Source organism: Artibeus jamaicensis, unplaced genomic scaffold (assembly GCF_021234435.1).
Source record: "Artibeus jamaicensis isolate MK-2021 breed Jamaican fruit bat unplaced genomic scaffold, CSHL_Jam_final scaffold_474, whole genome shotgun sequence".
Lineage (NCBI taxonomy): Eukaryota > Metazoa > Chordata > Mammalia > Chiroptera > Phyllostomidae > Artibeus > Artibeus jamaicensis.
This window is the reverse complement of record NW_026522046.1, coordinates 1,081,229-1,153,317: the sequence shown is the minus strand read 5'-3', so window position 1 is coordinate 1,153,317 and position 72,089 is coordinate 1,081,229. Positions and strand designations below refer to the sequence as shown.

Below are 72,089 nucleotides of genomic sequence, written 5' to 3'. Positions count from 1 at the left end.
GTACATTGATTTTGTATCCTGTAACTTTACTGTATTTGTTTATTTTTTCTAATAGTTATTGGTGCCGCCTTTAGGGTATTCTATATAAAGAATCATGTCAATCCCATATAGCTGCAGCAGTTCTGAGAAATAAGAATGAAGTTGAAGGAATGATACCTGATATCAAACTATAACAACAGGCAATAGTAATCAAAACAGCATGGTACTGGCATAATGACAGACATGTAGATCAGTGGAATAGAACAGAGAATCCACAGAAATAAACCCGCACCTTTATGGTCAGTTCACATCTGACAAAAGATGCAAGAACATACAATGAGTTAAAGCCAGTCTATTCAACAAATAGTGTTGAGAAAATTGGACACACCTCCATTGTGTCCAATTTTTACATAAGATTAAACTCAAAGTGAATTAAAGACTTAAATATAAGACTTGAAATCATAAAAATCCTATAAGAAAACATAGGCAGTAAAATCTCAGACATTTTTTATGGCAATATTTTTCTCATATATCTTCCTGGGTGAGAAAAAAAACAAACATGACTACACCAAACTAAGAAGTTTTTGCACAGCAAGGGAAACCATCAACAGAATATAAAGAAAATCTACAGAATGAAAGAACATATTTGCCTATACATCTGCTAAGGGGGTAATAACCAAAATTTATAAAGAACTTATAAAACTCAACACTAACCGCCCCATAAAGTTTAATTAAACATGGATGAAAGACCTGAATAGACGCTTCTTCAAATAAGACATACAGATGACCAATAGACATATGAAAAGATGTTCAACATCACTAGTTATCAGAGAAATGCACATTGAAACCACAATGAGATATCGCCTCACACCTATCAAAATGACTATCATCAATAATAAATCAATAAACAAGTGTTTGCATGGTTGTGGAGAAAAGGAAACATTTCTGTACAGTTGGTGTATGCAGGCTGGTGCAGCCACTGTATAGAAAAAAGTATGGAATCACCCAGTGATTTTACTCCAGGGAATATATCTGAAGAAACCTGAAACACTAATTCAAAAGAATATATGTACCCATATGTTTATTGCAGTGTGACTAATAATAGCCAAAATTTAAAAGTAGCCCAACTGCCTGTCAGTAGATGAGTATAGATTTTTTAAAAGCCATTTTGCATTTACACAGTGGAATACCACTCAGCTATAAAAAAGAAGGAACTCTTACCTTTTGTGACAGCATGGGTGGACCTGGAGAGTATTATGCTAATTGGAATAAGTCAGTCAGAGAATGACAAGTACAAAAGGGGAGCATGGTTAGGGGACTGGGTGAAAAAGGTAAAGGGCCTAAACAAAAATTAAAAAATAAAAATAAAAATATAAATATAAATATAAATAACTCATATGGCCCTAGTTAAGGTAGCTAAGTTGATTAGAGCAGTGTCCTTTATACTCCAAGGTTGTAGGTTTGATCTCTGGTCAAGGCACATAAAGAAGCAACCAACAAATGCAAATAAGTGGAATAACAAATCAATGTTTCTCTCTCTCTCCCCTTTCCTCTCTCTCTATAAAATCAATTAAGGAAAAATACCTCATAGACACAGACTATAGTAAAGTGATTACTAGAGGGAAAGTAGAGTGGGAGCCAGTAGAAGGGGGTAAAGGGGGCATAAATGGTAATGGACAGAGACTTGACTTTGGATGATGAACACACACACAATACAGTTTACCGATGATATATTATAGAGTTGTACACTTAAAACATACACAATTTTATTAAGCAATGTCACCCAATAAATACAATAAAAATTTTAGAAAATCATGTCATCTGCAGAAAGTGAATATTTTACTTATTTGTTCCCAATTTGTATGTCTTTTATTTCTTTCTCTTGCCTGATTTTTCTAGGTAGGGCTTCAAAATAAGAAGAGTGAGAGTCAAATAAGAAGAGTGAGAGTGGACATCCTTGTCTTGTTTCTGATCTTAGAGGAAAAGCTTTCAGTTTTTCAACATTGTTTAGGATATTACTTAAGGGTTTGTCATATATAGCCTTTGTTATGTTGAGGTTCTTCAATGCCCATTTCATTGAGTATTTTAATCATATGTGAATGTTGTATCTTGCCCAATGTTTTTTTTTCTGTATCTATTGATATAATCATGTAATTTTTACCTTTTATTTTGTTAATGTGGTGTATTACATTGATAGGTTTAGGTATGCTGAACCATCCTTGTGCCCCTGAAATGGACCCTACTTGATTGTGATGTATTTATTATATTTATTATGTATTGTTTCATTCAATTTTGGAAGTTCTCAACTGTTTGAATGGGCTTTCTGTCCCCTTCTCCCTTTCTTCTTCTTCTGGTGTACCTATTATTCTTGTATTTCACTTTTTGATGGAGTCAGATTGTTCTCATAGAGCTCTTTCATTTTTTAAATCCTCAAGTCTATCTCTTCTTTCTGTGTTATTTCTAGATTTCTATATTTGATATCACTAATTCTTTCCTCCATCTGGTCAGCTCTATTTTCTAAGCTCACTAGTTCATTCTTTATCTCTTTTGTTGAGTTCTTTATCTTCAGAATTTCTATTTGGGTCTTCAAGTTTCAGTCTCTTTGATAAAGTACTCATTTGTTCATTGATTTTATTTTTGAATTCATTAAACTGCCTATCTGTGTTTTCTTACAATTCAGAACTATAACTTCAATTTTCTGTCATTTAAATCACACATTTCCATGTCTCTATTATCTGGAGATTTTTTATTTTCTTTCTCAGATGTCTTATTATCTTGATTATTCGGTGGATTTCTTCTCTATGTATAAATAGCACTTCTCTAGTAGATTGATAAGAAATCTTTGCATTGTTTTCTAGCAGATAGTACTGAAGCACACCTTTTTTTAGTTCTCTTGCACTGCTCTGGCTTTTCAGATCTCTGAGGACTGGTGGGAGATGTCTTGTGTTCTCTGGGATGTTGGGCATCTCCTATGTGTTCAGGTCACCTTTACATCAGGGAACCAAGTCTGTGGGGGAATGTGGTGGGTGATAGAGTTCCAAATCCGTGAAATCTCTGTGCTGCTCCCTGCAGTCAGATGCTGCCTGCAATGGGTGGGGGTGGGCTGAGCTGGGGGAGGCTGACTGCTGCCTTTGTTCTTCCAGTAGTGGTGGCTCCAGACTCAGCAGCCTTCCCTCTCTATCTCCACCTGACCTTGGGTCTAGTTGAAGAGTTTGCCTGTTGCTCAGAGAAAAAAATGTTTCTGTAGTGCCAGTTCTCAGGTTTGCAGGGAGATGCTCTGTAACCCAACGCTCAATGCTGCAACCTCTTCTGGGGCTGGCTGCTAGCTCTGGGAGGATGGAGAGAGATGGTCGGCTCTGTGGCTTTGTTTTACTGTCTAGAATGGCCAGACAACCATAGCCCACCTCTGGGCTTTGTACTTGCCCAGGTCACTAGGTTCAGCTGCAGCAGCTACTGACTACTGCTGTGGAGATGCTCATTGTATCTCTCTGCTCCTGCCAGCCTGAAGGGAGCCCCAGGAGCAACCTGATTTATCCACTCTGCAGATGGAAAATCACAGTGAGCTCTAGGTTGAGAGCTCTTGGCTGCATCCCTGGAACCATATCGTCCCACCTCCCTGGTTCACTCCCACTTACCCACTTCCAGATGCTTCAGTGGGCAGATCTCTCAGACATGTGTCCATGTGTGCATGTGAGTGTGTTGAGTAAGCAATCCTTTGTTGAATTGTAGCTGTTCAAATTGTTGAAACTTGGAGGGTAGAGACCAAGGGGACCTCTCATGCTGCCATTCCTCCGGTTTCCCTAGCCCCTTTTCTAACAAAAGCTGTCTATGTACCCTACAAAATGAGCTCTTACTATTCATTAATTAGATTTTTATCTTTTAAAATGCATCATGAACATTTTCATTATGCAGAGAAACACAAATATTTCTTAATTTGTTTATTGAGCTCTGTGTCAGAATAATCATTCATCATTTATTTCTTCCTGTCTGCCTTTAGGGAAAACAGTGATTCAGCCTCTTTATAATCAACAAATTTTACAAAAGAATGGCTTTAGAAATGACTAAACTAGCTTTGGCTTTGTTGGGACTTGTTTATTAGAGAAAACAACTAAATGTCATTTTCCCTTGCTCAAGTAAAATAGCTGTGTGTAGATGAAACCCATGAAGATTATGTGAACTAAGTCAGAATGAACACAAAGTTTTAAGGCAAATGTTATGTCTTGAGGCGTACAGAGAGCATATTTTCTTTCACGCTACAGGGCATGACAGTGTGGCGGTGTTAGGCAGTCGTAGGGTCCATGTCCAGAACTGTCTCTGCCCTTAAATAGCCTTGGGAGGGTCTCTTTTCCTCAGAAATTTCTTAGAGGTTTTCTAACTCTGCTATTTTAAAAGTTTTCAAGATTAGATAGAAAGATGTAGTTTTTTAAAACACGTGGGGAGTTAGTCGTATGTCTTCCTTCTCAGATACTTTTATTTAATTTGATTTGCTTTTTGCTTTGGCTAGAAAAAAAGCCTGGAGAAATATAAAATTTTCTCAATTTATGCCTGTATCTATAGCTATCTACTTTTGCATATATTAGCTAATTTAAATGGGTTTATTTAACTTAGTATTTTGCAAACTAATTTTAGTGAACGGTTTTGGTGTCCAGCCACTGCCAAGTTAATATCAATCATTCCAGCTCTTGGTAAAAAGTTTAGGGCTATTGTAACCACGAATGTTCTCATAATGGTTTAAACTTCTCATACAAGCAATCAGGAATATATGAATAAGGATCATACACGTGAGGGTTATATTTATCCACGATAACTCACTTTTAATATATTCCCCAATATCAGCAGTGGCATTCCTGCTTTCCTACCCTCCAGCCTGACATGCTGCAGCTTCAATGCCACTCTAGGCTTTGAGACCCCTATTAAGAAGGAACTTAACAAGTTATAGCCAGATGGTTCAGGCAGAGATAATTGAGTCAGATGCTCTGATATCTTGCCACTATTATCTGCTTCTGAAATTAGGTTCTTGCCTTGCTCCTTGGTGCCTGAATTACTTGATGGCTCCCTTCTTCTATTGGAAGTACATTCTATGGTGGTAGTCATTTTTGGCTGACTTGTTTGCTGATATAATCCCAAGCTAGAACGAATGCTTGAATTCAGTAGGTTCAAAATAAATCCTTATTGATTTGTTAATTAATGAACAGGGCACCACTCTAGTGTTTCCCATTGAGCTGGGATTTTGTCTGCTCCTGAATGCTACTTCCAAGTCAGGCACCAAGACACCTGCCTAAAACCCTGTCATTCTCCTTGGTTCAGTATGCTGCCCATTCCTGGACTTTCTGATACTGGAGCCCAACTGCCTGCTGCTCATGGTGGTTGAACATCTGCCTGCCTAGGTTGCTGCCTGGCCACCATCGTCATTTTTTTTCCTTGTTCTATCACCTGAGCTGTTTACTCTCCCATCTCAGAGGCCTTAGTCTGGCTCTGAGAACCCATTTCTGTGTGAAATGTGACTTATCTTTAGGTTCAAGGCCCCACCTCTCATCCTCCCTCAGTCCCCACTTAGCTCACATCCTGATGGGACTTAACTATATTTGAAACCTGATTAATGATAGATGTTGCATTTGAACAGCATCCAATGATTTTTTTCAATCCCCCAAATTGAAAAGCTTTGCAAAAAGAGGTAGAGCTCCCTGTCAGCCAAAGGGCTCATCACTAAAGGCTTTTAATTCTTTTATGCCCCCTGGACCTTGGGCAAGTTACACACATTTTCTGAACCTCAGCTTCTTCAAAAACAAAGTGGAATTAAAGAGCTAGCATTTGTGGGTATATACAGTATGGCCCTTGGCACCTAACAGTTAAATGTAAATTAGGTTTCCTTCATTCTTTTTCTTAAAGGGAAACATAAAACCTGGTGTTTGGCCAACGCCTGCCTTAGATATCAAGGTCTTCCTAACGCAGGTGGCTTCTGTCTGATCTGCTTGCCTGGGCCTGCCTGTTCCGTGCTGCCCTGCTTCCTGATCTTTGGCATTAACCTTCAACCACTCACTTCTGGCATTTCTGCCTGCACCCCAGTCTTTACTGCACCTGCTGATATCCACCTTAGCTTCAAAATGCAGCTCCTTCGTTTGTTCTGCCCCTTTCTGTCCCTGATATAAGCAGCCCAACTCTTGCTGTCTTTCAATGTCCTCTCTTTGATGCATGTGGGGTTTAGGATATCCAATTTAAAATAAGACTTTAAAGACGCAGAGAACTCCCTTTCCTTACTTCCTGTGCTTTGAAAACGAGACTCAAAGCAGTGAAAAATTTCCCTAAAATATTGAGTGTACATCTAAGTGGGGGCTGAAACCTGGTCTTCCAGAGCTTTAGTGCGTTGATTCATTCTCCTCGCCCTTTGTTCCTCATCCAGGACCTCCCTCCATCTCCATGAGGTGACTGAAACTATTAGTTAGCAAATTCTTACTTCACGCCCACAACAACAGCACCATTTTATGAATCATTTCATAAAAGATACAGGCTAAAAACAGGTTATATTTTTAGGAGTGACTCATGAAAAAGAAATATGTTCCCTGATTCCTAATCTGCTTGACAATCTTAAGTGGAGAAATTTTGACTTAACTCTTTTTTTTTTACATGAAAGTTCTAAGAGAGACACTCCTTTTCTGAACTTCTTTAGTGTGGGAGTAGATAGGTCTGAATTATAACTGTAATACATAGTATTTAACTAATTTGCACTGTCCTAAATAGTTCTATTGTGCTCAGGATAGATTGTGAACTCCTACAGAACAGGCTCTTAGTCATTTTTGATTATCTGACATCTAGTGCAGGGATCAAACAACACTTTACGAATACATTTTTAGGACCAGTCTATGACAGAGAAACTATATGACTGGTTTTTCAGAACCACTCAATGACAAAGAAACTATAGGACGGTTCAAGATGAACCCATGTTTTAAAAAAGTATGAGACAGACAGTGTTATTTTGGTAGTCTGATAAGAGATCTGAGACATCTCTATACATTTCTCCTAAAGTTAAAAAAAAAACAAAATCAAACAGCAACTCACTTTACTCATTAGGAAACTCCTGACCCCAACCTTTTCTTCCCTTTTATGTAAGAAGAAACTTCTCAAAGCCTATCTCAACTGCTCATCTTTCATCAGGGGTAAGGAGACCAGAGCAGGGATTTGGGGCAGCAGAAGTTGAGCTTGTTAGGTTGTATCTCATATGATCATAGGACTCAGACATAGAAATGTTCTAGAGAGATCAAAAAGCAAGAAAAATCTTCAGATGCCAAGGCGGGCTCTTCTATCTTGTGGTGGGGCTATCAGTCACTGGAAATAACAGAGGGAGCTCTCCTCTTTCTCTCCAAAATAGAAAATAGTTGTTCTTTCTTTCCACTGATTTCCCCTGAAGTAGAGTCAGTGGTTCTTATTGTGTACAGGGCCAAAAACTTAAGTTAGCAACAAGTTCTGTGAATTGCTGTAAGCCCAGAAAAAGTTCATGGCTTATAAAGAATGTCATCTTAAGGAGTGGCAAGGTGACTGTTCACTTCCTTCTCCCCGTGACCTTTCTACCACCCCGAATCACTTCTTTCTTTATCACTTTGCAGGACTAGACTCGCTAGTGGCTGTCTGCTCGGAAAGCAAAACTCTCATGGTTGAAGCCAGTGCCTGTAGCATGTGCGGCTGGACAGGTAAGATTCAGGAGTTCTCACCCACAACTGAACACCAACACATCCAGGTAGATCCAGGCGCATCATTTCTTCAACTTCATTTTTTAGTAGATGTTCATATATTTAAAAAAGACATAATACTAGTTGTTAAAATGAATAGAAAAGTGTCTTTCTGTTGTTAAAAACTGAAGATTTAAATTCCTAAAATTTTTTAAGTTTTATGTATACTGTAAGGTGAGTTTTAAGCAAAGAGTAATTAGGCCCATTGTTATCCTTGACATCTTCAAATTAAAGGTAGCAGGGTACAGTAAAATGAGTTTAAACAGCATTAGATTTACAGATCTTTGGATTTATACTACATTATGTTTATAAAAGGGGCATATTTTAACACAACTTTTAAAGATACCTTGCATTATTTTGAAGTACTATCTTTCTATTTCTCTCCTTCCTAACTCTTGTCATTGTTATTTATTCAGGAGGGATGTTTAAACTTAGGTTAGTGAGAGGCATTTTAGGATAAATAATAAGCAGCCCTATCTTTTTCTTTCACATGAAATTTCTGAAAGTCAATAAATAGTGTTTGCTTAGTAAGTTACTGACAGTATTTTTGCAAATGTTAACTTCCCAAGGGGATGTAGGCTGTTTTATTTTGTAGACTTGGCATTTAATTTTGCTTCATCTCCTGGGCCTGGTTGAATGTGTGGGTTATCCCTGTAGCCTCATTATAGACCTGAGTTGTGTTACACCAGAGAAAACCATTGGCCGTTGTAGGAAATCCGGTGAAAGGAAACCCACAAGGTAGAAGTTAGAGGAAATGCTCCAGATATAAACAGGGCTCCTGAGGAAGCAACCAGTTTATTTTGGGGTGCAGCCCAGTAACAGTGGAAAGATTGAGACGTTTCTGCCCAAAGAGAGCGGTAGAGGGTTTAAAGAACAAAGTATGATAGTACTATATGAATTATAGACGTACATTGAACTAAATATTCTTTAATGCATTTATCCGTTCATCATTTATCTATTTATTCAGAATTTAAAGTTATTCCAGTTTATTCCCTTCAAGAGTCTTCCCTCTATCCAACAAGGAATTTATGAGTGAATTCAGAATGAGTGCCCTATAGATTTTTCATTTCTAGTAGACTCAGCTTCTCCAAGTCAATTGTAACCTTCCTCTGATCACTTTCCTCCTCTAATCCTTGTCTGTCTCTTCACCCTTGTTTGGCATTAAAAAAAATTTTTTTAAATTCCTGATTACTTTCCTAGCTCCAAATTTCCGTCTCTGGTGTCCCAGCATGTTGATTTCAGATCCTCAGATCTGCAACAATAATTCCAGTAACCACCACGTTTATTTTGTCAAGTGCCACCACCGTGCTGTACGCTGACGGGTCTGATGTGGATAGTTCAGACTGAAGGAACAGTATGGTTGGATGGCCAGGACGTGGTTTTGCAAACTGCCCTTAGAATATGTTTTGCTGAAACTATTATGTACAGATTGATTAATTAGTGAGAATCTTGCTTCCTTGTACTGGTTACACCCTACTCCAAAATTCTGAAATCTCATCTCTGTTCCTGTTGGAGAAATATTTGCTTGGAAATCAAAAGTCTTTACAGGTGAGATCAACTAGAGATTATTGGATGTTATGTTGGATGCATTCTTTGTTGTGAGGTCATAAGGATTTTGTTCCACAAACCTCAGTGATATGAAAGATTAGAAAAAATTAATGCAATAGCCCTGGCTGGTGTAGTCAGCACATTGAGCAAGAGCTGTGAACCAAAGGGTCACCAGTTCGATTCCCAGTCAGGGCACGTGCCTAGTTTGCAGGCTAGATACCCAGTATGGGGTGTGTGAGAAGCAACCACACATTGATACTTCTCTCCTTCTTTTCCCCCTCTCTAAAAATGAATAAGTAAAATGTTAAAAAAGAAAAAAAATAATGCAATAAAAATTTTGCCTTTAATTCAATAAATATGAAGGGGGTATATTGCTGATTGCTTGGAGAATCACAAAATTAAAAAAAAGACTCAATTTCTAAATGCAGGAGCTTAGGACTATGGGAGAGATGCACAAATACATAAATATAAGTCAGTTATAAGTTACAAGAGTAAATAAACAAAAATGCATATCCTAGTAATGTACAGCAAAGAGAAATTAACCAAGGGTATCTATAAAGGTTAGAAAATAAAGGAGTAGATATATGTGCTCACATTATTTCCTCACAGAGGAAACAATCTGAGCAAAGAAGCTGATAATTTGCCAATTTCATATATTCATTTATTCAACCAGCCTTCATCACTGATCTAATGCTGCCTGGCATTAGAGAAATGTGCATGTCTCTGCCAATAAGGACCATCCAAACTGCTAGGGAGGAGAGACAGAGCAATTACAACTTGATAACCGAGGTAACAGGCAAGGGCAGTCTTAAAGACTTTATCTAAGGCAGTGATTTCCCAGAATCTCTCAGAGATATTTTAAGAAATTGTGATGCCTGGAAGCCACAATCTTGGTGGGAACCTACTTTTGCATAACAACTCCTTAAGTGATGCTGAAACTGTTTGATTTTAGAATCAATCAGCTACGAGGTAATGAAACTTGAGTTCAGAAGAAGGCAAAGAGGAAAAAGTTCAGGCAGGAATCTTACAGGCAGAGGCAAGAGTTTTTTTTCAGATGTTAGAGAGAGTGTTTATTGGTGCAAAGGAGATGCGTGCATGTTAGGAGTCATGACAGGTGAACCTAGAGATGCAGAGAAGGCTCAAATTGAGAAAGATCTGCATGCCTTGCTACTTTGTATCTTATCCTGATAGTGATGGGAATAATTTAAAGGGAAATGGAGAGCGATGTGGCAAAGGAGGCACCAAGGAGTTGCTGCTAGTGCATTTGATTCTCAAGGAACTTTTTCTCCCTGATGATTAAGTTTTGTGGTTGTAACTTTTCACTGAAGTAGAGAAGGGTCACATGACCCTTATTCTTCTTTCATAAGAGGTCTTCTTTCATAAAAGTTTTCACTCTTAGACTCCATTTTGGACTGTATCTCTTTTGGTTAGTTTGATCTCTGTAAATCAGTTTAGCTTAGTGGAACTTAGTTGATCACTGGTTAAAAAAAAACAAAAACAGTGTTTTGACCCTCTGTTTAAAGTCTCCTTTGATGTGCAATTAAATTATTGCTAGTACTTTTTAGTCTATGTGTTTCATTAGTAATCACGATGTGCATTGATATCTGCGTGTTCTAATTAGTGATTTCTGATCAAAAAATAAATTCCAACAACATTTCATTCTTCAGCACTGGCGATAAATGAGACGTGGTGCGTGGGCCGCGCTGGTCCATGAGGGTGCGGAGGTGCTCCCCACGCCCTGACGGATCTCACAGGCAGCGTGGACAATGGAACATGAAGGAACTTTGGATCCTGTCTGTCTCAGAAACAGCTTTATCTTAGTTAAGCCATTTTCCCAGAGCCTCAGTTTCCTCATCTGTAAAAGGAGGCAGCTGAACAAGATGATCTTCAAGCCAGCCTTCCAGTATGAGTCATGTTTCTGGGGAAAGGCATGGTATGAATGCCAGGAAGAAGTCTGTCTTGTCTAGTGCAGCAGTTTTCAATCTTTTTCATTTCATGGCACTCATGAACTAATTAAAATTTTGTGGCAAGCCAAAATATATATTTTTGCCAATCTGACAATAAATAGGTCTAATTTTGATTTATTTACCCTGGACGGCTATTGTATTGGCTGTTGTCATTTTTGGCAGCCTGGGGGAAAAGAAGTCCGTGGCCCTGACTAAATAGTCAGGTATGGCATGTTTTAGAAATCATGGCACACTGGTTGAAAGTCGCTGGTCTAGTGGTACAAGGACCGTGTTTTCTGGAGTCAATCAGACCTGGAATCCTGGCTGCATTTTTACAAGTTTAGAAAACTGGAATATGTTAAAATATCACCCTAATTATCTCATCCATAAAGTGTATGTTTATAGTAGCAATTACTTTTTATGATTATTGGGCAAATGAAAAGATATAATATTTTGGAAAATATTAGCTCTGTCCATGGCATATAACAAGCTCTTGAAAATGTTATTAATAGTAGCAATGAGTTAATATTAATTCAAAGAAGAGTTCACACACAAAGAGGGGCCTCACACTGCAGTGGTGGGAAGACAACATGCAAAGATTTCCTTAAAGATGGAAGAGAATCTCAGCAGGCGTGCTTGATGATGAGAAAGAAGAGGCAAGAGTGGCAGGAGAGTTCTTTCTAAAGGAGGTTAGGACTGCACATCATTTTCTCATAAGTATAAAATAAGATACAAAGTACCATAGAGCCTTCCACTTTTCATAAGGGATGTCCCACAATTTCACTGCCTCCCTGAGGGCAAATTGGTTGAAACTATCTCACTGATAAACTCAGTCAAGTAAAGTGACAGGCTTCCTACTTTCAGCAGAGAGTTTTCCTAATGTCGGGATGATAATCCAAGTATCTCGAGTGCCAGGCTCTGATTCCATTCTGTTTAATGGCAGGAAGGATCTTATGTCTGAATCCTGCGCTGGGATCTTCAGAAGTCGGATAACAGGTAGAGCAGAGGCCTGTCCCTGCATGTTTGCCTGATGTTTGCTGGGTTAAGTGGGTGCGCCCTCCTCGGGAGGACCTCCATTTCCCTGACGCAGCTACATTGGCTTTCCATACCTTTCTCTGGATGATATCCACAATGATCAAATTCACTAGACAATTCTTAGAGCTGTATTACTAACATATAATAAATGATAAGAGAATCTGAAGTGTACCTTGGAGTGAAATCAAGTATATAGTATTCCAGTTCAGTATTTTCTACTATTAAAATATCTTTCTCTTAAATATAAAATATATTCCAAATAAACTATATTATTACTGGGGCACCTTAAAGGGACCTCTTTAGAATGCTTATAGTAAACATATCTTTATCTCACAGAGAGACAGGAAATATTTATTAATAGCCTAAATATTACTGAATGTTTTCCCCCACTAGAATATTTGGTTCTTTGATGAATTTCTAGTGTCTAGCATGATGGCTGGCACATTGAGTTCATTCATTCATTTATTCATTCTCTCAACATATATTTACCGAGACATAGCAATCAAAAAAGCTAACCAGCAGTCTATTTCCGTGGGGCTTAAATTCTTAATCAAACCTGACAACACCCCAGCATGTGAGCTCTATGATGATGCAATCAGTGTGCTTCATGTTGTTGAGCATTTAAAGCAAAAGCAGAAAAAGAATAAAGGATTCCTGCTGCCAAGTTGTTTATAGGATGCTTGTCACAGACTTACTCCTCAGAAAAGTGACGTGTACTCACACGCGTTTGTCTTTGCTCAGGGTGTTTCGCTTGTCGAGAACACTTTGTTCTCGCCTTTTGTGATTACCAAATCCTTATCATTTAAGAACCAAAGAACCACCATCTTTTCCAAGGAATGTTTTGTAATAATTGCCTAGAGAGATTATTTTTTCATCATTTGTCCTCCTAAAACATTTCTCAGAAACGTATATTTCAACACAAGATCATTCTTTTTATCTACGTATAGTCTGTATGTCTATCTAAGTATCCATTCATCCTGTCTTTTGATTGCAAACCAGTTGAATTGTATTTTATTGATATGTGGATATTAAGTGCCTAACTTTGTGCTTGATGCATTGTTCTTGGTGAACTCTTTTTGTTTTGTTTTGTTAAACGCCATCTGGAGACAGTAAACTAACATATAGAAAACCCGAAATGATGACATGCTGAACTGTGATTACAAGTCTAACAGACAGAGAGAATAGTGAGCTACAGATATCAAGTCTGGCTTTATAAAGTTAGTCTTCTTCCCTTTGTTGATGATTATGATTATAATAAAAGGAATAAAAATAAAAAGCATTTCAGGCAGAATAAATAGAATAAACATTTTCAGAGACAGAAGTAAATAGAAGTTCAGAAAGGAATTGCATAATGACTAGAGTGGAAGCTCCATCAGGACTGAGGGCGCAAAGAAGGAGACTTACATAATTGTCTGATGAGCTTGGTAGTCAGAATTTTACAGAGAAACTGAACTAATAGAATGATATATATATATCTCATATATTGTGGGCAAGTCAAGTCCCAAGATCTGCAGGGTGAATGGGCAAACTGGAGACTCAGGGAAACTAGTTCCAACATCCAAAGATCTGAGAACCATGAAAGCCAATGGCATAATTCCCATTTGAAGACTAGCAGTCTCTAGACTGAGGAGGAAGAGCCAATATTTCATTTCAAGTATGAAAGTGGGGGAAAAGCTAATGTTGAGGGCAATGCTGGTGGGATGAATTCTCTCTTACTTGGGGAGGTTCAGCCTTGTTCTATTCAGGCCCTCAGTGGATTGAATGAGACCCACCCAGGTTAAGGAGGGCAATCTGCATTACCTAGTCTATTGATCTCAGGGTTAATCTCATGCAAATCTACCCACACAGGAACAGCCAGAGTAATGTTTGACCAAATATCTGGGCACCCTGTGGCTCACTCCAGTTGATACATAAAGTTAACCATTACCAGATATACAAAGAAAATATTAGGAAAGAAAAATTTCACCTAACATTATTAATAGGAGGCTTTCTGAATAAAAGGCATCCAGAAGGATATGTAGATTTGTAATAAGTGAATCTGGGGTTCTAGTGGAGGGCCATTCCTAAGGACAAAGCATCACGAACAAAGTATAAATCAGGAAAAAACAAGGTATTTGTGGTTTCAGTAATTGTCACTGACATGGAGCACAGCTCGGTATACAGAGAGGGAGTGGCAAACGCCCCCACCACAGCTCCTCTCCCCTCGACAATCAAGTCCTTTGAATTTCTGTTCTCTGCTCACTTCCTTCTGCTTTCCCAGCTCAAGTCCAGCCATGAAAATACTGCTGGAAGTATGATCTATAAATTATGAAGATTTAAAAAAATTAAGCTGATAGATTTGTTTCTAAAGTAGTAGAATTTTAGGTCACATGCCAAAGAATTAGGACAACGAAAGTGTGAAGCTGCTTTATCTTGGGGGGCAGAAGGAAGCAGGTCTTGCAAATTAACTGAAACAAGGTAGAGCCCCAGGAACCAACGCTGATCCTAGGATGGGAGATTACTCAGACTGTTCAGGAGTAAGGAAGCTGGCCCCAGGCAGCACCAAAGATCAAATCTAGGGAATCCAGTCAGTTTCCAATTCTAAGAGGTTGGTACCAGGGTTTAAATGATAAATAAATTCCAAAATCTCCGAATCCAGGAAGTCATTGAAAGACAGTGGTATGGAGTGATGTAGGTCAAAGAGCAAGGTCATTTCCTAAAATATAATTAATTGACTAGGAGGTGTTTATATATATCTTCTTGCACCTGGTTTAAAGGTTAGGGATCAGGGCAGATAGGTTTCAGATTTATAGGTAGCAGTGAAAAGAGGTGCTCCCTGGTCTGACTGCTACTTGATTACTTGATCTATTGCCCAACACCTTCAGTGTGCCTCAACAAATAACAAGTTAATCCATGTTACTCAGGCCAAAATGGAAGCTCTTTCACAGTATGACTGTAACCTTCCAGTCCAGCTTCATTTTTCTCTCCTGTTCCAAACAAATTCAACTATGGATATAGCAGAACACTCACTGTTTCTTTACCTTTAACTTTGTTCTCCTGTCCTTATGCCCTTGGTAGAAATTACTTTATCATTGATGTCCTTTAGCACTGGTGTATTGAATGAAACTGCAAGTTAGTTATCTGCTGAGGGACTTCCTTTGGGTGTTTGTCCTTCCAAATGCACTGAGTTAAGGATTCATCAATTAAGCCAACTGAATTGTAAAGGTGGACATAAGAGCATTGCTAAGGACCCAATGTGACAGTTTATAAGAACATCTCTTACAATTTCCTGACAATTGCAGTGTTTTCTTGCCCAACATAGGTTAAGTATACATGGAACATTCATCATTTACATAACCTTTGTGATTTAAAAAGAAGGGCTGAAACTGACTCCAGATTAACAGTTAAATGGGGAAACATAAAACAAGAAGGAGAAAATGCAAAATGGTGAGAAAAAATTAGTAATGGTCAATTGAATGTGGTTGAGTTGATTGAAAAAAATTAACTTGAGAGAAAAAGCCTGCTTCTGATGGCTACTGATTTAATTCCATTCTATTTTAATTCTATTAAGTTCCATTAATGAAATGGAATTTAATTCAATTTTAATAATAAGTAAAAGGACAGATGTGGAAGGTCACAGGCTATTCAAGAGAAACAGTTCCACATTAGGATGGCCTCATGGGTTACCTGTTAACTCAAAGGGAGTCAAATGCTTACCTTTGACACCAGGTTTATTCCATTATGGTTCACACAAAGCACCCTTGACAGCTTAGCCATACTGTAGCATGATGAACATCCAGTGTTCCAGGTCAAGTAAATTACAGAAAGAGTAACAATATATGCATTGCCCCTGAATTTGAAGTATGATTTTTGATGAATGATCCACCAAGCCATCTGTGAAGTCTGACTTAAGTATTATTCAAATTCTATGCAAAGTAAGAAATAAAGTAGGAGTATAAATTTTTCAAAGCCCCATGCTCCCCTAAACATTTTTCAAATTCTTCTTCTATTTGAACATCTCCAATGTCAAGAAACCCACCAGATCAGACCACTTCCTTTTCAACTGGTTATAATTGTTGGTAAGTTCTTTAATTGAGCGCCATTCTGCTTTTCTGTGCTTTTACAATAGTTTCTGAAGCCTGCTAATAAGATCATCATTCCTGTACTATATGTCAGCCTTTCTATTATTTAAAAGCCCCCATCACATTCATTGTGTCCTTTATTTAGATTTAAAATATTCTCTTCACCCCAACTTCCTTCAGTCATACCTAATATGAGATGGTTGCCTACCTATCCCCTGATTCCCCTAACTGCAATGTTCTCCTGTAGACAGGCTCCAGTTTATCTTACCTAGCAGTATTTGACAGTAAACAGAACAATCCCAGGTGTGTTGTGGCCAGAATGAGCACTAGAGTTCTAGTCTAACACTACATAACCTGGAGAAATAGGTTTTTCAATTGAAATCATTTTAGTATTGGTTTCAACTTATGTTACTAGACAATGGATACCACACTCCAAAATGAGATGGCTCCAGGCACAGGTTGCACAACAGGTGTCTTAAACCAGTTTTCTTACTCTTAGTGGAACAGCGATGTCAGCTCTGCCCACCTTACCCTGGTCTGAGAGAGAGAGAGAGAGAGAGAGAGAGAGAGAGAGAGAGAGAAGGAAGAAAGGAGAGGAAAAGGGAAAGGAAAGGACACGTTCACTCCGAGAAAGGAGATGAGTGTCAGAAGATATTTTTGGAGAGAACTATCAGTATGCATTGGGTCCCGCTTCCTGGTCAGCATGGAGGAGGGTGAGAGTTCTTGTACCTCACTTTAAGCCTGGAGAAAGGAGTTTCAGCTCTTCTGTTACGAAAGCCTGGGATTTGTTCCTTGGATCTGGAGAGACACAATGGACTGCTGCCGTATGTCTCAGGCAGAAAGAAATGTAAAGGGTGGAGACTGTGACAGGTGCATTGCTCTGGGGCCTGCATAATGTTGTATAGTCAGCTTGGCCTATGTACAGGAGTACAGATATTTACACCCCTGAAATGAGGCTGATTCTTTGTGCCTTGAAATTACAGAAAGAATTTACATTACCTAAGAACGACAGAAATGTCATGAGACTTATCCTAAATTTTATCTAAGAGGCAGGGAAGAATTGTCTCAAACCAAGTAGATTTGAAAAGATCATAAGAGATAAAAATAAAATTTCTTCATGATTAAACCTTTTGTTTCTTCTGTGTTTAGTTTACTAAGTAATACATATCATACATACACAAGTGTGCATTACATACCATACATACATACATACGTGTACAGGGGTCTGGCAGAAGTAACGCCTGCTCGAGTGTGGTTGGTAGGGTAATACTATGGGTGTAATAATTTATAGTTTGAATTTGAACACTTCACCTAAAGTGTCATATGGTATGCATGAGTGTGATATTGTTGTTACAAAATTACATGCTTATGATTTTGTAATAAAGATGTTTTAATAGAAAAGGGGCATTATTTGTGCTGGCCATGTACTGCGAGTGTGCATGTATGTGTGTATATACATACACACAGATACATACAAGGGGAAACCAAAACCCCAGGATTTATTTATAAAAATCATGTATTTATTCTCACATGTTTAAACACCACCCACCTTCAAAGTACTTTCCATTTGATGCAAATACCTGCTGAGACATTTCTTCCACTGTTCAAAAGAGTTTTTTAACTCATCAATTTTGATGCCTTTTAGTGCTTCTGACACTTTTCTTTCATGCTTCCCACATGGGCAAAAGGTTTTCCTTTGTGGACGTTTTTTCATCAGGGAAACCAAACAAAAGTGGCTCAGGTGAGATCCGGTGAATAGGGTGGGTGGGGCATGGGGGATCTTGCCATTTGTGGTCAAACGTTGCTGAGCACTCAGCCTGCTGTGGGCAAGTGCACTGGTAAATCACCCATCATGAAATGGGCAAAAGCTTTGAAAGAGTCTTCAAAAAAACTCAGTGAAGCCGAACACAGCTTCTCACAACAATGGCAGCTGGTACACCGATACAGATGGGTTCCTGGAACACTCACCTAGCAGGGGAAGCCTGTACTACAAGGGACCCACTCTCCAGAAGATAATTCCATTTTGGGGGAAGCCCCCCCCATATATATGTTTATATGAGGTACATATGTAGAAGAGAAATGTTGTAACATAAATATCGTAATAGCTATAATTTATGGATTGTGTGTTATTTTCCAGGTACTGTATCAAGAACTTCACAGATTATTTATTTTTCACAGCTATCTTAGACAGAATTCATTATCCTTGGTTAATTGAGTAAGCTATTAAGTAGCTTGCCCAAGAGCTCACATGTATTAATGCCTTAGCCTGAACTTGGGTCTCTCTGGCTCTGAGGTCCAAGCTTTTAACCACTGATTAATTTTGCCATTAATTATAGTCAGCATGGCCTTTGACAACAGCAGCTGATTATATTGTTTAGATTGTCCCAATGGGCACTGGCCAATTAAAAAGAAGTGATAAAACTGCTCATAAGATGAAGTATAAATCAGCATATTTCTTGTAAGGAATATAATGATTAGAGCAGCAATAGCTTGAGGCATTAACAGAAAGAATGGAGTTAACAGAAAACAACTTATTTTTTTCAATGGAAAATGCAGAGTTGCTTCCACCTACAGGACAAAGGGGCAATTGCAGTGTTTTTAGTCATACAATTAACCTCATTCCAGCAACATCCAGACCGAGGGCGACACTCACCTCATCACCAGGTGGCTCTAAAGTTCCAACCAGGAGTAGTGCAAATCCTGGCTGAGTGGGAACACAGTTCACAGGAATAGATAAAATGTCGCAGATATTGTGCCTGACAAAGATCTCTGGCACTAGAAAGATGATCAATTCACTCTGCCAACCTAGTTTTTATCCTGGGGGACCCAGGATGGTTCAGAAAGAGCAAGTCCAATGTTACTTCCTCTTCTGTAAAATGCGAGCCTGTGAGGACTAAATTAAATTCAATATATTTGTTAAGAGGCTACTATGTATCTGGCAGAATTTTAAGCACCTGAGATGTGTTGTTAAAAAAAAAAAACAAAGCTGTCCATCTTCAAGGAGCTTAGATGAGATAAAGTGTTTGACAATACTTTGTAAATACTACTGAGCCAATGGGACAGTGATCACTGTCCTTTGTGTTTATCTTATATTGGGAAACCCGGCATATCCCTACCTAATGCATCTGTGCATTATTACTAGGAGTGGTACTCTCATACTTGGCTGTAATCAGAATCACCTGAATGGGGCTCTTCACTTCAGACCATGAGCCTGGCTCTGGTCCCCTCACTGCAGCTTTTTAAGAACAGGGGCCAGATCTTCCACCTTTTATTTACTCGGTGTCACTTGGACCTAGTGGAGTGTTGGAGTCAGTGTAGGCTTCAATGCAGTGAAAGTAAAGTAAGCTTGAGTTGATAAAGCTAAATATTGGAAGCTAAGAGCATAGACAGAAAGTGTAATGATATGCCTGTGTAGACTTGTGAACGATCTATTCTGCATCTGCATGCTCCATCCTCACAGCTCCCTGCACATTTATCTCTTCTTAGAAGTGCCCTCACGTCCCATCCATGAAGTCCTTCCTGTGTTGTTAGTCTGCATGGCTCTCCTTTCTTGGATATCCTTTCATATTATGGCCTCACACACAGAAATTAACATTTAAACATGATTTTCTTATGCTATTCTCTAAAAGTAGTAAATATACAACACCTAGTACAATGTTGGGAATGAAAGAAATCATTTATAGTCTGTATCTTTCTTGTGAAAGAATCTTTGATTTTCAGAGATCAATGTGTATTTGTGTATGCTTGCATGTAGAATGTGTATGTGCACTCAATGTCTTTCCTTAATCTTTTCCCTTCGGTTCCGATATTTGGACTTGAGATGGGCTTTTGGTACTAGATAGGGAAGAGTTTTTACCACAAATGTAATTCTTACATCCCCCTTCACACAGCTTTGTCTGTATTCTGTATGACTCTCTACAGCAGTATGGTAGCTTTGTATTCATTCTGTATGACTCTGTACAGCAGTATGGTAGCTTTAATGTAGATTTTTCTTTCCTTCCTTTTCATTGCTCAAAGCACGATCATCTATTTCAGAACCAGAATTTTATATAAGACATATGTAAATGTGAATACCTGTCCTCCACTCCTAATTTCCTGAGTCCAAATCTCTGAGGGTTGAAGTCCCAGGTACATTAGAGCAAATGGCTTTGGAGATTCCAGTGTTCACTCAAGTTTAAGATCCAATGCCTTGGGGCACACTGCTAGCAGGAAAAGCACATTGTGAAAGGTCTCTGGGTGGAAAGCTAGCAGCTAAGTCGAGGGCTTTTCCTGTAAGGAGCATGTGCTTTCGGAATTAGTTTCCTCTCCCAGATCAATAGAGCATGAGCATTTTAGATTTCAGGGCACAGGACAAGATTCGCCTGCGAGTCACCAAAACAATATGTGTGCTTTGCAGCTGTCTTACACCAGCGGTGGTTGCATGATCTGAATGAGCACTTTGAAAGATAAGTATTATTTTCACAATCATGGAGTCAAATAAAGAAAATAAGCAAAATTGAAAGCATCTGTAATCTACCTGACAAACTAATAATGATAACCGCTGTTAATGTGAACATCTTTATTTATGGCAATAATTAGGTTGATATTCTAAACATGGTTTTACATCCAGCTTTTAGATTTAATTTTACATTTAAATTTTCCTTTTACGTATTTTAATACAAATGAATTAAAACGAGAAAATAGTATGTTTCAGTCACAAAATGTGTTATTTTAATATAATCTTGAAGGATGGTGTATCAAACCTGATTTTAGCCTTTTACTCTAAATACTATGACTAAAGCATTATTAAATAGAAAAAAGTTATTTCTTCATGCAGTAACTAAAGTAACTTACTGGCCAATTCTTTTCAGAGTAATGGCCTATTATATTTCTAGTCATTTTCCCTGTTAATTTCTTTCTCATTCTTTTCCCCACCTTTCTCATTCTCTCTTGCATTGAGAACCATGTAAAATATTTTTATTATTATCACTGAAGTTCGCATTTTACTATAGAGAAGTATATATGATGATAAAATAAGGGTATGTACATCCTTTTAGTTATTATTGAAAGACTACTGGCTATGGAATATTTATACCCAAGAAGGCGGCCCGTTCAGGTGCAAGTAAAACTATAGTTACCTCCAATATATAGAGAAACTTACAATTTTCTAACGTAAACAGATGGGGTTTTTTAAAGCAAATTTTCAGACACTGGGAAAAAAAGTAATCATATCAGAAATTGGGAATTCTTGGTCATGTTAATATTTATCATTTAGCTATTTTTTGTTTACAGTAACAATGTCATTTAATTTTCATAAACCTCTTATGGAGAAAGTATGCAGCCCAAGTGCCCTCAGCCTATCAGCTGCACACCAGGGGTTTCCACCCAGAGCTGTCTGGGTGAAAGTGTGCTCTCCTTCCAGCTCTCTGATGCTGAAAGGTTAGGAGCCATGGCTCTGCCAGGGGCCCAGGTGCTGGAAACCCTTCACGGGGCTATTCTGCCCAACACTTTGGAATGCAAACTCCCTTGAGCAAGCACTTGTTTGGCACAGTTTCACCAGTGGCCTGTCTGTCTAAGGTAGTTGGCGAATATTAAAATAGTCCTAATAATAAAATAGCACTCAGTCAACCATGTAGCCTCCTTAGGGAGGGGGAGGAGAATAGCTCACTTTCCCTGGAGGGCCTGAGAAAGATCAGTTTACAGGCGTCAGCACGGGATATGACCCTTCTTCCTCTCCATCTTGGGGCTGGCATGTGCCTTGGTGACCATAATCCCACATTAACCAGTGGTCTGGGCAGAAAATATACCGAGGGCCCCTTTTCACTCCCATACAAAACATACACAGTCCTTTCACTGACCTGGCTTCTGATTGGAGGCTGGCTGTTTTGGATAATGACCTCCAGGACCCTTCTGGGGGTTACAGTCTGTTTGTGTAATGCTTACCGCAACTTAAGACACCAGCACTGGGGTGTGAGGAAAAGGAAAAGACCAGTAGTTTTACACCCCCCGGGTACCAGAGACACAGGAGACTGACAGCGTTCCAGCTACCTGAGTAGGCCAAGGACCGGCAGCTCCCCATGCAGCCCCTCCTGACGGCTGCTCACCAAGATGAGAGATCTTCTGCAGTATGTCGCCTGCTTCCTCGCCTTTTTCTCCACTGGGTTCTTGGTTGTAGCCACCTGGACAGACTGTTGGATGGTGAATGCCGATGATTCCCTGGAGGTAAGAAGTCAGCAACTTCTTTTTCTCACCCAAGCCCTTCCAAATTTTCTCAAAGCTCCACCGCCTCCCTGTGTCCACTGGGATTAATGATAATAATAGCCAACATGGACTGACCAATTCTTTCTTCACTACTCACTGAATTTTCGCTATTAGCTCATTTAATCCTCACAGCTAATTTATGAGGTAAATATTATCATTCCATTTTAAAGATGAAGTAACTGAATAATCCCTTTTTTTTCATAAGGATGAATCTGCACAAGGTTAATGATATAACCCTTGTCACTGAGCCCTCCAGAAACTCACCTCTTTTGTTCTACATGCACCAATTTAAAGAACATTCTGGTACATTTTTTAAGTGTACATTTGCTAATATTGATGATAGCATTAAGAGTAGTACGGTAGACTTTCTTAAAGAATGGCAATCTAAGAAACTGAATTGAGTAATCAAACTCAAGGCATATCAGACCCACTCAATTAATACCCTATAGAAAGATGTTATTTTAAGCAGTTCCCAAGTAGGAGAAAACTTTCTGAGGGAAAATACATCATCCAGTGTGTTCCAAGTACAGGGGACAGATATGGATTTAGGAAACCCTCCCTTAAAAGTGAGTTGCCCTTGGGAGCCAGATGTTACGTGAGAAGGAATGAGTAGTTGACATTTGAAGATTTTATTTTTCTCACTGAAGAAGCTCAAAAAGAATAATTTTGGAATTAAAAGCATGTCTTGTGGCTATTAGAATCTGAGAGATATAGAACTGAGTAAATACCAAAATCAGCTACTCTTCATTAGGGAGATTTCAGAAAGTGTAGGTAAGAAGAAGAAACAATGTATGAGGAAGTCCAATAAAGAATATATAGCACCGAATATGCTCCCATATGTACATTCTGAAAGGAATAAATTGTTCTAACACTATAATGTAACCTCTATGAAGCTTAGGAAAGATATCTAAGAGCAAGTGTATATATTTTTTCTTTTAATTTTATTTATTCAACTCTCAAATTGGAATTAAAAATGGAAAGCAATAATCTTTCTATTTTGCTGTGTATTTTTCTTACCATTTTTTCTTGGTTTTAATTTTCCTCTGACTTCTACATGACATTTCAAGACCAATGGAGTTATAAATATTTCTTTAGTGCTAAAAAATTATATTTTTGAAAATTATGATAGAATTAACTACTGTAAATGATGTCTTCTATATGTAAGTCCAGTGATGCATTTTATCTGTTCATGCATATAAGCAGTGAATGCAAACAATGCCCTTTGAACAATGCTCAGATACAGATAATAAAAAATACAGATAATAAAAGTGCTGCCATCAGCTTGCCAGAATCTGGACTGTCGGTACTAGGTGAATAACGCAGAAATACACTTGACTTGAGCAGACTTACAAGTATGTTTGAAAAGCAGACTTACAAAATTTCACCTAAAAGCATTGTTAAAATATTTTCTAAAAAGATTTTGAAGATATTTCTGCTTAAGCTAATGAAACTCTTCACTTCGCTTGATAAGAAATGGAAGTTTAGAAAGGGTCAGTCCTCACTGAAAGAAACTGGGAGTCCTGGACGTTAAAATGCCTTCTTTGCATTTTACTACATCTGACCACTTTGCCATCTGCTCTGGGCAAGAACACTTCTGGGTAAAATGAATGGAATGAGCAGTCTAGGTTATTCACCTCGAATAAATCCTTGCTAACCTTGAGCAAGCATTAGTGAGTATTTCTTAGCTTCTTCCTTATTTCCCATGCTTGAAATATATTACTATAAATATTCTCTAAGAAGTCTCCACATTAAAAGATGAAACCTGTAACAAATGAGGCCCCTTCTCTTCCAATAATCTCTTTATTTAGCAATATTTTTAAAAGGACATGAATCTTATTAATTGCTCCTTCAATGGGCCAGAGTATGAAATCATAGTATGATCAATTAATTTGAAGGTTATGACACTCCCTGACTCAATTATACTGCTCTTCTTGCTTCCTTCCTTATATATATACTACGTTTGGCCCATATTAACAGCTCATTTTAAATGACTGTTGAACAAAAGATGGGACAAATATCTTTTCTTTTTTTTTTTTGTAAAGCCTACCCACGGAACACTTTTAAAATAAGGGGTAATTCAAAACATTTCTAGCTTTGAATTTCTAGCCCTGTTAATCTTTTAGGATGCTACAGGTTTCAGAGTTGGAAAATGGATTCTATAGCTTAATTCAACATAAAAAACATGAAATGTATGTCATATAAAAGCTACTATGCTAGTTTCTACTAGGTGAGTTAAAGACAAAGAAAGAATGAGTCCAGCCTGAAAGGAGTATATATTTAGTGAGAAAAATATATATAACCATGAATATATAATAAAAATCATAGGCCAATTCATATTTGAAAAAGAAATGAACAGCCCTGGCTGGGTGGCTCAGTGGGTTGGGCATCGTGCCATGGACTGAAGGTCCGATTTGTGGTCAGGGCACACGAGAAAAAGAAATGTACAATGTATGATTAGAGAAAAGAAGATGGATTATTTCATGTCAGAGACACTAAAGCAGGCTTCGGGGAGGAAAAGGCATTTAAACAAAGCTTCCAAAAGATACAAAGGATTTAAAAAGTTGAAAATGGCAGCAGAGGCCTTCCAGACAAGAAGATACATGACAAAGTGAAGGGTGAGTAAAAACTCTGGGCTTCTTAGAGGATTAAGGTAAGTAACAGAGAGCACAGAGCAGAAAGATCCTCAAAATACCACAAAGGGTTATCTTGCCTTACTTACACTTGCCTTGAAAAGTGAAGTTCTTTGCTTTAAGTAAAACATTTGGAAAAAGAAAAAGCAGTGTGCACAGCCCCAAGTCAGGAACCAAATACCCTAAACTACCATACTGCTGCTGTCATTGTTGATTCATCTGTGTCCCTGGGAAGACAGATGTGGTGAAGAGAACTTGGATTTTGAGATGATTCCAACCTGCGTTTGTATCTTATTTGTTTTCTGCTGATTAAACAAGTCACATCTCCTGTCTTTGGTGCAGTTTTAAGATGAAGTCAAACTCAGTTGTTTTTAGGTCATATTTAATCTTGACATTCTTTAGTATTAGGACCCCTTCACTACATCTGCAATCCTGGAGAGCCTCCCCAGAAATTTCCACCAGGAGTCTAGAATGAATATTCTCCATTTTTCTGTGACTTTATAGGCTCTTCCTCCCTTCCTCCAACCCACTGTCCCTCATTTTTTTCTTTCTCTCGTCCTTCCTCCTTCTTTTCTTCTTTCCTTTCTTCTTTCTTTCTTTTGCTTCTTCCCCCCTTTCATTCCTCTCTCCCCTTTCCTCCTGTTTTATCCCTTATGCTCTTTCTTTTTTCTCCCCCCTTTCCCCTTCATTGCTTCATTCCTCCTTTCTCTCTCCATTTCCCCCCATGTTTGTTCATTTCACAAATATTCTTTGACATGTTCTGTCTACCTTGTAGTGTGGGAGGTACAAGATTATAGAGGATGAGACCTGGATCTTCCGTAGGTTGCTCCCAGCATATTGTGGAAGACAGACAGTGATGTGATGGTTACAGTGTGATATCACAAATAACTCTGAGTGGCCAGCTCACTCAATTGTGCATAACTGGTGAAGTCTTTCTAAAAGAAGAAATATCTGAACTAAGGACTGGAAGGATAGGTAAGCAAAGAAGGAAAAAAAAAGTAGAGAGTGCCCAAGCTCAATGCTATGGGCAGAGATACAGGTATGGGAGCACTGTATTTCTGTGGGTTTGTATATAATTCAGCATGATAAGCGTTTTCATGTAGGGAAGAGACTATAAGGCCTGGGTCTCAAAGGATTTGTATGTCACATTAACATTAACTATACATAGTATGCCGTAGACAAGCACCTTCCACTGTAAACAAACATATCTATGTAATTTAGAAAGATCAATCATCCTGGCTGTTTGTGGAGAATGTTGGGATGGAGTGAAATGAAGTATCAAGAGACCACTTAGGAGAATTTTGCTGTGGAAGAGTTGGGACACTATGGTGGTCTGAGCTAGGACGACAACATTAGGAGACATGTGAAGATATGGGAAACTCTAAAGAATTCTAATTGATATAATTGGTAATTGATTGCATGTAGAGGAAAAAAAGGCCAGAGAAGAGGGAGAAGTCAGGTTGAAATTCTTTACTGTTTTGGGGCAATTGGAGGCCTGGGAGAGCCACTCACTTAGAGCTTAAATAGAGGAAAATCAGGCTCTATATAGAAGTCATCAAGCAGCAGTCTCACTGAACCACCTATTTTATCTTGCTTAGATGCTTACACAGCACCTCAAGGCAGGGCAGTAACGTAAAGCTTTATAGAGGGGAGGCTTACCGGTTGGACTTGGAGTTACAGGGACCTGAGATAAAATTCCACCTGGCCAGGTAGTAGCTGTGCGATTTTTGATAGGTGTCTAAGCTGCTATAAACCACATTTTCTCTTCTGTACAGGAAGACTAAAATATGAACATTGAAGTGTCATGAGGATTAAATGAGCTGTGTACCTGAAGCATGTACCACAATACCAGGCAAATACAAATCAGTCAATAAATGTTAGACATATTACTGTGCATTTGCAGTTTATTGTTTTGTTTTTGTTCTGGAGGAGGGGATGACATTTTATATAATGTTCACTTAAGGGAGAGGTTTGAGATTTAAGTTCTATTTCCGTGTTCACTATTGATTCTCTTGGAGAAATTTTGTTTACTTCTCTGGGCTGTGGTTTGCTCAATTTTGTATTTATTGTTGTTTTCTTTCCATCCAACGAGGGGAATATGCAGACAACAGAGACAAAATAGCATAAATTACCTATTAAATTCGTTTTTAAAAGAACAGAAGTCATAAGTAAATGACATCATTAGTATGTTACTTATATTATAAGACATATAATTATTCATATCTACGCTGAAATAGAAAAGTCATTTCTTCACAAGATTATTGGTCTCTCAATGATCAGAAGAAAAAATGTTTTCACATGATTATTCCATTTTCGGTTATCTCATGTTAATTATTGACTGAGAACCTGCTATACACCAAGCACTGTTATGATTAAAATTTTATTATCTCAAATTAACATTTCCCATATTTGAATTCATTTTTTCTCCATTACCCAGTTCTTCCTGGAATTGCTATTTGCATTAATGATGCTACAATTCTTTGAGGCATAAAGTAAATATTAAAATAATTCTGTCTGGCACATACTCTTGTTATTTATATAGAAGTTTTACTTTCCAACTGATTTCATAATCCTTCAGGGGACATCTGGGGCTACAGATATTGTCTCTTTCATATCATAGCCCCTGACATTGACTTCCAAATAATGGAAATTCATGATGCATTTCTTAACATGAATTGACTGGGTACCTATTAGGATACTTGGCATACTTATTAAAAGGATGAATAAACATATATGAATGAAATACAATGTAAAGTGATCTCTGGAAACTCACATTGAGCCCTCAATGTAAAGTATCTCTGCAGGGAGACCACCACTATTTTTTATCTTGCTGCAGTTTTAATTTTCTCAAGATAAGGATTTGGTTTCTCTTTATAATAAGATAGAAATGCAAATCTAACCCCCAGGATATATAATAAAGTTGGTGAAGACTGTAATAGGGTGCAGAGAATGTAACTTTTCTGCCTCCTGGTTCAAAGAGAGAAAGAAATACAGAAGAGGGAAAAAAGAAAATTAATGTTTTATTATCATTCATTCAACATAAATTATGCTTTGTCACTGGGCAGTAGTTGTTGCAAAGTTGGGATACTATACTTTCATAAGCATTCTTAAATCTATGATTTAAATTAAACAATAAATGTTAAAATTAAAATATTTAAATCTTTGAGATATGTAAATTAGGTAATATAACTGTGAAGACCACAAAAAGTATATTGTACCTACTAAATTTGTGTTATCCTGTTTTTACTATTTATACTTTTAGCTAGTGATCCACAAACAAGCAGGCAGAGCTAAGCCTAATGTATTTTAGCAAAAAACAAAAGTGCATGGTGCACAAATAGAGAAGAAATGGAAAGGTGGCGTCTATGATGTTTATTTTAATCTTGGTTCTTTACCCTGTCTGGAGTTCTTTCAGACCCCGGGAGAGTATGAAAAATGAAATAAAATATTAAAATAAAATTTTAGAATATTAGTATAAAATACAAATGTATTTCATGTTAAAATTTAAAATGTTTCAAGTTTTAGTAGTAAAACATGGTATTTAGTATTATTAAAACTTTGGTGGTTAAAACACAGTGCTACATACAGCTGATGCAATATACAACTTGTATATTATAGAATTGTGTGCTTGAAACTGATATAATTTCTTAAGAAATGTTATCTCAATTAATCTAACTAAAAAATTAAAATTAAAAACTTTTACATATTACTAAATATACTTAAATAAACACAGAAACAAGTAAGTTGAATCTTCAATATAAAATGTTGGCACAAAGTTAGTAAATTGCTGTTAAAATTATTATTTCCAATAACGTGTATGCCAGATAGTTTAAAAAAATATCTACATGACAGTTGACTTTTGGGGTTGTATGCACTCTTATTTCTATGTATATTATGTTTATACACAAATCAAAGTACATGTGCATTTATAACCTAATGTATATTGACAAAGAAAAGTAGTGTTTGATAATTATCAACCAAAAATGAATATTTACTAAGCTTACTGTGTATAAATCGCCTATGTAACTGGGTGAGAAATAAATGCCACTTAATTATTTTTAAGTTTCTTTAATTCTATATGTAAAATATGTGGAGGGAAGACAAACACATTAAAACCACAATAAACAAGACCAGGCAGGCAAAATTGTGTCTTGCTGCTTGTATTTTGAAACTGATAAGAGAGAGAACTTGGCAAAGACTAGGAAAGAGAAACCTTAATGGAAAACTGATAAAGAGATCTGAATGAGAAACCCCAGGATTAAGGAACTAATTTATGCTACTGTAAACTCAACTAGGAAGAGTCTCTTCACTCTGGTTTCCTGAAGCTTCCTCTGAGGGGTACCCTGCTCATGCTGAGTACTGGTGGTAAAGACTTTCCAGAGCCAGTTGAGTAGATAGGATCCAGACTGACCCTATATAAGAATAAACTCTCTGGTCTAAATAATAGTTCTTTGACTCCCAGATTCAACTGTTCTAATCTATTCACTTAAGTCAGAAGTACATATTAAGCATCAGTGCTTACAGTGTTATCAGTACATTTATCTATGCCAAAGTTCAAATGAGAGTCATGTGTGTGTATTAGGTAGATTGACAGCCTTTCTCCCTCAATAAACATCTATTGAGCATTTATTATGTACTGAGAAGGAGTGTCTCTCAGCTCTATAAACAAGACCAGGCAGAGTGTCTCAATAAACAAGACCAGTCCAGAGCAGCTGAGTGTCTCTCAGCTCCTTCAGGCAAGGTGTCATAACTGTCTCATTCTTTGCTGAGAAACATGACAGACATTCAATGGATATCATTTGAAAGATGATGGCAGACAGACTTAGGAGACAGATGTACAAAAACGCACATACAAAAAGGTAACTTAATATTGTAAATTCTTGAGAAATATAAAGTTATTGTGGGATCTGGGAAGAAATTAACTCCAGTTGAGAACCTGGGAAAAGCTCATAGAAGAAGAGATATCTTGGAAGTGGGATGTAAATAATGTGTGGAGCCCTGGCTGGTGTGATTTGAGCACCAGCCTGTGAACCAAAGGGTTGCCAGTTCAATTCCCAGTCAGGGCACATACCTGAGTTGTGGGACAGGTCCCCAGTAGGGGGCGCGTGAGAGGCAACCACACATTGATGTTTCTCTCCCTCTCTTTCTCCCTCCCTTTCCCTCTCTCTAAAAATAAATAATTAAAATATTTTGAGTAAGTAAGTAAATAAATAAAATGTAGAAATTTGACAACTTGAGAGCAAGAGAATTTCATTGTTATATACTGTGAGGGGAAATTTAAGATGCCTGTAGAAACAAGGAACCTAACATCAGTGAGAGAGGCAGACTGGGTAGGAACAGTGAGGAACCTGTGAACACAAATCCCACCTAAATGGGAGCAGCTACTCAGCTCATGGTAATTATTGCTACATTGCATCGGGGAAGTCCAGGTGGCCAGACTGACCAAGTTTCCAAGGGAAGCCAGAAATCTGAACTGTCCTGTAAAAGCTGTATGTTTCACTATTGGCAACTGATTAATATTAAGAAGTTTCTACTGGCCTTGTGTTTGTGATTTGTGCTTTTATTGTGGTACCTTGGTTAAAATTCTCCCTGTTTAGGAGATAATACCTTCTTTTCCTTCAGGATCAATCACTATTTATTAAAATAACACAAATTTCTCTAATATGGTTCTGTATATTACTCATTAATATATAAATCACACTTTAAAAGGAAAGAGCATCCGTTTGGAATCCTTTATTTCGGACAATCCTATGAGATAAAAATTATCTGTTAACGTTTTGCATTGTTGCCCTCTAAGAAAGATTAACCACATATTCTAAGCATGGATTGGCTTTTTTAATAACCTTGTTTTAAAACTTCTAAGAACTTATATTGGCTTGCCTTTTAGAAGGTTTTTAACAATACATTGTACATGAGAGAGGTAGTATGAAGACTGTATTATAAACAAGAAAGACTTTCTTAAGTATGACAAATAACATTAAAATCTTTTAACCTTGTCTTTGTGCACAAAGGCACCTCTAAGGGTGTCTCCAGGAAGTGCTATATTAACACAGAAGTTTAGTTAATTACAGCCACTATTCTCACATACCTTAACTGAGTGTGAATACCAAGCAATCTAATAGTGTGCCCCTGAGCATTAATACCTAATGAAATTGGATTCCTTGTTCCTTCTAATGAGCTCATTGCTTTTCTAAATATGGTCATTGCAGGTAAATGATCAATAGCCTTGAAAATGATACCACTACTGGGTTATTTTGACAAGAAAGAAATAATCTTTACATAAAATAAGTATTTTCACATATATATCTCAGGTGACTTTCTAAATAACCTTATGTATAACAAGAATAGCCATTGTGGATTTGTTGGTTTGTTTTAGTGGCTGAGTTAGAAGGAAACTGTAGACAGTCTCTCTTTGAATATAGAGAAGAAACTTCAAATGCACATAACCTAGGTCAAATTGGAAGAAACTGAATCCAGTGTGTTTCTGTTAACTGAGAGACTGATGGGCAGTAGGCTCTGAGAAGGCCTGTTATGGTGTGTATAGCAGTTACAGCATATTACTGCTATACTATAACAGTTTAGTACAAATAATCTCCACTGTATTTGTTTCCTAGGTCCATCATAACAAATTACCACAGATTTGGTTGCTTAATGTCAATTTAGAATTCTCACACCTTTCTACTGTTTTTATAAAAGTTTATTTGAATCAAACTGATGACAAATTCTGGGAAGCAATATCTTAAATGTTCCAAAAAATGACAGTTTGTAGTTTCTTTTGTACATCTGGAATTAAGAAGAGAACATAAAGAAGATTACTGGAGGTGGGAGCAAGCAAGTCAGATTACAAGATTATGTGCTCTCTTGACCATGGTTATACCTCTACAAAAACAATGGACAGAATTTGCTTAAAGCAAAGATAAACCTTTTATTAAAGTGACATGCCCTGGGGTGTATGACTACCAACCACAACCTGTCCAGTTAAGAATTTAGGATCAGCTCATCCTACTTTCAGTCACTGGTCTTGTTAGATTTACTATAAACTGCCCCCCACCCCTCTTTATGTCCACAATTCTTTCACACAGGAGAAATTTATTATCTCACAGTTCTGGAGGCCGGAAGTTTGAAATCTAGCAGTTAACAGCACTGCACTGTCCAGAGGCCCTAGGGGAAAATCTGTTCCTTACCTCTTCCAGCTTCTGATGGCCATAGGCATTCCTTGACCTATGACCGCAATACTTAAATCCCTGCCTCCGTGGTCACTTTGCCTCCTTCTCTTCTGTCAGCGTCTCTGCTTGGCCTCTGGTAAGAACATGCCCTAGTTTTAGGGCCCACCCTGGTATTCTAAGAGGATCTTTTTATTTTAAGATCTCTAACTTAATTATGTATGCAAATCTTTTCTTCCAAATAAGGTCACCTTCACAGGTTCTGGGGATTAGGGTTCCTGCACAAATCAGTTTGGGGACCAACAGTCATCCCATTACATCTGCTTTTCTTGCCTCGGTTAGTAAAGCCAAACACAGTCACTACTCATGTTATTATGATGTTTAATAACTTATCAATATTATCATTTACTGAGTAATAACTTAGATTTGTGTGTTTGCATTTTCATCCTTATAACCATTCTAGCATTATCTCTTTGATGCAGATCAGGAAATAGAGGCTCAAAAAAGGTAACACCTTGCCGAAGGATCCACACAGCTAATAAGAGTGTCAGTTTATATTTAATGTGTATGTTTTCAACGATAGCTTACATTTATTCATATATAACTTTACATGTTCACATTCTGTCTCAGAAATCGATGTGTTAAATTTTATTCATTAAATTTTTAGTCTCTGTGACTCCTCAGCTTCCTGAGGTAATACTCGATAAATTTCAGGACATTGCTTTCAGATTTAACCTTAGGAAGAGCAAGCCACAGTGAGTTTTTAATAGAATAAGGACCATAGGATGAGAATGAATTTAAGGCTTACTGTTGTACCCAAAGCTATCCTTTAATTTTCATTTCTAAAGTAGTTTAACCCATAATAGATTTGGAATTAAAAAAAAGTGGATGTTAAGTTATATTGCAGTGCTTAAAGCCATACGTACAGAGAGTGTGGTGTTTGAGTCCTGTCTTCTCCATTTATTAATAATGCTTTCATGGAGCTAATCACTTAACTCTCCTGTGCCTTATTTTTCTTGTTTCTAAAGTAGAAAATCATAATAATACCTCACAGGGTCTCTTAAGGAGTAAATTAAATAATAATAATGCTTAAACAGTAACAACTTCATAGTATAAAATCAATATATAAATATTAATTATTATGAATTATTCTACATAGAGAGTGATAATATAAGCACTACATTCAGAATCGTGATGGAGTAGCCAGTGGTAGAATTCAGTAGAGTTCTATTTGGCACCCAGCACAGCTTCTAAGCAGAACATGGGCAGAGGGGGTCACAGCATAGTATACATATCACCCAGTGGGGTTTTCTTTAGCAAATCAAAGTGTTTTATGATCCTTCCTTTCTTCTTCATACCACTTAATCCCCAGGCCTTTGCATTTCTTTCCGGACCCTGACTCTGCTCTGTTATTTATTCTTTCTTTAAGGAAGAATGTTAAATCTTCCTATTAAATCTTTCTAATCTTCTTGTTAAATCTTACCTATTTTCAGATTTCCAAGGTAATGTGAACCCATAACTGAGTCAGAAGAAACAATCATATTATCTCTGTCTCATATGCATGAGTTCTGTCAAGAATACTGGAAACTATATTCTGTTGGCGTGTTTGCAATTCTAAGAAATCTATTGTGATACACAATTTAGAGATAAAGGGTGGGAAGGCTCAGGGAACTGGTCGCATTTCTAAGTAAAGTGGTTCACAGCTGTCAGAGTGTATGAAATTAATGCTCAGTTTGTTTACATCCATATCATAGCTTAAGCATTTGTAGTCCGTTGGTGGAGCAGGGAGAAAGTCATGAAGTCTTTATATTTCACTTATTTGTGTTTTCACATATAGCTTTCTGTGGCAATTATTTTAAATTTATGAACCTCATATATAATCACACTTTTCTTTATGGAACCCAGTGTTTGTGATGAACATGAATTAAATATATTACTAATAGACTCAAGATGTCAACAGTTATTATCTACTGTTCTATTGATTTGGGGAGGGTAATTTGAGTAGATGTCAGCACAGGAAAGTGAAATTAATTGCCTCCATGTTCAACTATGACTGAATGATTGAGTCAGCTGTATGCATTTTCATATATTTAATTTTGATTTTTATCCATCTTAACCACAACTTATCCCTCCTACTCCCGTTCAAGAAGTGAATTCATTTCTCAGTAGGGGAAGTTTTTAACTGTCAATGCTTTAGGGAGAATACTCTAAAATACATTGTGTTTGCTGTAAATAAAATTCTGATCTTGCTCGTGACCACTGTATTTTGCTATCAAACTCACAACAGCCAAGTTCTCCCTTTGATCAGGGGAATCGAAGTGTGTCTGCATGAATTGTTTCACACGGTGTCTTCTTCAACATCCAGGTGAGCACAAAATGTCGAGGCCTCTGGTGGGAGTGTGTCACAAATGCTTTTGATGGAATTCGCACCTGTGATGAGTACGATTCTATATATGCAGAACATCCATGTACGTATACCTTAGACATTCCACTCATAGGGATGGACTATCAAAGATAATTGAACTCAGATTTCCATTGTGTAGTTTTGTTTTCTACAGTACTGCATTAAGATTCTGCCCAGTTTTAAATGTTTTAAATAAAAATTTGGTGTATTTCTGAAATAGAAGTTGAAACTTTTTAGCTTACTTTTTCTTTGCCTGTGTATTTGTAAATTCTTTAGAGTAAAAAATATTATCTTTTTTTTTAAGATTTTATTTATTTATCTTTAGAGGGGAAGGGAAGGAGAGAGGGAGAGAAACATCAATGTGTGGTTGCCTTTCGTGTGTCCCCTGCTGGGAACTGGCCTGCAGGAAACCTGCCTGCAACCCTGGCATGTGCCCTGACTGGGAATCGAACCGCGATTGTCTGGTTCGCAGGCCCGTGCTCAATCCACTGAGCTACACCAGCCAGGGCTTTATCTTATTTATCACTGCTTTTCCCCGAAGGACCTCTCGTAGTGCCTCATACACAATAGGCTTATAGTAAACACTTTTAAAAATTGAAACAAATTCTTCAGGATGCTGTGATATTATGATTAGATGTGACAAGTTAAATAAAAAGCATTTCAGAGATGACTTTTAGCTCTAACTTTGTTCAAATAGGGAGTTTACAGTATTTCAGTGGAAGGATTGCCCAGAGAGAGAGAGAGATGAAAGCAAATTAGTTTGGATTTCTTTCAAAGTAATTGACAGGTGATGGTAACACATGACAACTTTTCTCAAGGTAAATGAAAAGTGAACCCTGGATTGTGACTTTTCCCTGGAAAGCTATTTCATCCAGGGAAAAGAATCTACAAAGAGCAGTGCTCTAATATATCCTCCCTTGCCATTTAGGATTTGAATGTCTGAAACATCTTTAACATAATTTGTAAGGTTCATAGACCTTTATTTCATTTTTAAAAGTCCTCTTAATTCTTTCTCTTTTTCCTTCCTGTGCTAACTTAGTTCTACCTACAGAGTGGGTAGGTAGAACTCATGATTTTGTCAATAGAAAGAGAAATTCATGCAGACATGGGCTATTCCAGAAATACAGTGGTATGGTTACATCTGAGGGGGAAAAAAAGATGAAATCTTTCAACCTTTTAAACACTTATGCAAGAAGAAAATAAAATCACTCATAAGCATAATGCACAAGAGAAAAATCATTGTTTATACTTTAATATTCCTTTTTTATCTTTTCTTTGACTATTTCACATTTTTCTTATGATAGTCTTACTTATTAGTTGCAAATAATATATAAAAGTTACATTAATTTTCTTTAAAAGTTCTATCATATACTTAAAGACAACCTAGATAAAAATGTGTTCTAAGGAAATATTATAACTATACCCTCTAAGTTAGGGTGTTACTTACAAGAGGGTAGGATTTTATTTTTAGTCTTTGATATATTTACACAACCACAGTTAACCTTAGATAACCTTTTCCATTGCTATGTATACCTAAAATATGCAGACTTAGATAAATACTTTTTTATGGCTCCTGTTGAAATAGTTAATTTGAATTCACTCTCTATCCCCTGCAAATTAGAATATAATTTAACATCATTTTGGCAGCCAAATTTCACACAATCATCAAAAAAATTCCTGGTTAAACAGCATTAGCAACCTGTTCACAGTGCTGCTTTCTTGGAAGTGTCCTAGCCATAGGGCCAGCACATGACATCATAAGCCTGAATCCTGAAGTTCCACAGAGCATTTGAATAATGTTCTGTGTAGGTTGAAGGTCAAAGAAAGGAAGACAAGGACCCACAATGATTTCAGGACGCTGTGTCCACGTGTTGCTTCTGTTACTGAGTAGTCACAGGTTCCAAAAAGAGACAGAAAATTTCAAGGGAGGTGGTCCACACGGTGGGACATCTTGGTTTGGGGTGCTGAGTAGGAGTCCCATTTGCATTTATCACTGATGGTCAAAGGATCTGTTCAAATTTAAAACCTGCTATTACCTAATGAGTTACATGTTATTTCCCTTCTTCTGTTTTGAGAAAAGTCAGCCTGAGATTTGATCTAAATTTGAAATTTTAACTCAATTTTTATATAATGCCAAATTTTGATATATTAAAATTTTATTCTAGAAATGAATAAAAATACCTATCCATTAATAATCCCATAGTATAATCACCTATTATTAAGGTAGAAGCAGGTCTGATGCATTGATTTTTTTCTTACATGGATCATATAAATATTTTTTTATTTCAAATTAAAAAAAAATGGTCACACTTTTGCAAGCAACCTATTACTAAATAGGCCCTACAGTTACCTCATCACTGGGGAAAAAGTATTTACAATGCAAGGAAAATATCAATCACTATGAATATAAAACATAATTATTGTACCATTAAAGGAATACATTTTATTACTCCTTAGTTCTGATTTGGGTAATTAACCCTCCACTTGTAACAAAATTTTCCTATTGTTAATTTAGCATAACTGTGACTCAGTTCAGGAGCCTTTTCCAGTTGAAGATGCTTCCATTGCAGAAGGTGATCACTACTATTCTACCTCTATTTATCTTATCTTCTCTTCCCTGGGTCTTCCACCATCTATTCTCACAGCCTGTAGCTTTAAAATACTCTCAGTTGACAATGCAGTGTAAAAGGGTTAATATAAAGTCTTGGCCAGGAAGGGTCATGACTTGAAGGAATGAAAGAGAATATGATCTGTTTCCCAAAAGTAGTCTTCTACTTAAGGACAGAAGCTCCTTCTCCTTGACAGTTTTCCCACCAGCCTAAATTGGCAAGAGACATCTTAAAGTATATCTTACTCCCCCACATGAAATTAAAAAAATATTTTTACAATAAAACTTTAAACAAATATAGTGATTTTTCTTTATTGAATATTTATTGACTAACTTCTATAGATCAAATATTCTACTTTCAACTGTGATCAGTTATATTTGTGAATAGGACTGATTCCAAAACAAGAAGCAAATAAGAAACATTTATTTAGTCCTCACTATATGCCAGGCATTTTGCTCAGAGGCCAACAAGACTAAGTAGTAATCAGCACTTAAATGAAAAATAACACCAATAGCCTCCTGATATTTTTGCATTTTAATAAAAATTTAAGGGTACTCATTTCCAAATTCATGTAAATTTAAATGCACAGTTCTTTCAGTGGTCTGTGTAAATGTATGAGCTTGTCTACATTTTTATGTATTTCTGTGAGTTAACATGTCTCCTTCATCTAACCATGTGTCCTGGTCTTCCAGTGAAGTTAGTGGTAACTCGGGCGTTGATGATTACTGCAGATATTCTCGCTGGGTTTGGATTCATCACCCTGCTCCTTGGTCTTGACTGCATAAAATTCCTCCCTGATGAGCCATACATCAAAGTCCGCATTTGCTGTGTTGCTGGAACCACGCTGCTAATAGCAGGTATGGGTCTAGACTAGTGATAGAGGTAGAGATACACATCTAAGGTCTTGAGGTGAAGGAGAAGGGCGATGTTCTGAAGCAGTTCATTTTAGAATCCTATGTGACTTGCTTTCCTAAATCAAAGGAAGAAAAAGTACATAATTCTATCTTTTCTTTGTTGTTATTAATATGACAGATCAAGATTTATCAAAGTCCTCAAAATATTTTAACTATCTAAAAACTGTACAATGCTTTAATTTAAAAAAAGTTTTTATTGTGATTATTCCTGAAGTTAAATTCTCAATTAAGAGCCAAGTTTAATTGAGCCCCCTTCCCTATAACACCACCACCAACTCTTTTTAGCAATGAACTAAGTTGTGCCACGTTCTCAGACTTTTCTCATATGCCAACACCTTCAATCATAAAGGACACAATAAACAGATCATATTATTATCTTCACTTAAGAAGGAGATAAATAAATTGAAGACTTCTAATAAATAAATATTAGAAGACTAACAAATTGAACATAACTAATAAACTATAAGTCAAGAAACACTTTACATGGTGTTTTATTAGTGAAACAGCAAAATTGATATTTTACTCAGGTCTTTTAACCAACTTCCTCTGTCCTCAAAGCTTCCACTTCCTCTGTCAGAACATGACACCTTTGAAATTCTTTGAATCTTAATGAACTGGGGTATTTCACTGAAGAAGCCAACAGCAAACACCCTCCAGAGAGAAAACCACCTTCTTTTATGGTAAAAGCAAAAAGTTAGCAAAGCAAATGTAAGGTAGAGCCTGACCAGGCACTCAAGGTGGTGAATGGACAGAGACTGGGGAACTGAAAATACTTGGAGATATACATGTGTGATGTGTGGCTTTAGACCTGTTACTTAGCCTGTCCTCACATTCTAATCTGCAAAACAGCCTGAAGCCCCAGCAATAATATCTACTTCAAATTGCTATTGTGATGGTCCAATGTGAGCAGAATAAGCTCAAAGCAGAGACCCTAAACCATCACAGCATAAAAACCAGGGTCTCCCTCATTATTTCACACACAAACATTGAGTCAATGCCCCGATGATCCTTAGGTTGTGTTAAAAATTCACAAGAATTTAGTTATTCTTTCTTTTTAAAACATGCATTCCCATATCCAGTTTAGTGATGACATAAAGCTTTTATACAGAAGAATGTGTTTTGTTTAACAAATTTAAACATCATTTAACACTTTACAATTTTGTTACAGAATATTTTTTGAGACATCACTAGATACTCCTTTATTTTTGATAAAACAAAAAGTGAGCTAAATTTCAAGAAAACCAAGTCAATAAAGAAAATTCCTGTAGGAAAGTCTGAAGAAAAAAATGTCTAAATTAAGTTGCCAGACATGGTCCAATCGTTGGAACCATCATTCAATATTATCATGCTAATATGTATTAGGGGGCACCCAAAAATCCTGGAATTAACTTCTGGGGGGCATGCCCCTTGTAGTTCAGGTTTCTTCCATGCAGCGAGTGTTCTGGGAACCCATCTGTACCAGTGTACCAGCTGACATTGTTGGGAGAGGCTGCATTTGGTTTCAGTGAATTTCTTTTTTAAAGACTTTCAGTGCATTTGCCCATTTCATGATGGGTGATTTATGAGCAACCACACCAGGGCACTGACTGTTCAGCGGTTTTTGATCAACAAGGGAGGACCCACATGCCCCACCCACCCCATTCACCAGATCTTGCCCCAGGCAACTTTTTTTTTTGTTTCCCCGAATAAAAACAGTCCTCAAAGGGAAATCTTTTGCCAAGGTGGAAGAGGTGAAATAAAAAACATCAAAAGCACTAAAAGGCGTTGAAATCCTTGAGTTCAAAAACTGTTCTGAGCGGCAGAAAAAAAATCTCAATGGAGGTATTGCATTAGATGGAGACTGCTTTGAAGGTGACTAAAGTTTAAACATACAAGAATAAACATACAACTTTCTATAAATAAATTCCTGGTTGTTTTGGCTCCCCACTCACATATTCTGTTTTTAAGGATAAAAAAAGGAATTTTCATTCTAAACCTGTGTATTACCATATTATAGAAGAGGCAGATAATTTATACCCTGTTGTCTAAAGGTTATAGGATCATGATCTGATTCTTCTTAAAAACTTCTTGCACTAAACAATTGGGAGAAGAATGCAATGAAATGGTGATTTAAACAGATATCATAAACTTCCTAGGAAAAAATGTGGAGGTTATTTTGGATACTACAAATTTCAGAAATACCCTCTTCACATAGCCTCTGATTCCTCAACTCCTCATCTCTTTCTGTTCTTGCATCTAGGCCCTGACATGCAATTTATTCCTTAAAACAAGAGGACCTCAGTGGCATCACTTCAAGTCAGTTAATTATTAGGCAGACTAATCTATGGGTATTAAATTTTATTAAAAACAAATAGGAAGGAAAGGGAGGGGGGGGAGGAAATGGGAGGGAGGGGGGGAAGGGGAGGGGGTGGGATGGGAAAAGACAAAACTGTACTTGAAATACTAAATAAATTAGGAATAAATTTTCTTAGTTTATTCTTATGTGTTGGGGTGATGGATAAGGATTTATTTTAAAACAAAGACAATTTTTACTTTATTTACCAGCTTTTAACCCCAACACACTAAAATTAATTACTTTAAAAACATAATTTCCATATGAGAGCTGGTTATGCAGCTGCTATAGCTTCAACCGTGGGTCTGGGTAGTGGAGCGGGGAGAGATAGAATGCTATTAAAGAAGACCTCTACTTTCAATGAAAGTATTAATATAGAAAGGGCACATACTCTTCATTATTTGTCTTGGATTTTATATTCTTCCTATTCTTCATATTTTTATTTTGTTTTTAATATTTGTCTTTCTATAATACTAAAATAGCACTGGAAAGATAGAAAAATTAAAGAAAACCATAGTGACCATTTTAGGTTTACAAAAACAGATGAGAACTGCACTGTTTTACTTTCGTATTTCTGAGATACAATTTGGAAGAAATACCAGATAGAAGGCCAAAGAAGCACATAAAAGAGGTGACCAAAATTCGAGTTGGTGATGAATCCATAATATCATTAACTTCCCTGGAAATGATGCCAGCTGTTTTGAGTTGTAGGATTTAAATTTGGGAAAGACCCCCATTATACTTTTGGATCTTTCCTTTCTTTCAGGTGCCCCAGGAATTATTGGCTCTGTGTGGTACGCTGTTGATGTTTATGTGGAACGTTCTTCTCTGGTTTTGCACAATATATTTCTTGGCATCCAATATAAATTTGGTTGGTCCTGTTGGCTTGGAATGGCTGGGTCTCTGGGTTGCTTTTTGGCTGGGGCTGTCCTCACGTGCTGCTTATACCTCCTCAAAGGTAAGAACAAGTTAAAAGAGCATACTTCCTTGCCTCCGGTACCATATTCCCCAGCTGAATAAAAATGCATCTCCCCTGCCTAAACTAATGTTATTTACTTAATCTCCAACTATTGCCATGAACAATTTCAATTGTTCAAGGACAACTGATTTCTAATACTCAAGTCTGACTACCCAGTTAGTGGCATATTTATCAGAAAAAAACAAAAACAAAGTTACAACTGTGTCTAATATCCAAACATAGAATGCTTACTTTAATGTGTTATAATCTCACATGTCTGATTTCACCCGATCTGTTAAATTTATATCTAGAGTTAAATAGAGAAGTGGACTGAGAAGCAAGCCAAATATTTATTGTTAAAGTGTAATTTGGAACCCTGTCTGGTATAGCTCAGTGGATTGAGCGCGGGCCTGTGAACCAGACAATCGCGGTTCGATTCCCAGTCAGGGCACATACCGGGGTTGCAGGCTGGTTCCCTGCAGGCCAGTTCTCAGCAGGGGACCCATGAAAGGCAACCATACATTGATGTTTCTCTCCCTCTCTCCTTCCTTTCCCCTCTAAAGGTAAATAAATAAAATATTTAAAAAAATGTAATTTGGTTTCTAAAAAATACCATTTAAAAACAAAAAGGATTTCTCTCCTTTTTAGGAAAAAAATAAAGAATACTTGGTTAAATTTTAAATCTAAAAATTACCTTCAGGATAAAAATCTACATTGTAATCTAGAGGTCCTCTTAGATGATGACTTCTTACAATATGTATATTCTTGGTCCTTTAGGGAAGAATATGTAAAATGACATTATTTTATTTCCCAAAGTTTACTCAGCCATAGTTATTTTTATTCTCTACCATTACCTCCCTCAAACAGGTGTGGGACCTGAAAGGAACTATCCATATTCTCTGAGGAAGGCCTACTCGACTGCAGCGGTTTCCATGACCAAGTCATGCGCGGCCCCTCGGACAAAGACGGCCAAAATGTACGCCGTTGACACAAGGGTGTAGAGGGCTGCATATCAGTCTGGGTTTATCTGTTACTGAACTGGTTGATGGATGAGTACAGGTGAATAAAATATTAAGTAAGCCCAGAAAGAGTTATTTAAACTTCATGTTCAACTAAATTGTGTACCTTAATCAAAAAGCTTGTCACTTCTTTCTTTTTTATTATTGTCATATTCTTCCTCATTCTTTCTCAACACATTCTCTTTTTCTCAAACACACACACACACACACACACACACACACACACACACACACACACTTTCCTTGTATTTCGAGATGAGGTTGCAAGGATGTAAAAATGTTTCTTGTTATTTTTATATTGCTGTTAGGGATTATGGCATGGTAATTTTGAAATAAAATGACCCTTTGCAAATAGAAAGCAACCTCCAAAAGAGGCCAGAGATTCTCCTCTTTGAAGGGATTGATGAGCTCTTAGCTCTTTCCCTGGTTTTTGCTTCACTTTTTGTATTTTCAACTGAATGGGTTATTTGATAACTTTGAGGAAGACGATTCTAAATTTAAGCTAGTATACCAGCGCCTACTATCGCTCTCCTTCTGTTACAAGAGAAAAAGGAAAATAGCTTTATGTGCCAGCCACTGGTGGGAGTTAAAGATAAGAAATTTCCCCTTCACACTCCAAATGTAAAAAGCAAGTGTAAATGAATTCTGGAGTCAGTGGGGACTTTGTTCCTCATTAACAATATAAAAGATCTGTATATTGTTGTCATTACTCCCTGTTTGCCTATATTTTGCCAAATTAATAGACTACAGCAGCAATAACTAAGCAAGCAGTTCACTCATTTACAAATTGGACATCTAACTATATTTTATGAATGCATTGTATTAGAATTCACTAACTCAGGTGTTCTCTCACAACTAGATCCTCAATGCCCTAGCAAAATATCTGATATGTGATAAAATATAACAAATATTTGTTGATTGAAAGAAATGAAGCCTTACGACTCTTTACTTAAATAATTTTTCTCATAAAATGTGCTTTTTTGAAAAATATTGAAATTATGTAGACATTTAAAGAAATCAGTGAATGATTGCTAATGAGACTAATCAATATTCATAATGTAATCATCTTGAATTTTTAAATGGTAAACTATTTTAAAAGGTTTTGAAATTTAATCTCAGACTTTCTTATTCCTTGTAATTCACATGAATAGCATTAATCTCCTGGTAGTATCTTAATGAATTTTTGACTGTATTGGAAATTACTATTTTGGGAAATGGAAATTTAGTTGTGAATTTCTAAAGACCCCAAAGAAGTGTTTAAGTTAAAAAAAACACTAAAAATAATTTGGAAATCAGATGATGAAAACCTAGTAAAGTTATTGTTGTTAATGATGTTCATGATTTCAAAAGCCATTTCTTTACCAGTGTTCTCAGGAGTTCTAATCTAATCTTAGAATTCAGAGCAACTGATTCATATTTATTTCATGGGTGTTATTAACTGTGTAATTCACATTGAAAAAATTATTTGTAGATCACATGTCCTAGTTACATAGGTATTATTCTATGCATTTTAAAACTTATTTTGTCTTGATATTTTCCTCAACCTTATTTTTTAAAGTTTATTTTCACTTTTATTTTATGACATATTATGTTATCTTTTTTATATTCCAATATGTCTGTTGAAATTCTTATGAAGAGGAGGAGGGTAAAAATGAATTAAGTAGCTCTTTAAATTTTAAAGTTACACATTTTTTTTTCTAAAAAATTGTAAGAGGAAATATTTCAAAGGATTATGGCAATAATTGACTTCTGTGACAGTTTCAGGTTTTTTTCTCAATAAAAACATTCTGTATATTCTGGGGTAATATTAGTATTTTTCTCTAATTACCTTAAGAATGTTTCTTGCTAATTTATTATAATTTAATAAAGCATCTTGAAATAAAGCATAGCAAAGGATGTATTTTGTATTGCAACCAATGAACAACAAAGCAAATATTAAATCATTGACATGGTGGTAGCTGAACATGCTTAGAAAGAAAAATAAGTCCAAAGTGTACACACACACGATTATTTGGTGGAAACAGTAACATGACCTACTGAATTCTGGGTACTGTCATTTAGTCATGTCTAGGTGATTGCAGTAAAAATAAAAGTAAATTTTGATAATTTTATTTACCTGTGCCTTTATTAACTATTGTCTTCTAATACCACATTTTAAATTAAAACTAGACTTTTATTATTACAAAAGCTGTATGTGTGCATTGTAGATTGTGGGAAAGCACAAAGAACCATAACTATATCTTGTTTAAATGGCAGGGCACCATACTCTCTGTGTAGATCATCATTACTCCTAAACCTTATTGAATACCTGCATTCCTTCCAGACATTATGCATTTATATACATACACACAATGACACATATACATATATATATTTCTTTTTTAGGAGACCATTCTAGATGTGTTGCTTATAATCATATTTTCCCTTTAACTCTCTCTGCCTTTTCTTAGCAATAACCTTATCTAATAACTGATCCATATTTAAATTTCCATAAGTTACTTAAAATTCACTAATACAGCTTACCTGTCCAAACCAGGACCTGCATTTCCTCTGGTTGTTATGCCTCTTAAGTCTCTTCCTTGGAAAAAGAGCCCCATGTTTCTCTTGATTTTAGCCTTGGAGCACCTTCTCCCTTTCCCAATTCTTACCACTAACATTCTTCTTTTCTCCAATAACACATCACTTCTCCAGGGAGCCCTCTGACTTTCACCAGACTGGGTTAGATATTGACACACCTCTAACATCCAAGGGCTTTTCTCTGTAATTGTCCTCATGGCACTTCATGTATGAGTGTAGCATCTTGTTTCATATCTCAATTTCCTATAAAGATTACATGCACTAGTGGGAAACACATTTTCTACTTTATGTACTGATCTATTCCCAACATCTGGCCCAGTGGCTAATGCACAGTAGGCTCTCAGTACATATTTTTGTACAAATGAGTGAATGAATGGCAGTAATACTCTGATCAAGAAAAGCAATGAATTCATTGCATGTAATTTATCTGCTCATGGTATCATCCCTTCCCTTATTTACATGCATACATTTGGGCAGTTTTATTGAAAGGCCAGCTCTGTGTTTTCAAGCAGCCTTGGGGACAAAGACATTTTAAAAAAGTTCAGAGCACAACAAACTAATTGCTACAATGTAGGTTTATAGAAAATGCCATAGAAAAAGCCATATCTATATCTACTGGTGGATCAGGGAAAGCTTCAGAGAGGAGAAAATTTTTTTAGTGGAGTAAATAATGGTGATACAAAAGAAGTTAGGAGAATAAATTCTATGCAAAGAGATCTTGCACAAAGAAAGAGAATCAAGAGAGGACAACTAATGTGCTAAAAATTACAAGTAGCTCCATGTTCCCAGAGCATAACTGAGAGGAAGGAAGTTTTTGTATTCATAAACTACTTTAAATGAGAACCAAGAGAAGGCAGCACTTTCCCTCTTTCCAAGGTAGGAAAGTTGAAGATGCTTGCTAAAAGCCCTCAGTGCCACCATTAGACACACAACCCAAGTCCATGCAGTGCTAGTTTTGTTCTGCCATGTAACCTTGCTAGTTTCCCTCCTGCAGCCAGCCTCTTTGAGGCATCACCTCTGTAGCAAAGTCCTATCAAGCCTGTCTTCACCATCACCAAAATCATTCTGATTCCCAAACTAACCCTCCTACAATATTCTCTTCTTCACACTTTAATCTTCTTTCAATTCCGTTCTTTTGCCTTTTTGGTTTTGGTTCTTTATGGCAACATTCTCATACTGAAGAGAACACTTCCTATATCAATTTAAGGGGCTACACTGGCAATTAGAAAAAAAGCATTCTTGGAGTGGGCTCTGCAGCTTTTGAACTGAAAAATAATTGTTCTCAAGTGAATGACCTTGCCCCCTGATGTGCAGTAGTTAATTGGAATGCAATGTAATGCACACTTTAATATGAATTAACCTGTGTTTTCCATTCACAAAAGCTGGTAATTTGTCATTTAAAATTTTTATTAAAATAAAATTTTATAAAATATAAAAAAGATAAGGAAGAAAACATACAAGCTAAACACATCAGTTATCTCAGCACCCAGAGAATTTCTGAAGTTAGAAGAAATACATGCATGTATAAAATACATTTTATGTATATTTACGTACATTTATCATACACATTTTTGAAAACTTCATAGTACAGAATGGTAAGCATTAAACAATGTCTCTCTTACTCATTTCTATGTTCTCCCACCACTATTCCTCTCTTGAGAAAAGTTTTTGTAGCCTTTTAAACAAAATTATTGAAATACATATATAGAGCCTTTGAAAATGTATACACTGTACTATTATATTATGTTTTTTCTTTAAAAATAAAATCAATAATTAAATATATTTATTGACAATTTCCATGTCATATTATTCTTTTTAATAGCTGCACAGTTCATTGGTCATATGTACCCTTATTTTTCTAATTTGTCCCCTTAAACGTCTCCATTATTTCCACTTTTGCTATTATAGACAACATCGGAATAGATGTTTATTTTTAAAAACATACTTGCCTTTCTATAGAGTTCAAACTATAGAATTATTTTCTAACTGTGTCTTAAAGCAGAAATACTTAATCTGTGTAAATATATATCATTTTGATAGTTACAGAACAGAAAGAATTCATCTACCCAGGGCTAGCAGAGCCAAAGAGTAGATACCAAGAATACAGTGGATAAAGACTGATTATTTTATTATGAATGGAACCACCCAAGAGAATGGGAAGCTAATTTTCAAAACCCCAAACTGCCTATGGTATATGGGTTAGAGATTATATAGAGCAAAATCACAAGACACAGTGTGTTGGGGGTTGTAGGTCCTGCTGAGAGCTGATTGGTCAGAGGTGAGGTAAGGTGAGAGCAATGAATCATTTTTTTAGGTTTTGAAAACAGCTCTGCGGTCTTTCCCAGTCTGTCTGGTTTCATGGGAAAGCAGCCACGGGGTCTGTCCAACTTAGAGCTCAGGAGCTGAACCGTAAAGTCGGGAGCATATGTTTTTGATAGTCTTTCCTATAAACCAGTCTTCAGTCCTTGCTCCGATGTCTGACCCAGGCCTGCAGAACCGAAAGCACCAAGCCACCAACTACCACCAGTCCTATAGGTGACACTGGCACTGAGAAATAACAGGGAGCCAACACAGGGGACTGTGCTATTCACTCTGATTTTATTAATGCAGGTTTACTCAGATTTATTAATGCAGATTTAACCCAAATCTACACTAACCTAATAACAATACCAATCACTCAGAAACAAACAATAATAACACCACAGGAGAAATTTGGGGGCTTACGAACCCAAGTCCCAGAGTCTCATTCTGTGGGTCTGGGAGACAGTAGAGTGAGCAAGAGAGCCATCAGCATCTTTCAAGGAAAGCTCTCTGGAGCCAGGTGGGCAGACAAAGTCCTCAGTCCAGCAGGGCAGAGTCTCTGGTGCCTGATCAAGGGCCATCAGTGTAGCGTGGAACTGCACACTGGTGTGTGGAGCTCAGCTGTCTCGGCAGTGGTCTGGAACCCGCCTCAGTTTTACCCTCGAAAGTGGTGTACTCCACCCTTCTGGGTCTCTTGATAAGTGTCTTGGTTCCCCTGATGGCAAGTGGGGAATTTTCCCAGGAGCCTACCTATGGGTGGTCCGCTCTGCAGCTGTGACTAGTCTGGTCACATGTGCAGGTGTCTTAGGTGTGCCTCTTTGCCAGATGTGTCTGGCACCACTTAGATACTTTCCCTCTTAAACCGAAGTGTCAAGGCTGAGTGGCAGCCACCCTGGTTACCATGAATGACTCCATTTTGTTCTATAAAATTTTTGCTATCTTGATCAGACAAACACCATTTTATTGGTCTGCTCTCCACCTGTAACTTAGGTCAAGATGTTATCTTTAACCTGCCAGAGGTCGAGACCCCGTGACCACTGCTCGGGTCCCGGGGACTGTCTACATTGTTTTCTGCTGCACTGGGGACTGCTGATTATCAGGGGTAAAAGGTTATGTCTCTGAGGATTACATATGTACATATATACATGTATATATCTATATCTATAGATTAAATGTTTGTTGAAAATACATTGGGGGAGGAAAAAACTGGAGTTGAAAAAGAAAATGGAAGTTTAAAAGTAGGGAAGAAGATGCCTTTGTGAAATAGCCATTGTGCAGATAAAGGGAAATAAAGCCAACAAAATCCAGCTATTTCATGGTCTTTCTGAACTTGCTGAAGGAAAGACTGAATATAGGTGAAAAACTGGGGAGAGCTGTTGAAATCATCAAGCTCTTGTTATTTTCTATATTAAGTCTTTGTATGCAAATTATAGCTCAAAGAATTATGGGGGCGAGTTGAGAGGTGCTCTCAAGGAGTTGAGAGTTGCAAGTTATAGTTTTCCTTTTACTAAATTAAAGCAAACATTGTATAATGTCTTTGTGAAGCTATTGAATGGGATGTATTGATCGACTGGAGGGATTCCATTTTATTGAAGAAAAGCTTGAAGTTTAGTAATGAAAAACAAATTAAACTAATGTGGTTAATATAGCAGAAACTGAAGCAGTCAGCAAACCTTGTCGAAAACAGACAAAAATTTTTAAAAAAGAGTAAAATTAAGAAAATGCATTGTTGGAATATCCGGGAACTACAAACACAGAGGTCCCTGAATCTCATGGAGTTAATATTTCAGTAATGGCTGTTCTGAGCATATGCCAGATATGGATGCCTTCTCAAAGAAATCCTCTCCTTATGCTAATAAAATTATGGTAAAAACTGTATTTATAAAGAAAACAACTTTCTAAAGCATTAAACTGTTTACTTCTGGCCCCACACACATACACCGAAAACAGTAAAACAAAAGCCCTGCAGTGACACAGAATCAGCCTTTTCAATGACCAGCTATTGTTATTGAGTGTGTCCCATGGGCAGCTGCCTCTTACTTTTAGCAGCTTATGAAGTCATTCCTTTCAACTACATACACTCCTTTTAAAAAATCCTTATATCTGCAGAAAGACCTTAGCATCCTAGAAATGTTTTGCTGTCTTTAAGAAATTGACATCCCATTCTTTCATCCTACTCTCCTCATCTAGCTTTGGCTTATTTTGTTGGCATTATCACAGGTGACAAGTTCCCTACACAATACCAGGTAAAAATGCAATTGTTCACCAGGCTTTCTTATTTTGTGTCTCTCAATATTCTTCAATAAAAAATATAGCTCCTGCACCTGTAAATCTGGAAGGCAATTAGTCCATGATATCTAAGACTCTAACATTATAACTTTATCCAGATTTAGATATACAAGAGAGAATAATCTGGATTGAAACATGATGTCAGTTTTCATATGTGATGGAAAAATAAAAACTGACTATTAAATATAAAGAGGTGTAATTAAATTAATTACTAGAGAAAGGGAAATTCTTTTAGTTTGCTTATTGCATCCCTTAAATGATTTTCCAAAGGGAAAACTCTCCGCCAATAAGATAATAAAACTAAGAAATCTCTATTCATTGATAATTTCAACCTTCATTCATTGATAATTTCAGTGCTTCTGAGCAATACCATTTTTCAACTTGTTCCTATAAAAATCTGACATCTTGATTGACAAACTTTATTTGCTTCATGAGTCAGACAGTCAGTGAAGACTGGCATGATTTCAGAAGGAAAAATAACTATTTTCTAAAGTCATAAATATAAATAAATGTTGTTTTATCACCAAACTATTCCATTTTATAAACAGATATACTTTTATTTCATTTCCCAGAACTGTATTTAATAAAATAACAAAAACTATACTATTTTCCAGGATTAAATAGAAAAAAATTAAAGAAACCTGTATAGATTTAGTTTGTTTAAAATCACAAAGCAAAATGAATTCAAAGTTAAAAGATTCATTTGGAATGTATATTCTATATTTCTTTTTTTAATTGTTTTTCAAATGTAGTTGTCTCCATTTTCCCCCATCCCCTGCCTCCCTGCCCCACTCACCCCCACCTCTTACCCCTCAATCCTACCCACCACTGGCATTGTCCATGGGTCCTTTATACATGTTTCTTGATGACTTTTCCCCTTCTTTCCCTCATTAGCCCCCTTGCCCCTCCTCTCTGGTTATGTCAGTTTGTTCTTTATTTCCATGTCTCTGGTTATATTTCAGATGCTTTTTTTAAAATTAGATTTCACTTATAGGTGAGATCATATGGTATTTGTCTCTCACCACCTGGTTTATTTCACTTAGCATAATGCTCTCCAGTTCCATCCATGCTGTCATGAAGGGTAGGAGCTCCTTTTTTCTTTCTGCTATATAGTATTCCATTGTGTAAATGTACCACTTTTTTGATCCAGTCATTTACAAATGGGCATTTAGGTTGCTTCCAACACTTGGTATTGTAAATTGTGCTGCTATGAGCATTGGGGTGGATAGGTTTTTTTGGATATTTCAGGGCTCTTAGGGTATAATCCCAGCAGTGGAATTGCTGAGTCAAAAGGCAGTTTCATTTTTAGTATTCTGGGGAAACTCCATACTGTTTTCCACAGTGGCTGCACCAGTCTGCATTCCCACTAAGGTTCCCTTTCCTCCACATACTGTCCAATACTTGTTGTTTGTTGATTTGTTTATGATGGCCATTGTGACTATTGTGAGGTGATATTTCATTGTGGTTTTAATTTGCATCTCTCTGATAGCTAGTGATACTGAGAATCTTTTCATACGTCTCTGGGCCCTCTGTATGTCCTCCTTGGAGAAGTGTCTGTTCAGTCCCTTTTCTCATTTCTTAAGTGGGTTGTTTGTCTTCCTGGAGTGAAGTAGTGTGAGTTCATTACATATTTTGGAGATCAAAATATTTCTTTTTCTTGTTCTGATTTTTAAAACATTCTATGAAAAGTGGGTTCTCATAGTCAGTACATGTTTATTGTCTCATTTCTGTTATACAGTCCTGAAGTATTTCGGGTTTGGCCTTAAATGTAATATTCTGGTTGAGTTTCATTTCATTGTCCACACAAATGCTTTTCAATTCTACCCCAGCTCTATTTCATTTCCATGAAAGATATTGAATTTTAAAATTGTCTTTTGTAAAAGTTGTACCAAAGACAAAGGAAAACAATTGGAGCTACAAAGCTGAAAATTAAAGAGGAACTTGTAGTCAGGTGAAAAAAAATGGCTGGACCTCCAGGGTCAGCGCTGTAAAGGCCACTTGCCGTGTAAGCATTTTACATACACATTACCCTTGTTTCACAGGCCCCTCAGACTCTTGGTCTCATCCGCACAAGGGGGCGTGCACATCAGAGTTCGTAGACAGACTCTGACACAGGCATCTCCCCTGATGTTCAGTTTCATTGTGAGCAATATGAGCTAAAGTCCTAGATTCTTCTCTGCAGATTTGAACCTCATGATTAATATACTTTTCTAGGGTTTATCAAAAATCTGAGATTAATAGTAATCCAGCTTCATGGTTTCATTTAACTACTAAATCAAATCTAGTTAATGGGTTGAAATCACAGATAGGCTTTCATGCCCTCTGCTGGATATTGAAGGAAAAAGCTTACACCTTCAGTAGTAAGAAAACCTCACTAAGTAAATGAATGCTCTTTAATATGGGAAGGAAAAAATCTAATCCTGTCATAGTGAAAATATGAAACACCAGGTTAAATAGAATATTAAAAATGTATTGGTGAACCTTAATTTTAATGCAGGCAAAGATTTCCAGAGATGAAAGGATAGAAAAGGAACACAGATTTATCTTTCTAAATTTCTTTTCAAATGTCATGATAATTTTATAATCTAAATTTGGTTTATTATTATACAGTTCTCAGCAGTTTTCAGTGGATTCTAAAAAGTTCCTGCTATAGAACTTCCAAGTCTCTGGTGGTCAGAGCCAAGTGGTAGAAATGATAGTGTCATTACAATGAATATTTGAGTAAGTTGGAGAAATAAATTCACACCTGTACAGTAATTAACATATAACAGTCATTCAGTAAGTATTACTTAGATAATAAATGAAAATGTCACCTCTGATATTTGATGAGATATTTGTCAGAAAAGTTATTATTAAAACAAACTCTTTTGCTACCAGGCCTACCCACCTGCTTAAACCCTATCACCACCTCTCCTCCTCTACCTGGAAAAATAAACCAGGCAACCAGAGGCCAAGCACATAGTTTAGACTAACTCTCACACATAAATGCAACTCTCCTAAAAATAAGTGCTGATCACTTGAACCTGGAGTTTCACCAACTTATGACAACTACAGCTGCTGAATCCTTAGCCACATTTCCAGAAGTGCTTACACTTTTCTAGGTGTTAATTATAACCATTGACTGAATGTTCTGTAACTGGAACAGATTTTAACACACATCACTTATAGGATATGAACACAAATTCAGAAACATGAATAAAAAAATAAAATCACCTGTAGCCCCACAGTTTAAACATGTTAATGTTTAACATTTTTTCTTATAGTGTGATTTTGTTTGCTTGTAATTGCAAGCCAAAATTTGTAACCTTGCCAAAATTTACTTAACTTTATATTTCTTTTTAATTAAAGTAATGCATACATTTCATTTTAAAAGACAAACAGTGCTATGGGCCTAGGATTAAAAACAACAATGAAAACAGCGTTATCCTGCTCTACCTAATCCCCATAACATTATCTCTATATCTTGTTTCTCGAGGTAATTATGTTCTTTCTTTTTTTTTTAATCCTCAGTAAACATACCTGAGGATATATTTATGTTCTTTCTTTTTTTTTAAGTCCTCAGTAAACGTACCTGAGGATATGTTTATTGATTTTAGAGAGAGAGGGAGAAAAACATCTATGTGAGACAGAAACACTTATTGGTTGCTTCCCTTAAGCACCCTGATGGGGGATCAAACCCACAACCAAGGTCTGTGCCTCGACCAGAGATTGAACTTGCAAGCTTCTGGTGCATGGGACAATACTCCAATCAACTGAGCCGCCTGGCCCAGGCAAGGCAATTATTTTCAATTCTTGAGTGTTTTGCTTCAGGCATTTGTGACCTAATTTCCAAATGATGTACTTTACCATTATTTCTTGATTTAAAAAAAATTTAGATATTATTAATTGACCGCACACAATCTGAAATTAGGATTCAGCTTTCTTATTCTAGTCTACTGTCTTCCTTCACACACACTTCCCCCTCTGCCTAGCTTGTCAATATGAATAGCACTCATTTTAAAACTCAATACTAATTATTTGCATTATTTATAGCTTAAACATTTTTGAGGAATTAATCAGACTTTTTGCTTTTCTCTTTCTGATTCCAGCTGTGCACATGTCTGAATTTCTGCTTGAGTCATAATTAAATTATGATAATTGTTATTGACTCTATACTGTGAACAAGGTCAGATTAAAACAGAGAGTCTGAGGCAGAGAAAGCTGTGATGTGTATTAGAATGGAATCCTAAACATTCTTGAGGCCTCTCTGAGCATTAATTACTGATTATTAATGAAGAAACATTGATTTAGTTATATAGCAAAAAAGTGTAACACAGCAATGATACATTAAATCTACTCATTTACTACTGAAACATGTTCCTGACCAAAATTCCTTCCCTACATTCATTCTTCTTCTATTTGTCCTTTTCCAGGTTATGTTAATTGATCTCTGGAAACTCCTTCAATAAAAACACTGTTCCTAAATTTAATGTGTTGGACTGAAAACATCTCTAATGTTCTCAATTGGTGATCCAGATCTAAAATGGGCTTGATTTCGGCATTTCTTCATATGGAGGAGGGGGTCCTAAATTGTTGAAATACGCAGCAGGGTACAGAGTGGGGATCTGCTCTTGAAGCTGAATTCCAGCAGTTGGATTCACAGCTGCTTCTGTCCCTGGAAAAGAAAGATGGGGATTTATAATCTTTCTACTCAGTATAAAACAGATGTACATGAAGTGCCCAGCAAAATCTGACATTTCTTGAATCACTGGAGCAACAGAAAATTATTTGTGCACTAGAGGAAAAAACTTGCAATCATCTTAGTCACTATAGCAAGAAAATTTGCTCTCAAGAACTGATTACAGTGGCTGCCCCTTATTTGTGGTTTTGCATTCCGAAGTTTCAGTTACTTGAGGTGAATCACGGTCTAAAAATATTAAATAGAAAATTTCAGAAGTAAATCATTCAGAAGTTTTCAATTGCATGCTGTTTTTAGTAATGTGATGAAATCTCAAGCCATCTCGCTCAGGCCTGTGCAGGATGTACACCATCCCTTTGTCCAGCATATTCATGGTATACGCTCTCTGCTCATTAGTCTCTTAGGAGCCAATTGGTTACCTGACTGACAGGTACCAGAGTGCTTCTGTTCAAGTTACCTTTGTTTTACTTAATAATGTCCCCAAAGCCATTCACATAACTTTTATTACATATATTGGTATGATTAATCTATTTTATTATTATTGTTTTTAATCTTACTGTGTCTAATTTATAAATGAAACTTTATCACAGGTATGTATACATAAGGAAAAATATAGTATATACAGTGTATATATATTTGGTACTATCAGCAGCTTCAGACATCCACTGAGAGTCTTAAAATGTATATCTTGCAAGTAAGACGGGACTACTGTATATTGTCACTGACTAACCTATCAAAAAGCATTTACAATTTAGCAGCCCAAACTAAAAGAAACACCATTTTTGATATATCAGAAGACAAAATTCTTGTACACACAGATGTGTACATTTTAGCTAATGCTCCCATTATGGGAAATGTAAATCTCACTTAAATATTAAAATATGACATTAAATATTATATCTGAACTTTATCATTTTATATTTATAACCTGGAATCACAACTAATGAAAGTAATTACTTAGAAGTTATTTATGATCAATAGTAAAAATATTAAGTGGTGGAAAGTTTGCAACTAAAGTATACACACAGAATAAAGAAAAGGCCACCTTAAATTTTAAATCAAAGTTCTTTATTTTTAGATTATGTATACTACAAGCCATTAAATCTAAAAGCCAAGCATTTTCTTGATCAAATTGATCACCTCAAGTGACCATTCACTTACTCCAAAAGCTCTTTTGGAAATTTTCTATTAGTGTTTTCCTGAAAGGCTACTTTGGTGTTGCGGGAAATCAATAGTGATATTTTATAACCATCTCTCTTTATATTTTTTTCCTTTTTTCACATGGGTCTTTACCTGTCTGGGAATGATTTCATTGCTTCTTCCCAAAACAATAGTAACAAGGTCCAAAAAAGAAACTAGGCCCTTGTCCTAAAACATCAAAAATTTTAACAGCTTTTGTACATTAAATTTAACTATCATACCCATTCATCTACACATTGTCTCAGGCTGTGTTTTGGGGTTTTTTGGGGTTTTTTTGCATTAAAATGGCAGAAGCGAGAAGTCCCACAGAGACCATATGGCCTGTGAAGCCAAACATATTTCCTGTCTGGCCCTTAATAGGAAAAGTTTGCTGCTCTCTTCCTTTAGAGGATTAAGATTTGATACCATCAAGTAGATTCCAAAGACCACGCCAGTTATAGAAACAATTTAGGATAACCATGTAGTAGGCAATAGCTGCATCACAGGAACCCACATATAGATTGTTTAGAATTATTACTTTGGAGTGGATAACATTTATTTAGAATCATGGATTTTTATATATTTGTTTTATTTTATATTCACTGGTTTGCACAACTAAGCATAATAACTCAGATATTAATATAATGTGTGAAAGGCAGAGTTATATTGAGAATATATTTTACCTCCTCGTTCAGCACTTTTTAAAAGAAGTTATTTATTAACTTGAATAATCTACTCCTAGGCTATTACATAATCTTTCTGTTTCTGTTTTCTTTCATGTAATAAAAAGATTATGAAAGTATCTACATCTACAAAAGCAGGGCTAAATAATGTACAGTGCTTAAAGCCTGGCATACAATAATTATTAATTAACATTTAAGTATCATTATTATTACTATAAGTATTAGCATTATTAGTACATATAAAGAACTATACTATGCTAGAAATATACATATTTTCTTTTATTTATAATATTATTTCCCAATCTATCCTGTTTTAATAGTCAGTATTTTAATCGTTATCATTATTATTATTATAACAGACATTATTGAGTGAAAAACTTTGTGGCATTAGCATCTCTTGCAGTTAGGAAGTTTAGGATAACATAAGCTAAGTCTGAGGGACTTGATAAAATGAAGTTAACATTCGTGAAGTATGCTTGCCCCAGCACTTCCTTGCCTTGTGGGTATTAGTACTGAGCACTGCCCACTTTCCAGGAGAACTGTTCCTGGAGTGTTCAATACAAAGTCAGTGGTAATTTAGCTCTCGCCTGCCTGGGGTGGTCAACCAGATTGATTCACAGTTAATAGCTCAAATGGTTCCTGCCACTGTCATTACCCATACAGTGGTCCAGGCAACAGGATGTCGACAATTTCCCTCTGTGGTAGGAAAGTTTTATTGTTACCTGCTTACTATAGATTTGGCTATTGCTCTTAAACTTGCTATGCCACAAGACATCCATTTAATAAACAACTGAGACAATGCATTCAGAGAGCTCTTGTAAAATCAAACATATATCAGTTTTCACTTTTTTCATAGTGTTTATGTACAATATCATGTGATTGGAAAAGAAGCAAGTATTATTTTTATTTTTTGACAAATTAAGTATCTGAGAGAAACCAATTAAAAGATCTTGCAAAAATCCTAAGGTTCTGACAGAATGGTTAGTGAAGATATTAGAGTCTGTTTTTTAATTATGTGAAACCAATACACTCATTGCTGAGTTTTTAATAGACAGATTTCAGATTTCCCACACAATTAAGAGTCACTCCAATGAACTTGGCTTATTTTAACATGCCCTTTCTACCTTTTCTCTTCTCCAGTGCATTTTCTTTTATACAGGGAGTAGCTAAAGATGCCTGATTTTGAGTCACAAATCTTTCATCTAGTAACTTAATCTTTAAGTGCCTTTGTTGCAACATCTTTAGAATGTTCAGAATGATAGTGAATCCTTCACTGAGGCAGAAGGAAAAATAAATGAAATTGGAGATGTCAAGTGTTAACACAGAGCATGACACATAGTAAATGTTCAATAAATGTGAGCAGTTACAATCACCATGCTTCACTGTGAAAGTGTCTAAATAAAATACTCTCCTTCCTCACCTAAGAGAATCACAGAATATTTATATGTAAAACATAAAGTATTGGGAAGAGACATTTAAAATGACAGGATCCTGGGTGTGGTGGGGGGAGAAGGGAGTTGAGTGTAAGATCTGCTCTTGCCTCTCTCAGTCCAGCTCTCCTTCCCCTCCCTGACTTGGAGCATTTATATTTAATCACTATGGGAAGACTGGTATTTCTATTTGCCTTAAAATAAGAAAAAGGAAAGATTATCTTTGAAATAGCAGAAGAAATGGGGTCAAGGAGACTGGATAGTTGAAAGGCAACATTATCAGAGAGATGATAATGAGAGATAATGAGAGATCAGCCCTGAGGAGAAGCTAAACCAAAATGAGTGTTCCTAGAGGTATGTCTCAGAGGACTTTTACCTCAAGGTCTACTCGAGAAGTCAGGGGACCTGCTTGCTGCTTTGTTAGGGCTGAGCGGACCCAGCGCTGACACTCATGAAACAGAAAGAAAGGGTTTCAATGTAGATTTTATAGTAATTTAAAAAATTTTTTTTGTTAAAAAATATGGAGAGATAATGGCAGGAATTCCCTTCTTAGGCTCTCATATTCTTTCTTTTCTAATGAACACTAGATTGTTTTCTACCTCGAGCCCTTCATCAAGGCACCCAAACCTTACATTTTTTGTTTTTATTATTTTAAATGTCTTACTTCATAAATAAGGCTGTTTTTATTCAGCTTCACAACCTGATTTTCAATTTTTCAATGAAAACTTATCAGTCACATTTTCAGTAAATTATAAAAATGCTCATTTATATTAAATTTAAGACTCTTTTTAATGGCTCCTTTGTCAATTGTCATTGCTTCTGTTTTCAAACATTAATTTGAAAATTAATCTAATAGGCTCCAAACTTTATGTCTTCTTGTTTCAGTCAGGTGTATTCTCTACCTATTCTTCCTGTTGTCTTACAAAGTGGAGAGCACTGATCACAGACAATAGAGATTTGTGGGGGCAACTTTGCCCACAAGTCCCCCCCATCTGCCACGGATGAAAATAAAACTGCCAAGACATAATCTGCTTGGGGAAGAAAGGTGGCCAATCCTTCAAAGGAGAAGGGCCAAGAGCCCCTTCCTCAAGGGGCTTTTATTGGGTTTGTTTTGCATAAGAATATAGGTAAGGATCAAACAATAGATAGCATTCAAAGAACTATGAGGGCTTATTCTCAGTCAGGGTCAGATAGCTAAGGAGCCATAAAACTTTGAGGAACAAACTTCTTGCTTGAACCCTTATCATTTAAATGAGAGCATTCTAAACAAAGCAGGTTTCACAGGATTTATATGGCACATATTCTTTCTTATGCCTGATCACCCTGGCTCCTGCTCTAGCCTGCAAAGGGCTGCACCACTTTCCCCATCCTAGGTTTTTAGGTTTAAGTGGATTAGAGCCAGGAAGTGCTTCTCCCAGATGGAAATGGGGACTTAGGCTATGTCAGAATAGTCGGGGGGGGGGGGGGGGGGGCAAGGGTCTGTCACTCCCTCTTTGTTTCAGCTCCCTCCCCCGTCCTTCCATGATGGCCTCCCAAGTGATCGTGTCTGGCTTAGGTTGCCCCCTTCTGAGGGGTTGTACCCAACATAGACTACATGACCAAGCATTGGGGGCAGGGAACAAGCTTTATCTCCTTAGTGGCTCACATTCCAGAGGTCGCTCACTCAGCCTTAGCCATGGAGGGCAGTTACAACTCCTGAAACCAGGCAGAGCAGTTTCCAACAAGAGATTTGAGATATAAGTAGTTGTGTGAGAATTTTGATAATTTTTCTCTTCTTCTATCCCTACTTTTACTGAAAAAGTAGACTCATTCCTTTAAAAAAAAATCACCTTCTGGAGCCAAACAGAGAGTGAAAACAGTTCTCACTCTCTATTTACACAGTTGAGGGAAAAAAAAAAACACCTTGGTTTTAAAGCTATGTTTTCTGTTGAATTATTAGAGGGGAGGGATACCAGAAGCTTCATTAGCATAGGTAAAATAATGAAATTTAAAAAAAACAACAACTTTTAAACACTATAATATTTTTACTCCTGACAGAGGTGCTAAAAAAAAAGCAAAAAATACCCGAATTATACTAGAATTGTTAGTCTCTGATGATTGAAAGAGAGCAAGAAGGTTTCAGAGACTGCTTCATGGATTATCCCATTCAAAAAGACATGAGGGCAGTGAAGGGGTCCTTTCTAAGATTTCAGCAGAAACAGGATCAGATGAGCTGGGGATGGAGGAAGGGTAATGCAAGACGGAGAGACTAGCTAAGAGATCCTGGATCTGGGTCCAAGAAGAGAAGTTGGGCCCGAAGCAGAACAAAATGACATGATTTTAGAAATTGTATAAAATAAATGTTCGAATGTCAGTCCTTAAATTAACTTCAACTTTAAACTGCAGGTTCCTTCTCCTCTTAATCTTCATCCTTACTTTCTCCTCCCTTTTACTTTCTTCTGGTCTTTCTCCTCTTCCCCATTCTCTAACAGTACCTCCTTTCTCTTCCTATCTTCCATGGGGTAGCAGAGATAATAATTCTCCCTTTTTGGCTCATAAAGACTTTAATCATAGCATGTTTCTCATCTTGGAAACATAAGTCCCATGAGAGAGGAAGAAAAACTGAGAAATCTGAGCACTGGATCAGCTGAGAACTGTGAAAAGATATGTTTATTGGCCCAAGAGATGCTCCTGGGAGCTAAGTGGTTGGCCAAGATTTCCAAGGACCTTTCTTAGACGAAAGTCTCATCAGATATTCAGATGGGCTAGGCTGGTGAGGCCTTCCTTAAACACCTTTGATGAGGTTTCCAAGCCAAGTGTTTTCTTTTCTCTCTTCAGTAGTTCTATTCAAGACAGTTGGCAACCTGAGTCATGTAATATTATCAGAAATTGGAAGTGAGAGAAAGTTCCTACTATAGGTACTTTAATATTAGTAAATTTCAGTCCACTTCAGCCTTCAACAGTCAGACAAAATTTTTCTGTTGGCTTTTTTTAGTGGAGGTAGATTTCATAGTATCCTGAGAGTCAAACTTCTCAACTACGGGTCAGTAGAGCAGAGCTGTTTCAAATAATGTATTCAAAAATAGTGGTAATAACATGAAAGAAGTTATAAAAAAATAAAATAAAGGTCTAGAAGGAACTCAAGGTTAATATAGCAAATCTAGTCCCTCCATTAAAATGTTTTAAATGACCTATTTACTACAGAGGAGAAAAACCTATCACCCTCTTTGTGTTCAAGGGGTGACAAGGAATCCAGAAACCTATTTCATGTTCTGATATGTTGCCAGTATACTCATGTGAGTTCTCATTTTCCCCCATTTCTGAACAATGTCCTTGAGGGAGACCAGAAGTACACCCCATAATCTGCAGAGTGGGCTCATGAAGCTGACAGTAACCACACTCAATTCACATAGTCCGTGGTGCTTGTGGAGGTGGAGGCTGTGGTTTGGGCCAATCGTTTCCTCTTTATCATAAAAATGTCCTGGTAGTGGTTTTCTCACTTCCCTTTTGGACAGCAGCTTCTTCTATGGAAATACTAGGTAAGAAGAATCATTTTCATAAAGAATTGAAAGAGTAAAAAGGGGAAAGGAAATCCAGTATGGATCTGGGTTTCCAACTAGCTTAAAATAGTGATTCCCTAGAATTTACTTCCAAAAGTTACTAGTTAAGAATAGGTGACTAGAGGATCAGAGATGGACACTTCCTAAATTACTCTCCTATATTTTTTTATGTGAGGAGAAACAAAAATGCCACATCAAAGGCTATACGAATGACTGTTCACTGTGTACACAGCCAACCTGAGCCTTCAGCGGACAGGTGGGAGATGGTCAATGGATGGGATAACCTAACACCTAACCCTGCGTGGGTGAGGGGAAAACATAATGGGAAGGGGCAACTGAACCTGTGACCTCTAAGATGGAAATCAATAGAAGTGAACTTCATAATATAACTTAAGATGGGGGAAAGTTTAAGTGTTCCTTGATCAAAATAAGATACAGAGCTATACCGATGGAATTAAGGAGGAATGGAAGAAATAGGGAAGGCAATGAGGATTCTGGAGAGCAAGGCAATCTCTACCATTAAGAAATCACAATATAGAAATATTTGAAGGCTCAGGATATAAGGTGTGCTCGGTGTAGGCTACTAATCCATGAGTATCCTGCTCAAATTTTCTTTGGCTTTTTACCCTTAATTATGGACAATTTTAAGTCTATTAGTTGACTTAGAGCAAATATCTATGTGGTACATTTACTCTGTAGAGTAGATACCCTCCAAGAGAATAGCCACTTTCCAAACTGGTATTTAAGAACTACATATAATATCTGAGAAGCCTTGGACATAATGCCTAGCACTTGGTAGATAATAAAATAAATTTTAACTATCTATTATTTAAAAAAAAAATTTTTCCTAAGTATTTTCTTTTCCTGTCCATAATGACTGCAGGGTAATATAGAGAATGCGATTCTAATGCCTTGCACTCAGTGCTATTACATGCAGATTTTGAATTACCATATCAGCCTTGACCCCTTCTCTCACACCCATACCTATTTAGGTAAGTTCAGGCAAGTTCAGGTTAATTAAAAAACATGTACATAAACCACCATTCAGGAAATATGAGATCATTAGATAAATGAGGATATAACCATGGCACATAAATTGCCTTAAAATTACAACTATATAAGTGGGTAACTTACTTAAATTTTTTTAAAGTTTTTTTTTAAGATTTCAGGAAGTCTTCTAGGAAGTCTTCCTTAGAATACTAAGAGTAAGGGAAGGGCTAAGAGGATCTAGGAGAATTCTCCTATGTAGAAACTCAAGTAAGTTGAAAGGAACATAATCACACCTGTTTATTTAACACCTCTAGTTAAATGAAGAAAAATAGACCAAAGTAACCATGTTCACCCCTTTAACTCATGTATTTTGTTAAAAGGTCAGTGACCCTATTTTCCTCTGTATTCAGAGGAAAATAATTTTGATTTTAAGAGAACTAATTATTTTCACTGGATATTTTAATTATCTTTCCCAAAACAACCACTCTCAAATTGGCAATATTCCCCTTGGTAAATAATGTCTTTAAAAAAGTCAATAATAAATATAATCACTAAACCTTAGAGTAATGAACTTTGGTATTAAAACATGTTAGTTTATTTTTAATCCCACTTTTTATTTAGCTGTTACTTTTTCCAGGACATGCCCTATATTATCTATTGGAAATCTTATGTGGCCCAAGTTTCTGAAGGGCAGTTGTTTATTAAGCATCTTTGAGGTAACTGTGGTATACAGAGTGCAGTAACCTGGAGGGAATGACTCATAACAGATGTTCCAGATGAGGACAAGGCTTGGAATTAATAACTCTAAGGACTCAGTTTTCTCCATGTCTCACCTCCTAGTACAGACTAGAAAATACTAGGAGAGGCATGATGCAGGGGCATAGTGGGAGCAGGCAGGGTCAGGATGCTGCCAGTGTGTCTGGGGAAAAACATAGATATGTATACCCCTTTGCCTAATTCCAAGTCTTTTAGACTTCGCCTTGTCAGCAGACAATATGGAAAGTGTGGTTCAATATTACTGTAGATGAGGGAGGCAGAGAGCTTCATAAATGATACTATGAACACAGGGTAGTGTAGAATGATATTCAAATCTCAAAAACACTTTTCTGTACCTTCAACCCTCCCATTTACTTGACATGACCAGCCCTGTATATCTCTTCTTTCTGCTTGTTGAATGAGCGAAATGTTTATATTCTATCCATACTCAACTATAAATCATTTTCTCAAGACACAAGTTTTGTTTGTTTGTTTTTTTCCTTTTGTGGTCTCCCTACTTCTGAAGTTTTCGCACTTACACCCTTCCCCAGTTCATGGCTTTACAACTCCAATAAACTATGTCTGGTTGTAAAATCACAAATCTGCTTTTCAGAGATTAGTTTATTTTTTTAAATTTATTGCAAAACTATAAGTTTTCAAACAGCAAGTTCATAAATGGGAGGACAGCTCACCATAAACAGAGTCCAAGTCTCCAACAGCAAAGACAGCCATGGTGCGTCTTGAGGAACCCAGTGGGCATCTCCTCAGCCAGCACGGAAGGCAGAAGAGCAGTACTCCGCAGAGCAGAGCCACCAGGAAAATTAGCAGCAAGAACCTGATGCCAGAAGAATAAGGAGAGGAGTGAGGTGCAGCTTGAAGGGATCTTAAGAGCTCTCATTACTTTCTGAAAAGGGGGCAGGAACCCATAAGACTGATTGAAGCAATCTGGGAGGCTGAATTTGTTAAGCAACACCCACGCCGCCACCACCACCACAACCACCACCACCACCACTTGTATGCTTTCACTGAACCTGGATGTATGCTGAGCTGGGCAATAATTTTACATTCAAAGATTTTCAACTGGGGAGTAACTATTATTCTTAAAGCTAGTAAGTTTACTTAAATAGAAAGCAATGTTTCTACATATTTTGATTCACAGGACTTCTATTATTTTCATAATATGTATGATTTCATGGGCCATACTAGTTATTTAGGAAAAGAAGTGTGTGTGCGCACATGCACACACATATATAACCAAAGGTTTTATAAAGCAAAGTGAAGATGTTCTTACCAGATATACCAGTCACTTGGGTATTGATCTTTATAGCTTATGCACCTGGTAATAAAGAACAGTCAGTGTTGGACCTCTAAATAGCCAAACCTATTCTTTTGGACCACAATACTTGTTCTGATGCCTAATTCCTCAACAATCACTTACTCACTGCAAGTCCCCTGACACTATGAAGCAAATGTTTACTGTATGTCCACTTCATTCAAGGCACTGAGGATACATGTAAATGAAAACTGTAAGATCCTTAAATGGGTAATTGCACAGCAGTAGGTTCGATGCCAGACTTACAAATACTGTTGTGCATGGAGAAGATAGTGACTAACTTTTCAGGGCTAACGTGTCATAGGTATTAGATATTAGGAGATAACCATCCCACCATTCTGTTATCTAGAGATGCAGAATTCTTGAAAATACAAATTCTCCAGGGAAGTTTATAATGTCTATTAACCTTTGATATCTTGGGGAACAGCAGCACTTCAACTCTGGTTGGAAAAAAAAGTTAGGATAAAAGGAAAATGAATGAATGTGTCCATTTCTGCCATTCGCCAAAGTGTTAGAAGTTGATTTCTTCAATCAGGATGGTTAAACCACTTGTGTGCCTCAGCAGAACTTGATGTTTCCAAACATAAGCTTAAAAAGATTACACAGAAATAAAGTTCACAGTGTAATTTTTAGGTGGTTTAACTCCCCAGGTTTAGACACTCATGTACTATTCATTCCAGAGTCCCTTTTCATGTCACACATTCTGCTTTGAAAGTATGTTTGCTGATGGACTTCCTTCATACCTCGGTAGATGGGTTGCTGTTAAAATATCCTGGGATTAAAGAGTGGAAAGCTGTTCATCACAGCCCGATAAGCTTCGGAGATGAAGCTGCACTTAATCATGTCTTCTTCAGCCATGGTTAAAATAACACTCAGTACTTCTTAGCTTGAAAGCATTCATAAATGTCAGCTAACTTATTGCTCTGAGTACCTCTAAGGAGAAAGTGTGTCCCGTTTATCACCCTACTCTTCAGAAATGACACTTTAACATGTGTGAATGTCAACTTAAAAATTTTACCCCAGCCCTAGTTGGTGTGGCTCAGCAGATTGAGCATCAGACTGTGAACCAAAGGTTCGCCAGTTTGATTCCCAGTCAGGGCACGTACTGGGGTTGCAGGCCAGGTCCCCAGTTAGGGGCTGAAGAGGCAACTGCACGTTGATGCTTCTCTCTCTCTTTCTCCCTCTCTTCCCCTTTCTAAAAATGCATAAATAATATCTTTAAAAAATTTACCCCAAATATTTAGACAAAACTCAGTCACCCAGACAAAAGTTTTTCTGGGTGTTTGTTTTTGCACCTAGAGGGTTTAGTCAAAAACACAGGTACAGATGGCTGGAAAAAATGGCAGCTAAAGTATGACTTTAAAAATCATCCTAACATAAGTGATCATCAATAAAGAATTTTAAAAATAATTAATGGCACCCTGGCTGGTGTAGCTCAGTGGATTGGTCGTGGGCCTGTGAAGCAAAGGGTGGCTGGTTTGATTCCCAGTCAGGGCACATGCCTGGGCTGTGGGCCAGGTCCCCAGTAGGGGACACACGAGAGGTAACCATGCATTGATGTTTCTCTCCCACTCTTTCTTCTTCCCTTCCCCTCTCTCTAAAAATAAATAAATAAATTCTTTAAAAATAATTAATGGCATATCTTTTTAAAGAAACTATCTATTTATCAAAAATGTAGATTTATATTTATAGTAAAAGCCTTGATAAGTAAAACAATATAGGGCCTTCATTTTTATGTTGTGTATATTTTAGACAAATACAATGATTTCACTAAATAGGTATTATATAGTTATATATACAGTACATCAAATTACTAACAATGTTTGCTTCTGTTAAAGATAGTTTATGAGGCAATTTATCTTTTCTATATTTCTATATTGTTTAAATGTTTATAATGTACATGTATCACTTGTAGTCATAATATTTCTAAATATTATATTAAAATATGAAAAATCATTAAAATGTTGCATTCTGATTTTGAGATGAATGCAAGAAAATATTCTTCATGTATTAGCCAAATTTTTTAAAAAGCTTCTTGTTTTCTAGTCTTGAAATCTAAGTTCATGACCGGGAGTGTTGATAGCTTCATTTCCCTCCATATATAAATCTCTGCTGTTCTTTACACTTAAAGATAAACCACATACTTATTATAATGTCAATTACAAGTTTAACTACCTTATTTTATTTTCTAGCTTTAAGTTTTGAGCCATTCAATATTTTTCCAGTGCTAACAGTTATGCAAACTGACATATTTCACTTTCTCTTTCTGACACTGCACACCTACTGGTGGATTTTCTGATATGCAGCAAAATAGTCAAGAAGTAGTTAGCTTGAGAAATGCAAAATGTCGTGAAATTTAGGAGTTGCAGGCAGTTTTGGGATAATTTATTTCCCCCTTAAGATTTTACACACTCCACCAGTGAGACCCAGAATGTAGGTGGGGAGGTCACTAGCTGCCCAAAGGACTTGACCTAGAATATGGCTCTTCTGGCCCCGTGGCCTTTCCCTCCCTCCACTTTCTGTGTTTTTCTCAAGTTCAACTTTTACACAGGAATTCTTTGAGTCATTTAAAAAAAGTATTTGAACTGTAACAATATTGTAATTACTCAAACTTTAGATGTAAGATTTTCAGCGTAGAAAAAGTTTCATTTTTTTAAAGATGAAGTCATTGCTCAGAGATTTGTATTGCTCGGTCAAATTGGGATAATGATGCTAATAAGAAAAATGTCATTGAGGGAAAGTGGGAACTGACAACGTGTTTCAGAAATACATTTCCAATATCAGACTTCTCTAGAAGTCGTTGTTGAAGGGGATCTTTTTTGTCCTTACAGGAGTGACTAGTGCCCTAGTCTACTCAAATGTTGTGAAGATGATTTCTTCTCTATGAGATGGTTAGAGGAACTCATCTTTACTACTGTTCTCAGTGCTGAGAATCTGTGGGTCTAAATAAGATGGGCTATTGAAATATAAACTTATTACTTTGATAAATTCAAGAATATATCAAGTCATTAAGCAGCACATGACTGTGAAGGGAACCAAAGTTTTATATTTTGAAATATATATTTTAAGCTATTTATGAGGAAATAAAAGACTCAGAAAGAACCTTTGATCATCTCCATTCCCCTCTAAGAGATTCAGATGGAAAGGTGTGCTTCAGGAAGGGGATCTTAGGATGTTAGCCTTGATATAAAGTAAGTATGATACATAAGAGGGCTTCAGTCAAAGGCTGTTTAGTTAGACTCTGTGTCCCATTTGTTTCTCTGTTGCCTAGTAAATATTTATCTGCATTGTATGTTCCACACTTCCTCAATCACCTGTAAATGGCCCAGTCTCACTTTTGCAATCTAAGATCCAGTCTCCTTCTTTCTCCATTGTCCAAAATGATATATACGTCATCTTGCTCACTGTATTGGGAATTTCTATGCTTATGTGAATTCCCAGTGTGCATGTAAATTTTGATTTTCTCCTGTTAATCTGTCTCTGTTAATTAAATTGTTAACTCAACTAGAAAGACTTAGAAAGTGGGAGAAAACGTATTATATATTTTTAGCCCCCACAAATATATCTTAAATGCACTTTGAAATGTACATATAACACAGTTTTAAATGTCATTAGTTTGCTTCTATTTGAAACTGAATTATCCAGAAAGTTACCTCCCATGACTGATGTGATTTATAGGTATGAATGCAGCCATAGGTGATGTATTGATTCTTTCATGAATGTAAAGAGCCCTCAAAATCTGAACAGGGGAGAACTTGGTGAGCAAAAATACCTAGAAATCAACAAGGCTCCTTACTTATTTAGCAATGTTGATGCTAATAAAAGTGGATTTTCTTTTGCTTTTAGAAAAATTAAGCCACTTGCAAAAGAAAATAGAAAACTATTTTCTTTTTCTTGCAAGGTTGTACTAGCCATTTGAAACTCATCTGGGGTTTCTTAAATAACTTCAGCCTTTTTTAATTCTTTGAATTTTGAAAATGCCTCCTGCTGTTTACTTACATTTCATTTTCTTCACATGGTGGATCCGAGAGCACCAACTGAAACACATGTTTAGAACAATAAAATCCAAATATCTTGTCACTCTAATCCTTTGATACAACAGTACCTAGAGACAATGTGGTTTTATATAATTTCATTGGCTTTTTAAATTAAAAGCTTTGCAGCGTAGTTTATTGCCAGGCATACAGAATTTCTTGGTAGATTTTCTAGCTCAGCAATGGTGGAGACATATATTATAAGTCAGATTTCTATCTTACACACCACTATAGATGGATGTAAAATTGCTTTTTGTGTCTTCAATAGGCAGGTTTTTCTTGCTCTAAAGAGCTTGTGCACCTTGGATTTTCTCTTTGTTTTCATATTTTAGTTAGAGGAAAAAGGTTAAGTATTTATATTACTGTCACACAAAGAAATCAAATTCCTGTTTTCACAGAACTGCATCCCATTAGCATTCATGAGTGTTAAATATATGGCAAGTGGAGTAACTTCCACCTGCTTTAAGGCTCAGATTGATTTAAAGGTACTACATTCCTGCTGAGATTTACATTTCTCTCTTTATCAAAGAGGGAAAAAGTAATAGGTTTTATGGCTTTGTTTTAAAAGACCCAAACCATAAGCAATGCCACATAATCATTATAGTTCCCTGTGTTGAGCCTTATAGTTTACAGTAACTCACTCCACAGTGGAAGGAAAGTCCTGCTTTCTAGAGGTTTTGTTTGTTTTTTCCCTGCAATGAGACTTCTCCTGTGTATAATTAAAAAGTCTTTAAATGTCATTTATATATAGTCCTAAATATGAGTTGATGAGGTTAGTGAAGTATTATTTTCCTGGACTATAACACAGAAATATAAAGCCAAGTAAGTAGTTACAACATTTAAAATTACACATGTGGGAATTTTGTGTGAGATATGACTTCTTCTCTCCTTAATCTCAAATGCATCTTTATCAGCACCTTATAGTTACTCCACCATGTTTATCTGGGCAAAAAGATTTGTGGAGTTGCAGATGGAACCATGCATGAATTGGCCATCAGAGAGCAGGGTAATGAACAATTTATAAATACAGAATGTAAGTTTCACTCTCTTTAGTAGAATGCTGCAAATACATTTGGATACTGAGAGGAAAATGAACATTCAAAGTTTGTCCATCAAGAGAGTTTATGTACAAGTAAATAAAATCATCTGGGATCTAGTTTAACAGATAAACAAATAATGCCAGCATTTCACTTTTGAGTCACTGCCTAATCTTCTGGTGTGCTATACCTTAGTAAAGAGTGAGTACACAATATATCACTATTACTACCTCACGGCCAAGGCCAATGCATTAGCTGTCAGACTTCAGGTTATAAGGAAATGGAGAGTGAAGTCTTCTTGTATTTTCAGACCTGCATCTTTCAAATACATTGCATTTAAGTAATACAGCTACAAAGTTGTAGGTGTTAGTCTCAGTGAGATGCTAGAGCAGAGGACCCGAAATAAACTCTAAGATGGTTCTGTCCATTGTTTAGCAATGGAAAACTGTCAAGTGTGGCTCCAGGCAAGAGTAACGAACGTGTCTCAAATTAAGACATAGCATTTTGCTATGTCAATGGCATTTTTTATTTAAAAACACAGCATAGCAAAGTTAAGCAAAGGTTGCACTGTATCATATAACTTCAAAAGCAACAGAACTGAATAAAGAAGAAATAAGACTAAAATCATGAACCATTTTGTTTTCAGTATCTTCGACCAATAAATATGAGTAGTCATAAGAGTCTAGTAAAACTTTCTGAAAGGAAATCTTTGAAATGTGTGATTGAAGTTACCCAAAGATCAAATTCATAACGAATCGGTTCCATAAAGTACACCTGAAAAACTTTCCCCAGAAAGAGAGATGGTTACCTGGAATAGTGGCAAACACACGCTTCCTGTTTTGGAGATCACTGAAGTGAAACTAAAAGGTCTGGATCTTGACATACTTAAAGGACAAGCTGCTCAAAGATAGTGGTTTGCTCTCTGTGTTTATTTTCCTCTTTCTCAGAACGTGTTAGCTTCTCTATAAATCATGCTCCCTACCAGAGCACTCATTTAATGACGGCTCCTTGTGGCGGGTAAAGTGCATACTGGGGCAGGAATGTTGGGTGTATGCTCACAGGTACTGAGAGTTCAAGGAATTTCAGGTTAAGGTCAGAACCTTTGTACTGTTTGTCAAGCATTTAAAGGCTGATCTGCAACACTAGCTGGCTGCTTAAATAACTTAACAATATTCAAGTGCATGTTCTATTTCAGGGCATTTCTGGGTTTTACATAGAATCTTGTACTTGAACATTTACCTGGTTTTCTTCCCTTTATTGGTCCTCTTTGCCTCTTCTCCTACACATCATTTTCAGTCCCAGATCTAAGCCAAGCCTGGGCGTAAAGTTTTCCATTCTTAATAATGATCGCACTCTACTTTTAAACAGATTATATTTCAATGTTTATTAAAATAAAATAACACAACTGCCAACAAGAATATTTGTCAAAATATCTAAGGAATTCTGAAAAAAAACAACGAGGAGACATGAACTATTCTATATGTTAAGATATTAGAAGAGTAGAAAATTGTATAAAAATTGGTACTAATACACACAAACAATAAGATAAATAAATGTACCAGAATAGAGAGCTCAGAAATAAAACAAACACAAAGATCTATTTTTTCTGCCATTTCAAACCAGCATGGAATAGATATTATTTAGAAAATGACAAGTAAGTGGTTAGGCAAAAAGAATGTAAAAATGCCTAACCATGTTCATAATTGGATAACTACAACTTACAATTATAATCACACTGACAAGTTTAAAAATTCATGATACAGTGGGAGGAGATAGATATGGGAGGCAAACCTTGTCATACATGGTTGGGAAATCAGCATAATTTCTCTGGAAGGCAATTAAGTAATATTTATATACCTAAAAACTCACTAAATCCTTTGGCCATGAATTCGTCTTTCAGGAATGTATCTCACAGATATTACCACACATGGCACAACAAATTACAAGCAATGATGTTCACTGAAGCATTGTTGGTAAAACAAAACATTGGAAAAAGTTAATGTCCATCAAAATGAGACTAGTTAAATACAAACCAATTATATCCACTGAACAGAATACTAGGTAGCTATTTAAAAAGGTGAGGGAAGATCATATTTTTAACATTATGTATGAAAAAGCTTTCATGAGTTATTAATTAAAAATAAATTGTAGAGCATTGTGTTCCATAATCCTGCTAACTTTTGTGAAATGAATAAACAAGTATAGCTATAGTGTTTTACCCCTGTATAAAACTTACATATATAGAGGTCTGTCTGGGAAAAAGTCCAGCCATTATTAACGTAATGAAAAGAGTTTAAGGGAACTTAAGGGGAAAAAGGGGAAGGGATTTTGAGGAACAAGTATGAAAGACACAGAGATGAGGACTGGGGGGGGGATGGGAGGGAGGGGGGAGACCGGGCGGGGGGGTGGGGTGGGATGGGAGAAATAGATTAAAAAAATGTACTTGAAAAGTAACTAAATAAAATTTAATATTAAAAAAAAAGAGTTTGTGTGACATCAATGTAACCTGGCTGCTGAGGAGACTGGACTGGAATGTGCATGTGTGAAAATGACAACTTCACTGTACTAGTCAGTGGCCATGGTATAACCCATTGAATGAGCATGTGTACTGTGTGGTCATCACATTCAAAATGACTGAGTGAATAGAGCAACAATCTGCATCATATTTTGCATTAAACTTGGACTTTGCTCCATGGAAACT

The 72,089-nt window shown here is 36.6% G+C and overlaps 2 protein-coding genes across 3 annotated transcripts; one reads left to right on the top strand and one right to left on the bottom strand.

The window, feature by feature from the left end:
- Positions 1–21,930: 21,930 nt before the first annotated feature.
- On the top strand, positions 21,931–46,855 carry CLDN16 (claudin 16). Of its 2 annotated transcripts, none has more exons than XM_037131787.2 (5): positions 21,931–22,494; positions 34,692–34,794; positions 38,071–38,196; positions 41,352–41,543; positions 42,411–46,855. In XM_037131787.2, the coding sequence occupies exons 1-5, from the start codon at positions 22,381–22,383 to the stop codon at positions 42,542–42,544; spliced, it is 669 nt and encodes a 222-aa protein (XP_036987682.2). In that variant the 5' UTR covers positions 21,931–22,380; the 3' UTR covers positions 42,545–46,855. The 2 variants fall into 2 exon arrangements, with proteins under 2 accessions (XP_036987682.2, XP_036987681.2); XM_037131786.2 differs by having other exon boundaries at positions 21,943–22,494; positions 38,032–38,196.
- A 3,723-nt stretch (positions 46,856–50,578) lies between these two features.
- On the bottom strand, positions 50,579–70,399 carry TMEM207 (transmembrane protein 207). Its single transcript, XM_053657570.1, has 5 exons — positions 70,197–70,399; positions 68,317–68,354; positions 64,276–64,320; positions 63,677–63,819; positions 50,579–54,383 (listed from the first exon to the last, which is right to left on the bottom strand). The coding sequence occupies exons 1-5, from the start codon at positions 70,269–70,271 to the stop codon at positions 54,247–54,249; spliced, it is 438 nt and encodes a 145-aa protein (XP_053513545.1). The 5' UTR covers positions 70,272–70,399; the 3' UTR covers positions 50,579–54,246.
- Between the last annotated feature and the right edge of the window lie 1,690 nt (positions 70,400–72,089).

Coding starts and splice junctions, on each gene's coding strand:
- CLDN16 (XM_037131786.2), top strand. CDS start 22,381: ATGAGAGATCTTCTGCAGTATGTCGCCTGCTTCCTCGCCTTTTTCTCC. Junction 22,495..34,691: donor ATGCCGATGATTCCCTGGAG/GTAAGAAGTCAG, acceptor TTCAACATCCAG/GTGAGCACAAAATGTCGAGG. Junction 38,197..41,351: donor AACCACGCTGCTAATAGCAG/GTATGGGTCTAG, acceptor CCTTTCTTTCAG/GTGCCCCAGGAATTATTGGC.
- TMEM207 (XM_053657570.1), bottom strand. CDS start 70,271: ATGTCAAGATCCAGACCTTTTAGTTTCACTTCAGTGATCTCCAAAACA. Junction 63,820..64,275: donor CCAAGTGACTGGTATATCTG/GTAAGAACATCT, acceptor TTCTGGCATCAG/GTTCTTGCTGCTAATTTTCC. Junction 54,384..63,676: donor AGACTTGGACTCTGTTTATG/GTGAGCTGTCCT, acceptor TTTCTTTTCCAG/GGACAGAAGCAGCTGTGAAT.